The sequence below is a fragment of the Amborella trichopoda genome, chromosome 3 (assembly GCF_054954075.1).
Source record: "Amborella trichopoda isolate Santa Cruz 75 chromosome 3, AtrichopodaSantaCruz75HAP2 v2.0, whole genome shotgun sequence".
Classification (NCBI taxonomy): domain Eukaryota; kingdom Viridiplantae; phylum Streptophyta; class Magnoliopsida; order Amborellales; family Amborellaceae; genus Amborella; species Amborella trichopoda.
The window spans coordinates 57,686,000-57,758,088 of record NC_142338.1 but is presented as its reverse complement, the minus strand read 5'-3'; the positions used below and the strand labels follow the sequence as shown (position 1 = coordinate 57,758,088).

The window sequence follows — 72,089 nt, the reverse complement described above, 5'->3', positions numbered from 1 at the left end:
CAGATATCCACCTTTGAGTGAAACGTATGTATGTGCGAGAGATACTCTTATGCGCCATAGAACTGTGGTCGCATTAAGTCGTGGTGACCTTAACTCGTCTCTAGGGGAGGACCTGTAATCCACAGACTGGGATTGCGACCCTTTGATTCATCGACCTGACTTTGGTGACTCGCAAATGAGGCCTTACTTGGACTGTGGGTTATGAGAAACACTGGATCAGTTCGATAATCCACAGTTGGAGGTGGAGTACCCCATATTTACAGATTGAATTCCTAAAACCATATAGATAATTTTCCCATCATATTAATTTAATTGTGTTCAATTTATTATTGAAATGATTTTGGTTTTATTATTTGAATTTTTTTTTATGAATCTCTCAATATTTTATTTGTGATTTTTGGACTTATAAAAATACAGTTATTGTTCTTACAAAGTTATAAAAATTCAAATATATATTTTAAATTGTTTTATTCAATTTTAAAATAATATATTTTTAAAAAAATTTCATGGGGGCTCATAGTGCACATGGGCCCACCATGTGGCATGTGGGTGGGGCCTACACGTGCCACATAGGGGTGGCACGCCCCACCCTTTTGGATACTCTTTGATTGGATTTGTTTTTAAGTTGTTAGCATCTTATGTCATGTAGTCATATCTTAGAAGGAAATAATGACTATGACTTATTTTGTTTTATAGCAAGTTTCCTTTAAAGGGATATGGTTAATTTGAATAGATAGTAAATATTGACCTTATCTTATTTATATTTGGTAGTATTTATTTACTTGATAATATTTGATATATCTTTATGGAATATGTGAGATAAATCATGCAATTTTATGGAATGCATTATATTTATTTTATTTAAATATATTGATGAGAAAATGGTTTAAAGAAAGGGGGATAATGGTCTAAGCACCTTTCATAATGTTGATGGCCCATTTATAGAATGGATGGCTCAGATCTCTCACCCTACAAGTCATCTTGATCAACGGTTTAGATTCAATCTCATGAAAGAGGCAACTATGAGAAAACTCTAAGAAACCCTAAACCTAAATATCAACTATAAATGGGGGTGCTCTCCCCCCAATCTCTACACACAACCTCTCTCTCTCTCTCGTAGAGAGGCACGCCCCACTCTCTCTCCTCCATATTTCTCTCTCTAATTTTCTCTCTCTGAAACCTTAGATAATACTCTCTCTCCTCTCTAGACCTAAGTTAATTTTGGTCAGAAAAATTAGAGGGGGGCCTAAGTTAATTTGGGGGTTAAGGTTTAGTAGAGATTTATAGGGTGGTTACCTAGTTTGGCCAAAATCAGCTATCCGGGTTCGAGATTTATTCAACGCCATTGGATGTGGTGACTCGGTGTGGGATGTAAAAACTCGGTTGAGGTAATTTTCAGCATCTTTTCTTTTATTTGTTTGTTCTTTTATTTTATATTCTCAAGCCAGTATTAGGTTGTATGATTGACATCAAGTAGTTGAGATTTATTTTATTGATGTGTTATTTATTTATTTTGGAATTTCTATTGTTTGCAATAAGACCATCTGTGAATAATCTTGTTGCCAAAAATATAAGGGGTTATTATTATTCAAAAAAAAAATTGTATTTCCCTAGCAAAAGATCACATAGGTCTTTCTTTCAGTATTTAGATGCAACCTGGGAAATATATTACTACCCTGGAAGAAATATAGGAAATGCATTACCAACACTTTACCAACATTAAGCTATCATTTCTTTCTTTTTTTGTCATAAAATTTTACTAAAATGCGGAATTAAAATCATCATCACACCATTCTAAAAAGATTTTCTAATAATAACATCATTACCATTATATAGAACCACGTGTCTTCTAACATGAATAGATTTTGGTTTCAACATGATAAGTCATTGGAATAATATGATTGGAATAACATGATTTTATTATGATAAGCCTTTTTTTTTTTTTTTAAAGAAGTATTTCAAATGTCTCTTTGTATAATTTTAAATAAATAATAAATTTATGATACCAAATTCAAAATCTTTATAGTACAAGTTAAAAAATGAGAAAGAAGTATGATTAGTAAACTAGAAGGTTTAATAATTATAGTGGAAAATTTTGAGTCATTGGAAGAGAATAAAGAAGTATCATATTTCAATTGAGCTTTTACTAATCTCTTCTGAAGATTATGTTGTATGAAATTTTTTATTATGATCGTGTCAGGCTTACCAAGACTGTCTTACTTCTCTCTCTTCAGGTTAGCAGTAACGACTCTCCTGCTTCTCTTTTTTCATGTTAACAGTTTATCAGCAGCGACTCTCTTGCTTCTCTTTCTTCATGTTAGCAGTTGAAAGAAAACTTTTTTCATGTTAACAATTTAGCAACGACTCTCCTGCTTCTCTTTCTTCATGTTAGCAGTGGAAAGAAAAAAAGTATTGAAGAGAGAAAAGTTATGCAAACCAGTTCTCTGGGGTGAAGAGAGAGGAGGTGGGCCCGCATTTTTTAGTGGGAGATAGGGCAGAGAGGCGTGCAAAAGATTTACCAAAGGTTAATTGTGAAGGCGCGAAATTGATTTTTCACCTCACACCAAGCATGGGTTTTGTGATTTTTGATGAAGTATCAAGTAATTTCTCTCCATTTCCTTACTAGTGAAAATGTCGTATTTCTTTGTAATCTATTTTGATGTAATAGATTTACAAAAACCATACCGTCATCAGTTGCCATGTATTAGATTTACAAATACCCAAACCGCCTTTAGGGATTTCATGTGTTTATAGCAGTGTTTGAAAACTCGGCGAGTCGAATAGGACTCACTCTGTTCGACTCGAGAATCGGCATACCCCTGCCGATTCCACTTCAATATCGGGAATCGCCCGTGTCTAGATAGAACCGGGCAATTTCTAATAGTGAATCACCCACCATTGACTCGCCCAAGAACACGGGCTGCACAGTGTTCTTCACATATTTCATCTTTTTTTGTCATTTTCTTATCATTTTTCATCTTTTTCAGCTTTATAATCAAATATTGCAAGCTTTAATTCAAAATTTTCAGCCATTTCAGTTAATAAAAAGTAGTAAAAATCACTGATTTTGATAAAAAAAATTTGGATCGAAGAGTGAGTTTTAGGGTTTCCACCATTTCACTGATTTCAAGTGAAAGAGGGCATCATTTTTTGTAAAATTTCAGCGTGATTGATCGTAAGAGTGTTGTTTAGAAGTTTTTATTCATAATTTGTGATTATTTTAGAGGAATTCATATCAATTTTGAATTTGAAGGCACGGGTGCACGAAAAACAGTTAAGAACTGTGTGTTTTTTTTTTTCCTCCATTCTATCAAATTCACTCAATATTTTACAAATAATGTGTTAAATTTATAGGTTTTTGATTCGTTATCATGTTGTTTATCATCACATGTATTCAATTTGATTTTGTTTATTCAATTCGAGCGTGATTTTTTGAGAAAAAAGAATGATGTCTGTGAAGAAAAAATGGATTGCTTTTTTTTTTTTTTTCCACCATTCTATCCGTTTTACTCAATATTTTGCAAAAAATGTGTTAAATTTATAGGGTTTTGAATCCTTATAGTCTTGTTTATCATCACATGTATTCAATTTGATCTAATTTATTCAATTTGAGCTTGATTTTTGAGATTGAATGACTGATATCTGTGAAGAACTGCGTTTTATTTATTTATTTATTTATTTAATTTTTTTATTAATAATGTCTTAATATTATAGGGCTTTGATTCCTTATAGTGTTGTTTATCAAAACATGTATTCAATTTGATGTAATTTATTCGATTTGAGGCGGATTTTTGAGTTAGAATGACTGATGTTAGGTGGGTCTGTGAAGAACTGCCTTTTTTTTTTTTTTTTTTTTTTAATTCATGATCAATTTTTTTGGAAAATCGTGATTTTCTGAAAAATTGTGAAAATCGTGAGCAGGTTTTGATTATCATGAGGAATTAAATAATATTTTTAATTTTTATTGTTAAATTTGTAGTTCAAAAAATTATATGTTGATAGATTATTTATGCAAAAAAATATGTTATTATATTTTTAATGCACAACTGTATTTTTTAATTTGTTGTTAATGCAAAAAAATACATTAACAAATACATGCTATTAAACTGTATTATATTTTTAAAGCAATTTTGTATTAAAAATGTATTTTTAATTTTCAAAATTTTTAATGCAAAGAGTACATGTTGTTAAACTGTATTATCATGAGGAATTAAAGTGAATATCATTGTAAAAAAATCGTGGCATGTATGATAATTATATTATCTTACATTTTTCAATTTTATATTAAATTTTTATTACAAAAAATGTATGTTCTTGATAATTGAGTTGTAGCCATGTTTGGAGCTTGTATTTTTTATTATATTATCTTGCATATTTGTAATTGAGATGTACGACTATTTGTGATCATTTCAATTGTGTTGGGATTGTGCCTACTATATCATTGTAAATTTTATTTGTAGCATTGTGAATGACTATATCATTGTAAACATTTTTTATGTCAAATATACGTGTAGTGGCATTATGGATGACTATATTAATATAATTTTTTTCTTGATTCTAAGTGTGACTTATACAAACTTTTTTTTATCTATAATGTTGCATAAATATTTTTTTTTTCTCAGTAGGAACTAATTGATGTTTGTCGAAATGAAGATTTGTGACAAGTCCATATGTATTGGCATTGTGAATTACTATACCATTATAAATATATTTTTTATTGATACTATATAAATGTAAATTTTTGTTCTATATGTAGTGGCTGATATAGGCTATTTTTAGCTATAATGTTGCATAAATAAATTATTTTTCCCAGTAGGAAGTAAAATATTTTTGTCAATAGAAGTATTTTGCATTAACAACAAATATAACTTCATGAACTACCCCTACATATTATCACTACACATTGTGATTATTTTTCATGTTGAACTGTCAGGTTAATTTTTAATCTTTTACGTATTAAAGTTGAACCATGGCAAGATCTGTAGAAGACCTTGCATGGCAACATGGGGTCAGACTTGATCCAAAAAAAAAAGAAACAATTATTTGTAATTGCTGCCAAAGAGTGATAAGTAGTAGGGTACATAGGTTCAAACAACACTTGGCAAGGGTTAAGGGAGATGTTTCTGCGTGCAATAGTGTCCCCAATAATGTAAGAAAGCAGATGACGGCATTTCTCAAGGCTACAAAAGGAAAAAAAATTGCAAAGCAGATGATGGAAGATGAGATAACTAGTTTATATACGCAATTAAGTGGGAATGATTCAGAAGAGCAATATAATAATGACTTGGAGATGGCCACAAGAATGATTTTACAAGAAACATACCAGAGGGAACACAGGTTTAGAATGTCTGGTGGTTATGACATGGGCATGCATGGTGAGCCTAGCTCAAACAAGCATGGCGGGCCCAGCTCGAGCATGTATGGCGGGCCCAACTCAAATATGTATGGAGGGGTTGGTGGCAATATGTATAAAGAGGAATCAGATGTTGAAGAAATTGTTTCTAACTTATCTAAGAGTGTCAGTATTGCAGGTCATGGTCGTATAGACCCATTTCTCTCAAAGCCTAAGTCAGAACAGATGACCCTCAAAGGCATGGTGAAAGGTATGAGAAACATGTTAGGCAGATATGTTGGTAAATGGTTCTACGATAAAGGGATCTCCTTTGATGCAGCCAATAGCCCATATTTTCCACCTATTGTCAACGCAATCCAGAGAGCCGGGCCGTGGGTAAAACCCCTGACGACATATGAGCTCAGTGGGCCAATATTGGATGAACAGGTGGAGGAAGTTAGAAAGTGGATTGAAGAATATAAACAGAGGTGGCCAAGAACAGACATTACTCTCATGAGTGATGGTTGGTTGAATAAAGTTAATAAAAAGGAGTTTGTAAACTTCTTGGCCTATTCCCCAAAAAGGTACAACTTTTTTGTCAAGCAAAGACGTATCAAGGACGAAGAAAGATGCAAACTTCTACGTACGACTATATGATCAGATAGTAGAGGAGGTGGGAGATAAGCATGTAGTCCAGTTTATTACGGACAATGCACGTGTATGTGTTTCTGTGAGCAGCAAGTTAATGGTTAAGAGGAAGCATATAGTATGGACCCCGTGTGCTGCACACAGCATCGATCTTATGTTAGAAGAGATCGGTGAGATCAAAATTGTGAAGGAGACTTTACAGGAAGCGAGGTTGGTGTCAAGATTTATATATAACCATTCTAAAATTTTGTTTTTGTTTAGAGAACAGTCTAAGAAAAAAGAGATAATCAAGCCTGCCATAACTCGCTTTGCGACAGATTACTTGGCTGTGGACTTCATTCGAGAATATGCAGGTGCAATAAAGAGATTGTTTACCAGTGAAGAGTGGTTAAATGACCGCCTCTCGAAGTCCAGTACCGGACTAAAAGTGGACTGCATAGTCTCAAATAGGAGGTTCTGGTCTCGATATTCCAGTATCGTAGAGGCCACTGCCCCTTTGGTCACGGTGTCAAGAATGGTGGATGTTGACAAAAAAGCTACCATATGCATCCTTTATGAAGGTATCGAGATGGCCAAATCAGCTATTGGGGAGAAGTATAGTTTTGCTAGTAAAGTGATCGAAATTATAGAAAGAAGGTGGAACACCAAATTTGGACGTCCAATTCATTATGTAGGTAAATATATATTTATATCATTAGAATGTTTCATTTAAAATCATTTTTTTATGAAATTTTAATTGACATTTCTCTATCTATATATTTTTAAAGTTACTACTTCAACCCAAAAATTCTCTATTTGACACTTGAACATCCCCACAAGATTATGGAAGGGGTCAGATACATTATTGCCAGGTTGGAGAGAAGCCATCGAAACCAGGTAGCAGCAATACAAGAGGTATTATTTAATATTTGGGTAAGAACTTGATTGAATTGTTATACTTGTGAGGAATAATGCACTAAAACGAAATATTTTGTTTTAGCTTGTTATGTATAGGGATGCTATAGGATCCTTCGGAACTAGACTTGCCAAGAATTCTCCAAACTAAGATGGATCCAAGTTATCCCCTAACTAATATTTTGTTCATTCATATATTTAATCTTATGAATTGTTCTTGTCCTTACAATGTTTTTTACATTTTAATCCAGCCGAATGGTGGGAGATATATGGTAGTGATGCACCTCACCTAAAGAGGATAGCAATCAATGTGCTCTCCCAGACATGTTCTGCTACTGGCTGTGAGCAAAACTGGAGTACGTTCCAATGATTGTACACTACTAGAAGGAATCTACTCGTTTCGAAGAAGCTTCATAAACTAGTATACGTTCATTACAACTTAAACCTCCGACAGTGACAAATAAGAAGGATGCTTGAAAACTATGGGCCGATAGATTTGGACACAATATTTGTCACAAACACAACAGAATAATGGGTAGTAGAAGAAGATGAGTCAGTGTTGCACAAGAGAGCGTTCCTTGAGGCTATTGATGAGGAAGATTTTGAAGAAGGCGATGAGCAGCATGAAAGATGAAGCAGCTCGTCAACATATCCACAATTCGTCGGAGATGTCGGTGATATTGTACCTAATGAGAGAGAGTAGAAAGAGGGTCTAAGGAAAAATGAGAGAGATGATGATTCTGAGGTCATCCAATCCTAGCCAAATTATTCACATATCGAGTCCCAACAACAAGAGGGTAGGGATGAGCACGATAATGTAGGTGAGCATGAAAGATGGACATGCTTCGGGGATTTTAGATTAGAACTACGACAAAATACTAACACTCAGGGATTTGGGTATAGTCAGATTGCTCACTAATTTGGATGATTCATTTTTAGAACGATTCAATGAATTGTCACGCGAATTCAATTAATGGCACCAGCGTGACCAAGATGAAGAACGACGTCGTCTGTCAGTTTATTTTTAGATTGTATGTTACAAATTGTATGCTTTATTGTAGTCCATGTATGATGATATACTTAATCCATGATAATTCTATGTTTATCCTTTTGTGTGATGTAAATTAAATGGTAAATAGTAGTTCATGCAGGAAAAGAACATATCAATATTCGTATATTCATGCAAAGAAATGAAAATTCTTAATGGAGTACCCTCATTTCTTATTGAATTCCTAAAAAGCAATATTTATAATTTATTTTAATATTTTTTTTGGATATTTTTTAAAATTTAATCCGACCGATTCAACCGATTCCCAATCCGAATCGCCGATTCGCTGATCCAAATGGGTTTTTGATATTCTCGATCCGAATCACCGATCCGCTTTTTAAACCACTGGATTATAGTATACACACTCCTTAAAACACGTACACACTCTCTTTAAACCCCTCTCTCTCTCTCTCACCTGCCTATGAAGAAGGCTAGGGTAGTTAAGTGAAGTATGAGTTGTATACAATAAAACATGTGGATCCTCACCCCCTCAATGGAGACCCACATCTCTATGCTTCATAAGAAATCCACTTTCAAGCCCCCTCTCCAATTCTAAACCAAAGGCTGGCTATCCAATAAATATCTTAATCAATCAATTTAGGCCTTACAATATAATACTTTGGATGCACCTCAAAAATTCATCGGAAAAGGTAGTTTTAATGTTGAAAAAATTTTGATTGATCATCTCGACATCGAGATGTATGACGATGAAAAATGAAAAGATTTTAAGTCTCAGAAATAGTGCATTTTACAACATATTATCTACACCCTCCATTTTCAAGATTTTCATATGTTTATAGATCTACTTGATTTTAACCATTTTTTAAAATTAAAATTTTATAATTAAATATAAAAATAGATTTTGAGATAATCCTAAAAACATTTTACATCAAAATCATAAACCATGATAAAATTTGAACGTGCACCTTACCTTTACAGTTACGGATGCATCTGTATGCCAACTACACCATCGATTTAATAACAAATATTTTATGCAAATTCACGCATCACACAAATAAATAAATAAAAACATAAACAAATCCATAAATAAAAAATATTCTTATATAAGTTTAAATATTAGGTAAATTTATGTCACATAAAAAAAGTTCTCAACAATCACTTCTAATGTTAGCATCCAGTGTTTTAAAAAACGCCGAGTTGACTCGGACTCGCCCGGTTCGACTCGAAAATCGCAATGGGGAGATTGTATCGGCTAAAAAATCGGGAATCGTCCGGTTCTGGACGATTCTGCACAGTGACTCGCCGAGTCACTTTGCGAAATCGGCGAGTCCGTGAAGAACACGGGTTGCACAGTGTTCTTCAAAAGATTCTTTGAAATTTGTCATTTTTTTATCATTTTTCTTATTTTTTTTAGCATGTGATCTAATTTGCAGGCTGTAAACAGCTTATTCAGCTTTTTCAAGGATTAAATGGTTGAAAAACTTGGTGTTTTTGGATCACGAAACTTGTTTTTTTAGGGTTTCGGCCTTTTCTGAAAGTTTCATGCCAAATAGGGCATGAATCTTTCAAAATTTGTAGGCATTTTGATCGTAAAGCTGTGAATCAAAACCTTTTGTTACTAACTTGTGATAATCGTTGAGAAAAACAGAGTTTTTTGGAGATTGAAGGCTTCGATTCACAAAATCAGGTAAGAAGTTTGGGTTTTTTTTTTTTTTTCCGCCATTTGATTTATTTCATGGCATATTTTGAACATAATGAGTTCAATAATTAGGGTTTTTAATCTTTATTGTGTCTAGTATGATTTAAAATTTTCAATTTTACGTAATTTGGTCAATTACAGCATGAAATTTGAGATGAACACTGAGATGTCTGCGGAACCAAAATTCCGCTGTTTTTTTTTTTTTTTTCCTCCTTTTGATTTTGTTTTCATGATATATAAGAAATAATGTGTTAAAAATTTAGGGTTTTGATTCTTTATATTGTTGTTTATCAGAAAATATACTCAATTGGATGTAATTTATTCACTTAGAGGTGGATTTTTGAGTTAAAATGGCTTATGTAAAATGGCCCTGTGAAGAACAGAATTTTTTTTTTTTTTTTTTTTTTGTAATCTATGATCGAAAGTTTTGTAATACTTGATCGATTTTTTTGTAATCCATGATCGAATTGTTTGTTTTTTTTTTTTTGTAATCCATGATCGAATTTTTTGTTCTTTTTTTTTTTTTGTAACCCATGATAGAATTTTTTGTAATCCATGATCGAATTTTTTGTAATCCACGATCGAAATGTTTGTTTTTTTTTCTTGTAATCCATGATCAAATTTTATTTTATTTTTTTTATCTTTGTAACCCATGATAGAATTTTTTGTAATCCATGATCGAATGTTTTGTAATCCATGATCGAAATGTTTGTTTTTTTTTTTTCTAATCCATGATCGAAATGTTTGGTTTTTTTTTTGTAATCCATCATCGAATTTTTTGTTTTTTGCTTTTTATGTAACCCATGATAGAGTTTTTTGTAATCCATGATTGAATTTTTTGTAATCCATGATCTAATTGTTTTTTTCTTTTTTTGTAATCCACGATCGAATTTTTTGTTTTTTTTTGTTTTTTTTTTTTGTAATCCATGATCGAATTTTATCTAATCCATGATCGAATTTTTTGAAAACCATGATAGAATTTTCTGTAATCCATGATCGACTTTTTTGTAATCCATGATCGAAATGTTTGTTTTTTTTTCTTGTAATCCATGATCGAATTTTTTGTTTTTTTTGTTTTTTTGTAACCCATGATTGAATTTTTTGTAATCCATGATCAAATTGTTTTTTTTTGTTTTTGTAATCCACGATCGAATTTTTTGTTTTTTTATGTTTTTTTTTTTTTTGTAATCCATGATCGAATTTTATGTAATCCATGATCGAATTTTTTGTAATCTATGATCGAATTTTTTGTAATCCATGATCGAATTTTTTGTAATCCATGATCGAATTTTTGTAATCCATGATTGATATTTTTGAAAATTTGTGATTTTTTTTTTAATCCATGATCGAATTTTTTTTTGTAATCCATGATCGAATTTTTTGAAAATTTGTGATTTTTTTTTATTTAATCCATGATCGAACTTTTTGAAAATTTGTTAATTTTTTTTTTTAATCCATGATCGAATTTTTTTTTGTAATCCATGATCGAATTTTTTGAAAATTTGCTGTACTTTTTTTTTTTATTTCTTTTTATCCATGATCGAATTTTTTGAAAAATGATGATTTTCCGAAAAGATGTGAAAATCGTGATAAAGTTTTGATTATCATGATGTATTAAACCCAATTTTTAATTTTTATTGTTTGAGTTTGCTGTAATTTTTTTTTTTTTTCCATGATCGAATTTTTTGAAAAATGATGATTTTCCAAAAAGATGTGAAAATCGTGACAAGGTTTTAATTATCATGAGGTATTAAATCATATTTTAAATTTTTATTGTTAAAGTGTTTGTTGAAAAAATTGTATGTTGATGGATTATTTATGCAAAAAAATGCATGTTATTATATTTTTAATGCAAAACTGTATTTTTTTTATCTGTTGTTCATGGATTTTTTAGTTGGAATGACTGATGTTAGCTGGCTCTTTGAAGAATTGTTTTTATTATTAATTTTTTAATGCAAAAAATGTATGTTCTTGATAATTGAGTTGTAGCCATGTTTGGAGCTTGCATTTTGTATTATATTATTCTGAATGTTTGTAATTGATATGTACGAAAATATTATTGTCAAAAAAGGTATTTTGCAATAACAAATAACAACAAATATGACTACATGAACTACTGCAACATATTATCACTACACATGGTGATTATTTTTCTTTTTGAACTGTCAGGTTAATTTTATACTTTTTACGTCTTAAAATAGTTGAATCATGTCAAGATCTGCAGAAGACCCTGCATGGCAACATGGGGTCAGACTTGATCCCAACAAGAAAGACAAAATTATTTGTAATTACTGTCAAAGAGTGATAAGTAGTGGGGTACATAGGTTCAAGCAACACTTGGTAGGGGTTTAGGGAGAAGTTTCTGCATGCACTAGTGTCCCTAATAATGTAAAAAAACAGATAGTGGCAATTCTTAATGCTAACAAAGGTAAAAAAATTGCCAAACATAGGATGGATGAGGAGATAGCTAGTTTATATACACCATCAAGCAGGAATGATACAGAAGAGCAATATAATAATGACCTAGAAGAGCAATATAATGATGAGCTGGACATGGCCACAAGATTGAGTTTACATGAACAATATCAGAGGGAACGTGTGTTTAGAATGCTCAGTGGGTCCAGCTCAGACATGCATGGTGGGCCTAGCTCCGATATGCATGGTGGGCCTAGTTCAGATATGCATGGCGGGCCCAGCTCGAGCATGTATGGCGGGCTCAGCTCAAATATGTATGGAGGGGTTGGTGGCAATATGTATCAAGGAGAATCAGTTGTTGAAGAAATTGTTTCTAGGTTACCTAGGAGTGCCAGTATTGCAGGTCATGGTCGTAAAGACCCATTTCTCTCAAAGCATAAGTCACAACAGATGACCCTAAAAGGCATGGTTAAAGGTACAAGAAACATGTTAGGGAGATATATTGGTAAATAGTTCTACGATAAAGGGATTCCCTTTGATGCAGCCAATAGCCCATATTTTCCACCTATGATTAGTGCAATCCAGAGAGTCGGGCCCGGGGTCAACCCCCGACGGCATATGAGCTCAGTGGGCCAATATTAGATGAAGAGGTGGAGGAAGTTAAAAAGTAGATTGAAGAATATAAACAGAGTTGGCCAAAGACAGGAATTACTCTCATGAGTGATGGTTGGTTGAATAAAGTTAGCAAAAAGGAGTTTTTAAACTTCTTGGCTTATTCTCCAAAAGGTACAGCTTTTTTGTCTAGCAAAGACGTATCAGGGACGAAGAAGGATGCAAATTTCTACGTACGACTATACGATCAGATAGTGGAGGAGGTGGGAGATAAGCATGTAGTCCAGTTTATTACGGACAATGCGCGTGCATGTGTTTCTGCGGACAGCAAGTTGATGAATAAGAGGAAACATTTAGTATGGACCCCTTGTGCTGCACACAGCATCGATCTTATGTTAGAGGAGATCGGTGAGATCAAAATTGTGAAGGAGACTCTAGAGGAAGCAAGGTTGGTGTTGAGATTTATATACAACCACTCTAAAATTTTATTTCTGTTTAGAGAACACTCTAAGAAAAAAGAGATAATCAGGCCTGCCATAACCCGCTTCGCGACCGATTACTTAGCTGTGGACTCCATTCGAGAATCTGAAGGTGCATTAAATAGATTGTTTACTTGTGAAGAGTGGTTACATGACCGCCTCTCGAAGTCCAGTACCGGTATAAAAGTGGACAACATAATCTCAAATAGGCTGTTCTGGTCTCGATGTTCCAGTGTTGTAGAGGCCACTGCCCCTTTGGCCACGGTGTTAAGAATGGTGGATGCTGACAAGAAAGCTACCATGAGTATCCTTTATGAAGGTATTGAGAGGGCGAAATCAGCTATTGGGGAGAAGTGTAATTTTGCTAGCAAAGTGATCGAGATTATAAAAAAGAAGTGGAACACGAAATTTGGACGTCCAATTCATTATGCTGGTAAATATATATTTATATCATTACAATGTTTCAGTTTAAATCATTTTTTTACGAAATTGTAAATGACATTTTTCTACCTATATATTTTTTAGGTTACTACTTCAACCCAAAATTTTTCTATTTGACACCTGAATAACCCCACAAGATTATGGAAGGGGTCAGATACATTATTGCCAGGTTGGAGAGAAGCCATCGAAACCGAGTAGCAGCAATACAAGAGGTATTATTTAATGTTTGGGTAAGAACTTCATTGAGTTGTTATATTTGTGAGGAATAATGCACTAAAACGTAATATATTTGTTTTAGCTTGCTATGTATAAGGATGCTATAGGATCCTTCGGAACTAGACTTGCCAGAAATTCTCGAACTATGATGGATCCGGATTATCCCCTCGCTAATATTTTGTTCATTCATATATTTAATCTTATGAATTGTTCTTGCCCTTACAATGCTTTTTACGTTTTAATCCAGCTGAATGGTGGCAGATATATGGTACTGATGCACCTCACCTAAAGATGATAGCAATCAAGGTGCTCTCTCAGACATGTTCTGCTACTGGCTATGAGCGCAACTGAAGTACGTTCCAATGGTTGCATACTATTAGGAGGAATCGACTCGCTTCTGATAAGCTTCATAAACTAGTATACGTTCATTATAATTTAAACCTCAGAGAGCGACAAATAAGAAGGAAGCTTGAAGACTATGGGCCGATAGACTTAGACACAATATTTGTCACAGATACAGCAGACCAATGGGTAGTAGAAGAGGAGGAGCCAGTGTTGCACAAGAGAGCGTTCCTTGAGGCTATCGATGATGAAGATATTGAAGAAAAGTGATGAGCAACATGAAAGAGGAAGCAGCCAGCCAATGTATCCACAATATGTCGGTGATATTGCACCTAATGAGGGAGAGTGGGAAGGGGGTCTAAGAGAAAATGAGAGAGATGATGATTCTGCGGCCACTCTATCCCAGCCATATTATTCACATATCGAGTCCCAACAGCAACAGTATAGGGATGAGCACGACAGTGCAAGTGAGCATGAAGGATGGACAAGCTTCGGGGATTTTGGATTGGGAACACAACAAAACACTAACACTCAGGGATTTGGGAATAGTCAGATGCCTGCTAATATTGATGATTCGTTTTTAGATCGAATCAGTGAATTGTCAAACGAATTCAATCAATGGCACCAGCGTGACCAAGAAGAACAACAACGTCGTCTATCATTTTATTTTTAGATCGTTGTTACTAATTTTATGCTTTATTGTAGTCTATGTATGTTGATATACTTATTTCATGATAATTCTATGTTTATCCTTTTGTGTGATGTAAATTAAATGCTGAATGGCGGTTCATGCAGGGAAAGAACATATCAATATTCGCATATTCATTTAAAAACATGAAAATTCTTAATGGAATATCCTCATTTCTTATTGAATTCCTAAAAAATAATATTTATAATGAATTTTAATAATTTTTTTGGATTTTTTTGAAGCTTTATTCTGACCGATTCACCCGATTCTCGATCCGGATCGTCGATTCGCCGATCCGGATAGGTTTTTTGGGAGCCCGATTCGAGTCACCGATCCATTTTTTAAACCATTGTTAGCATCTATATTAGTGCCCCGTGATAACATTAAAATAAAATAAAAGAGTACTTGTATATCATATAACACCAAATTACCCAACAAAATTGATCGACCGTTGATTTTTTGAATTGCGTATGTACAAATGCGCCGCATGAAAACAATTTTCCATAAATATGTATATATATAAAAATATTTATATAGCTTTGAGGCTCTAAACAATCAAATTGGAGCTCACCTAAAATTTTTTACTAGAAGTAGTTGTTTTGATGCCCAAATATCTTCAAATTAATCATCTCGACATAAAGATGCATTGACATGAGAAAAAAATGAATTTCAAAATTTGGAAATAGTACATCTTGCAACGTATTTTCCGACTGTCAATTTTTAAGATTTTCGTAGATTGGCTCGATCCACACTATTTTTGAAGCCTTAAATTTTATATTAAAAATAAAAATATATTTTAAAGCTATCACAAAGATCTTAAGTGTTGAAACCACATTCTCATTACTATTTAAAGGTGGGCTCTAATTTGATTGTTTTGAGCCCCTTATTCAGATACAATACCTTTTTCTAACTATCATAAAACAAGATCACTGTATTTTGATTGAATTTTTTAAATAAAATGAAGAAAACATTAAATAATTCATCTCGAGATTATAAAAATTTGGTCCGAACTTTTTTTCTATTTGAACAAACTATTTTCCTTTGATAATGTCTAGAAACTATAGGGGTATTTGTGTCACTCTGCTGACCTCGAAAAATATAAAATTCCGTTTTCTTTTCACTAAACGAGAATCTCTGCGATCTCTCTCTCTCTCTCGATCTGTTTTTCTCTCTCTCCCTGTCTCTCTGTGATTTGATCTCTCTCTTGATCTCTTTCTCTGTCTCTCTGTGATTTTGATAAACGGAAAGTGAAGATGCTAGCAGTTTTTGAAAAATCGGTGGCCAAATGCCCGCAAGAACTGAAAAGCCCCCTCTCTGATGAAACCGCTGTGAACAATGGCCATGTTTTAATCGATCACTTCTCTTCCAATGTACCAGGAAGTGTGTGTATAAAGCTTGGAGTTGCAGGTTCAATGGTTTACACAGCGGACAAACAAAACCCACTTCTCCCAAGGTAAAAATCAAAGCCCCCAATTCTTATTTCACCGTTATAACAAAACCTCATCTCTTGTTCCTCTTTTTAAAAGTAATTTTCATCAAACTAACTCTCTCTCTCTCTCTCTCTCTCTCTCTCTCTCTCTAGATTATTTGCTGTGGTGGATGATATGTTTTGCTTGTTTCATGGGCACATTGAGAACATTGCTATATTGAAGCAACAGTATGGTCTGAGCAAGACAGCAAACGAAGTGAGCATTGTTGTTGAGGCTTATAGGACTCTTAGAGACAGGGGACCTTACCCTCCTGATCAGGTTGTGAGAGATCTCCATGGAAAATTTGGGTTCATTCTCTTTGATGCCTCTACTCAAAATATCTTCATAGCAACGGTATGATCAAACTCCATCAATAATTTTTCTGTTAGTTTTGTCTTTAGATTTTGATTTTATGATCTTTTGATGGACTAGCGTTTTTAATATGGAGAGATGGAATCCCCAAAATGAAAATGAAAATATTTTTCCTTTTTTTGTTTATTCAGATCTACATCGATTCATCTGATTAGGATTTCTGGATTTTATTGTTTTCATTGCTAACTTCTCGTGCTTATTGGATTTGATAAATCATTCTACAGGTGTAGAAAATTAACAAAAACATGGATTACATTTTAAAATTATAGCCACTTTATTTTGTTCATCTGATTTTGTTGACCTTTACTCTATGTACTTTTTTTTTTCTCTTTGGGAGGGTGGGGGATTGGTGGCTTGTAGAATGAATTTCTGTAGTTAGGGTTATTAAGTGTATCCAAATTATTCTTTGTTGTCTTTCTTCCAATATTAAATTGATGAATTCTAGATATTTTTGTTGCTTTTTCTCTGTTAAGTAATTCAGTTTTCCATATTTTTGTATGGTTATTTAAATTAATCCCTTCTGATTAATTGGTTGAGACACTTGTAGATATTTTCTCTTTTGAATTATCCGAAAGAATATCTTACCTTTTTAGTCTAATTATATTAGAATTATGTAAACTAAATTATTATTATTTCTAAAACACCAATTCCCACCTAATCCATGTAGAACCCACTTAATCTTAATTATGAATTGCATGCATGAATTCATACATTCATTGTGGAACATTCATTATCTATTGAATAATATATTCATCTCTCTGTACATTTTTCCCTGCACATATTCTACATTGACCAAGGGAACAATTTGCAAAGGTCGATCGTTTTGCCCACCCGCATCCTTTATATGAGAATTCTGGTTATTTTCAATTTATGAAAGATGCTCATTTTTTCTTGCACTTAGTCAATGGAATTTGATATTTTCAATTGATCGAAGTTGGGGACTGACCTATATGCAATGGCAGGATTCTGATGGTAGTGTTCCATTTTACTGGGGCACTGATAATGAAGGCCATCTCGTTCTTTCAGATGACTCAGAGGTCATGAAGAAGGGTTGTGGAAAATCATTTGCTCCATTTCCGAAAGGTACGTGAATAAATAAATGAATGAAAATAATATTATTTATTCATGAAAGGAGTATAGTGTTTGCAGTTGCAGTCTGATTTATTAAGTTTCTTGATCAGCTCATTAGTGTAACTGTGATTGTTATCTCACCATGATACTGCTTTTGCAATTACTTAAATCAATCCAAGTGTTTTGCAAGGTACAATGTATTGCGCTTGATGTGCCTTTTTGACTTATCAATTGCGTTTTCCATGATCGATTGGTTAAGCAAATAAATTGTTTCATTACTTGCTTTTTCTTTTTTTCCTGTATAAATTAAATATGGGAAAAGTTTATATAGAGCCGAGGCTCTAAACTATCAAATTTGAGCCTACCACAAAAATTTCACTATAAGAGGTTGTTTCGATGGCAAAATATCCTGAAATTGATCATCTTGAAATCAAGATGCATAGACATGAGAAAAAAATGGATTTCAAATTTTGAAAATAGTATATTTTGTAACACCTTTTTGGACCGTCAATTTTCAAGATTTTTAAGTTTTCGTAGATATAGCGATTTACACTATTTTTGAAGCTTTAAAAATAAAAATATATTTTAAGGCTATCACAAAGATTTCCAGTATTGAAATGACATTTTTCGACATTATTTGAAGGTAGGCTCTAATTTGATTGTTTAGAGCCTAAGCTCTATACAAGCCACACCCATTAAATATTATTCATGCTTTCACAAATTATTGAACAAATGAGTAGTTATGAATCCTTTTTTATATGCGATGGTTCATGTTAAAGTCATAACTGGATTATGCCATGAACCAGTGATACTATGAGTTGTCGTGTCTTTAGACTCATTAACATCATTGATAATCAGCCATCTATGATTCTTTTTATTGAATGTTGTTTTGCAGTTTTTAACATCTTATTTTTGATCCATTGTTGTCTTACACAGGCTGCTTCTTCACAACCTCTGGTGGATTAAGGAGTTTTGAGCATCCATTAAGTGAGGTGAAGCCAATGCCGAGAGTTGATAGCCAAGGCCAGGTATGTGGGGCAACCTTTAAGGTGGATGCAGGGACTAAGAAGGACACGGGCATGCCTCGGGTTGGTAGCGCAGCAAATTGGTCCTCACATATCTGATCTCTCTCTCTCTCAAAAATTGCATCTTTGAGTTATTCATGTTTTTTATGATGGTTTTCTCCATATTATACAGGGGAGCCTCGCGACCTTATTAACTGTGAACTCTTCTGTTCTATGTGAACTTTATTTGTATGAACATGCCAATGATGTGCTTTGGATTTAGCTTTTTAAGGGCTACAAAAGGGCCCCTATGCAACTGGATTTAGCTTGATAAGGAATAACTTTATGCTTGTAGTTATTACTTTATGCTTGTAGTTATTAACTAAGTGATGGATCACCAATCTTTTAGACCAAGTAGTGCAGCAGCATGGCCCCTCCCCGGTTAACCAAAGAGAAAGAGTTGCAGAGATTGTAAGTTTGAAGTTCACATTCCTCGGGCCAACCTTAAAAAATTTCGTTGAAGTTCATATCTTTGCAGTTGAAAATTGAAATATATGCGACGATCTTCTAGTGTGAGCAACGGACCGGGCCAGCCCTAGCCCTGGCCCTGGCTCCCATGGGGCCAGCCCGGGCTATCTGCGGCCTGGATCGGGTCGAAGAGGTCCGTCTGTAGCCCATCGTCTGGGCCAAAAACAATCAAGGAAAGTTTATCAAAATAAATTGTAATTTCTATTTTACCTGTCATCAACTATTCCAACTCATGGTCACGACTCTTTTGGTGTGATTTTTAAAATTAAATCAAACGATGTGTAATAAATTGCATAGTTCATTTCTAAGATGTATTTTGATAAATTTCCTCACAATCAATGAAAAAAAAAAGAAAAAGAAAAAAAAGCTTAAAAGGGCAGGCCCGACCAAATAAGGCCGGCTTTGACTTGGCTTTGGGGCCACATGCTATAGCCCAAGCACTAGTTTTAGGCCGGGCCATCCTGCCCATTGTCAGCTAGTTTGCCCTTCCTAAGGAGTGGAGTCATGGTTTTGAACTTCGGATGTAGTGTTGCAATTGCCTGATACCTAAGGATTAAGTCGAGTACGGATTAAGTCGAGTATTGACTGCTTTGGGGGGACTACCAAAAACTTGGTTAGCCAACTGGTTAGCCCTTTTGCGTTAATTTTTAGGGATTGTGTCATGGTGTACTCACTGAGTCGGTTCGGAACTATAGGACACCTAGGCCTCGACTCGAGCGAGTCCGCTTGGGTGCCCATGTTTTTACTTTTTTACTTTTTCACATGAAAAATAAAATAAAATAAAATAAAAAATTGTATTTTTAACCTTGTGTTTTCTGCCATATTTAATCCATGTCCAAGCCCCATTTTGATTGATTTGGATCCAAATTGATTCACATTAGCCCCCAATAGCCATTCTCTTATTGAAAAATTGTTTGATCAAGTTTTTTTTCAAAAACATACTCCCCCTTTGAGAACTAAAGCACAATCCGCCTTTCCTACAATCTGGCATTTTCTAATGAGATCATGTGAAATTTGATTCAAAATGTTGGTATTAGATTCTTCTAGAAGATCCAAGTAAATGTGTTGAATCTAAATTCAAACTTAAAGAAATTAAGAGTTCAAATTTCTAAGATTTTTTTAGCCTGAAATTGAAAAGCTTTGATATCTCCACCGTTCTTCACCATATTTGCTGGAATTTGCTATAAAATGTTCTTATTGTATTGATCTATAAAGGGACGATTTTCTATGTGACCCCACCCATATAAAAAAAATATGTGATTATTACTTTCTAGCTGTCGGATCTAGAGGGAAAGCAAGATAGTAGTTGTGTGGCTATGGCTCTCTCTTTCTCTTCCTCTCATTTTCGCTAGAGAGAGAAAGCAATAGAGATGGTTAGGGTTTCCAGCATATGAGAAATGCAAGGGTTAGAGAGAGATAATGAGATTAGAAAGAGAGTTTGGCATGAGAGGGAGAGAGGGAGCATGGGCATGTGATAGGTAGGATGGTAAGGGAATGGCAACTTGAGAGAGTCATTTGCCAAATTTGTTTTCAAATTAATAACATTTTGATTGGTGCTATCCCAGCCGTTCTTTTAAATCCGACGGTTAGAAAGTAACAATAAGGTATTTTTTCTATATGAGTGGGGTCCCATAGAAACACTCCCCATCTATAAAAGCTCTAACATTTTTTTAACCAAAACAAAAAATCTTGTTATATCAATTATCATTTCAACTATCAACATCTCCCACAATGATATCTATACTACTTAGTATAGTCACTATGCAATATTGGTTTTTTTTAACCTTTATTCAAGGGGCTTGTTTCAAAAAATTTACTTGGACTTTGTTGTATACATCTGAGGGTGAGATTTGTATAAGGCACTTCTTTATATTGTAGAAGTGGGGTGCAGCTCTAAATTTTGTTTGGGGACAGAAACTTATGGCGGCTTGAATATATATTTTCATGCGAGGTTATGAAATTAAATTGTTTAAAAATGATACAAATTAAAGAGATCTATAAATATTTGAAAATCTTGAAAATAGATAGTCTAGATAATATTTTAAAAGATGTACTATTTTTTAATATTTGAAATTTTTTTTTTGCATGTCCATACATCTTAAGGTTGAGATGATCAAATTGGAAGGTTTTTCAATATCTAAACATTCTCATGTGGAGGATTTTTTAGGTGCACCTTACTTCAATGATGTAAGGATGACACTTTATATGAACTTTTCTCATCTCAGTCATGATTAATTTTGAATAATCTTTTTTTTTTCTACTCCTTCTAATTTTTTATTTTTTTGATTTCTTTATTTTTTTTTGTTGTTTGTTGTTTTCTTCCTTTTTGTTTTAACCCAACAAGGTACCCTAGCAAATAGCTTTCCTATAGTGAGCTACTACCACCCTTGACTTCTTTTTTTTCTTCTTTCTTTTTTTTCTTTTTTTTTTTTTTTTTTTTTTTTTTTTTCTATTTTACTTCTTTTTTTTTCTTTATTTCTTTTTCTTTTTTTTCTTTTTTTTTTACGTATTTCAATAGCGAAGGTGTGTCAGGGCGCTCCCCCGCCTTGCAAACCTAGCTTTGAGCGTAATCCTAAAAGAGGTTAAGAACAGTGTTCGCACAATTGGCTGGGTCGACTCGAACCGGCTGGGTTACCTGGAACCGGCTATTGGCAATGGCTGGTTTTGGCCCTAACTTTTTTAAAATTATTTTTAAAATATTCCTGGGCTCAAATTGATTTTTCAAAATGTATTTTCCAATACTTTTTTATTCCCATTTGGATGTATACGTTTCCTATTTTTTTAGATTTTTTTTAACCCTTTTATCGCGGCCAGGACCTCCCCAACTTGGGCCGGTTACCCGGATCCATGGGCTGGGTTATGTGGCCGATTCGTGCAATCGAACGCCGGTTAAGAGGGTTGATGCCTGGACCTCAATTAAGAGAGTCTACCACTCTGGCCCATGGACCATTGTTTTTCCAACGACAACAGAGAAACGAATACGCACCGACTGCCTGCATCTAACATCATACACTCGGAGAGCAGCCATCAAACTGTTGCAATCACAAAATGTTTGGTACAGTTCTTTATACAAGTTGTCTACCTCCTTTAATTGAAAATCGATTAACATTAAATAAAAAATGGACAGTAATTTGTGCTACAACTTGAATTTCCTATATACTTGTTAGCATCATCTTGGCCTTCAAATACCAACAAGGGACGACGGGGGTGCGTCGTTCCTCTATTCAAATTTCATAGAAGTCTTTTAACTTTGAGCCGTTGAATCACTCAACCATGATATCCTGCTGTTGACATATGCTGTGGTGAAGCTAGCAGGTTGTAGGAAACTGACCTGCTAGCATCATATGCCAACCCAAAAAGACGCTAAAAGAGGTGAATAAACTCTTCTACATTCAATTTTTTAAACATTTTGAAACTTTGCTAACTAGCTTTTTAAAACCCACTGATTTGGATCGAAAATCGGTCGCGTACCAAACCCTATTGATACAGGCTCCCTGGGTATGCGTTGTATTAGGCCTACGCTGCACATGGCCAGCCCACCTAAATCTACTTTCTCTCATCTGATCGCTTTTTGGAGCCACATCTAAGTTCTCCCGAATATAATCTAACTAGTGTTTAAAAAAACGCCGAGTCGAACCGGACTCGCCCGGTTCGACTCGGGAATCGCCATGAACGTTTCGAATCGGTGAAAAAAACGGGAATTGTCCAGTTCTAGAGAGAACCAGACGATTTTGTACAGTGACTCGCCGATTCACTGTACGGAATCGGCGAGTCCGTACAGTGAATCCGTAAGTCCGTACGGAAGAACATAACTTCTTTTTTTTTTTTTTTTTTTTTTTTTTTTTTTTTTTTTTTTTTTTTTGTAATCCATGATAGATTTTTTTTTGTAATACTTGATCGACTTTTTTGTAATCCATGATCGAATTGTTTTTTTTTTTTTTTGTAATCCATGATCAAATTTTTTGCTTTTTTTTTTGTAACCTTGTAATCTATGATCGAATTTTTTGTAATCCATGATCAAAATGTTTGTTTTTTTTCTTGTAATCCATGATTGAATTTTTTGTTTTTTTTTTTTTTTTTGTAACCCATGAAAGAATTTTTTGTAATCCATGATCGAATGTTTTGTAATCCATGATCGAAATGTTTGTTTTTTTTTTGTAATCCATGATCGAAATGTTTGTTTTTTTTTTTGTAATCCATGATCGAATTTTTTGTTTTTTGTTTTTTTTGTAACCCATGATAGAGTTTTTTGTAATCCATGATTGAATTTTTAATAATCCATGATCGAATTGTTTTTTTCTTTTTTTGTAATCCACGATGGAATTTTTTGTTTTTTTATGTTTTTTTTTTTTTTGTAATCCATGATCGAATTTTATGTAATCCATGACCGAATTTTTTGTAATCCATGATCGAATTTTTTGTAATCGATGATCGAATTTTTTGTAATCCATGATTGAATTTTTTGAAAATTTGTGATTTTTTTTTTTTAATCCATGATCGAATTTTTTTTTGTAATCCATGATAGAATTTTTTGAAAATTTGTGATTTTTTTTTTTTAATCCATGATCAATTTTTTTGAAAATTTGTTAATTTTTTTTTAATCCATATTATTCAAAGAGAAAATGAGAGAGATGATGATTCTGAGGCCACCCTATCCCAACCATATTATTCACATATCGAGTCCCAATAGCAACAGTGTAGGGATGAGCACGACAGTGCAGGTGAGCATGAAGGATGGACAAGCTTCGGGGATTTTTGATTGGGAACACAACAAAACACTAACACTCAGGGTTTTGGGAATAGTCAGACGCCTGCTAATATCGATGATTTGTTTTTAGATAGAATCAATGAATTATTAAACGAATTCAATCAATGGCACTAGCGTGACCAAGAAGAACAATAACGTCATCTATCATTTTATTTTTAGATCATATGTTGCTAATTTTATGCTTTATTGTAGTCCATGTATGTTAATATACTTATTCCATGATAATTCTATGTTTATCCTTTTGTGTGATGTAAATTAAATGCTGAATGGCGGTTCATGCAGGGAAATAACATATCAATATTCGCATATTCATTCAAAAACATGAAAATTCTTAATGGAGTACCCTCATTTCTTATTGAATTCCTAAAAAATAATATTTATAATGAATTTTAATAATTTTTTCGGATTTTTTTGAAGCTTTATTCTGACCAATTCACCCTATTCCCGATCCGGATCGCCGATTCACAGATCCGGATCGGTTTTTTGGGTGCCCAATCCGGGTCACCGATCCGTTTTTTAAACCATTGATTCTAACTAATTTTTTACAACCAACTAATCTGGATTGAGAATCAGCCAGAACCAAATCCTATTGATACCGGCCCGGTGGGTAAGGGGTGTACTAGGTCCGCGCTGCACGTGGCCAACCCACTTAAATCTACTTCCTCTCGTCTTATCGTTTTTTAGAGCCACATCTACGTTCTCTTGAATGTATTCATTTTGAATTATATCGTGTCTTGTCTTGCCACTCATCTATCTCAACATCTTCAATTCACCAGTATTCATCCTATAGGTTTGTTGTTTCTACACATAGAATCAGATTTGATTGGACAAAATGGAGATGTACAACGAGAGTTTTATATATTACAAAATTGATTGAATATAAAAAAAATGAAAAATTTACTTGTAGAAGTAAGATTGCAACAATTGGGCAACAGAAAAAATGATATAAGGCAAGAATAGCCTTGTTTGTAAAAGTAAAGTTGTAGTACTTGAAAATAGGGTTGGGCCATCAGTGGTTAAGAAGGTGGATGCCCCCAATAAAACGTCTCACGCTCCAGTCCCATCATTTGCATATTAAATAGATAAATACTAAATTTTACACCTTTTTTGAACTTTTCCTCTTATAAGCTAGGAAAAAAGTCTACATAAAGCAAACTTTATACTATTGAAATAAGTCAACCTCAAAAATCCTTTAATAGGGAGTGTTCCAATGTTTCAAGACCCTCCTGTTGATCATCTTGACCTTGAGATGTGTAATATGAAAAAAAAAAAAAAAAATCGTCCTACAATTAACATATTTTGTAACAAATTATCTAGACCGTCAGTTTTCAAGAATTTGTAAATGTACATTAATCCGATCGATTTACGCATACATCTCCAAATAAATTTTCGAGTAAATATTAGAGGTACGCCTTATTACAGTATAAAGAGGGCACCTTAGATACCATAAACCGAACCCCTCCATATATTGTGTAACTTGTGAGGGTGTTTGGGGAGAGAGAAAGGCCTACCTAAATATACTCGAACCTTTTGTACGAGAGAGAAAGAAGCAAGGCGACCTTAATTTACTCATGCATCAAATATCAGAGTTGGTTCTCTAGATGTGTCTTCATTCATTTGGAAGGGCATAAAGTTACCAGGTTGTAAGAGAACTTCATTGAATATAAAATTAGCACATTTCACTTTAGCAGTCAAATAAGTTTCAGTCAGCTCTTTGGCAGGAAAGCAAAATATTCCAACTTTTTCATGAAAATAAAGGAAAAGGGAAACATCAGAATTTATGAGAAAATCAATATAAACTTGCTAATTAATTAGAGTTTTACTAAGGTGACTCTAGGATATGCTCCCATGGGAGCAAATAATTATTGCGTTACATGAATCTGGCAGGGTTTTCATTAATTTTGTCTTCTGAAGGAGTAGCACAAACATAAAGGTGGCTATTGTTTCAAAGCCCAAATCAATGCGGTGGTTTATTCACTCCACATATTTGCTTCAGATCTCCGGACTGCTAATCTGGGTTGGTCCAAATAGTTTTGAGAAATAAAAGATTTTTAGGGCTTTGGGAAGATATAAGAAAATATTATATAAATTTTTTTTTAAAAAAAAAGAAAGAAAAGGGCAAAAAAAAACATTGAAAGGGGGATTTTATGGGAGGAAGCGGGCTGGTATCGAAACTTTCCCGCAACGTTTCAGTATAGTGAAGGCCGGGGAAGCAAAATGTGTGCAGAATAGTATCAACACGTTCAATGCACAAAGCTAATCCCTGGATCGATCCAGATAGCGAGAGAGAGCAGTGCGCAAATTCAAAAATTACAAAAGAAGAAAAAGCTGAAAAAACGAAAAAGTTTCACAAAAATAAACCACAAATAGCAAAAGAGAAAAGAAAGAAAAGTTTTAAAAGAAGGACCCGGTTTCTATCCGGCAAAGCCTGCATAGGTAGAAATGCGGGCCATTTAATAAATCTATTTTTGAGATGGATTTTAAGACTTAATTTTTAAGGACATGTAAGCTTTATCAGGGAGATCCTGAAATATGAATAAATAAATAAATTTTAAAAACTAAAAATAATAATTCTAATGAAAAAAACATTTAGACCGTTAATTTCCATTGTTTTAGATGGAACACCTACTTGCATCCATCTTTAAGATGGATGCTTTACATGTTATGGATTGCACAAGTAAAAATGTGGTTCATCCCACAAGAAATAATTTTTCTTAAAGAAAAGGGAAAAGGAAAATAATAAAGTTGAAGGAGAAACATAGAAATACGATTCACCCCCATCAAACAACTTTCCTTAAAAAAAAAGAAAAATAATAAAGTAGAAGGAGAAACATAAAAGGATAAAACAAAGAATGGGTTTCTAAAATAAGGAGTGAGCGGATGAAAGCAAAATATAAGTGAAGCATAAATATTGCAAGTGATCAAACAACGAAATCACAGGCAGAAATAAAGAACGAAAAATGAAAAAGAACTAATACGCCAAGTATGCAATTAATACAGTAAATTGGGAAATTATGAATATAATGAGGTATGGGTATTTTAGTTCAGAAAATAATATGGTCCAAGTTAATGCATTAGTAAAAGAGGAGAAACAATCCAAAGCTTTTCGTACAATGTCTTTTTCATTAGTAGGAGACAGAAATGTAACCATACTTTTTTCCACTCAAATCAAAGAAACTCATTTCCAAAGTTTTCTTTAATTATATAATTATAATCTATACAATGAAGAGTTACAGGGAAATTTCAGTAGAGTTAGAACTGCAACAGCAACAAACAATATACCCAGCCATTTCCAACAAGCATACAAACGGCTGAATCATATATAAATTCGTAAACCTCACTCTCTCTGTCGATTTAGAACTGCTGAAATTCCAGCTGATCAATAGGTAAACTATGAAGTATATCATTAATTTCTCTCTCTCTCTCTCTCTCCCCCCCCCCCCTCCCCATGGTGTAAGAAAGAACAGTCCCAGCCCTTCCTCCAACAATAAGCATAATCCGATCTCCACAATCCATCCTTTTACCTATCTTCTGTATAATTACATGAACATCTCCAATCCATTAATCCTGTAATGAATTCAAACCATTCTACCCCAAATCTGATCCACCAACACGATGAAAATGCAGGTTAGCAGAGGCCCGAATTGGGTTTCTCTCAAAACACCTTTGGATCCTTTATTTCGATCAGTTTCAGGGGAAGGAGAAGGAGATGAAGCAGGAGGTTGCATTGGAAGCCCCATATGAGGAGGTGAAATTGAAGGACTTAGACCATGAGAAGAAGAATTCCAGGAGGAGGAGGAAGAAGAAGGTGGAGGAGCGGTTTCGAAAGAAGAAACAGGGCTTATAAATGGAGCATGCAAAGCAGGCTCAGACGGCTTGGGAGCTGGAGAACTCGAAAAAGGAGGAGGAAGAGGAGGCCGAGGAGGATGGTGATGGTGGTGGTGATGATGGTTATGGTGATTAGTATTAGGAGGACTACAAGAAGGGGGTTTTGATAAATGTGGAGGAGAAACAAGGGGAACTTCCCCTAAATTTGGTGGAGGTGCAGGAACAGGGGCCGGAGGAGGAGACCCAAAAATCTCTTTGGGCAAAAGCACTTTAGGAACTGTAAAAATGGCTAATGGCTTCTGATCAAACACAGTTTGGGTAACTGGTGCTATAACAATTCCGCTACTCACTGCTACATTTCCCCTCAATCTAGTGATATTCAGAGTATAAGTGCCAGCCCCGATTTCTTCAGTTGCCAAAGTTGGCTGAACAGGGTTCAAAATAGTTTGAAGAGAACCCAAAGGATAGTAAGAGAGAAGAACATGGTATTTCAGAATCAGAGCCTTCTTATCAGCGGTCAAGCCCTGTAGTGTCTCTGGATTTAAGAGAGAGAAAGCATCATCATCTGGGGCAAAAATGGTGATCCCAGCTCCCACCTCACCTCTCTCAAACTCATACACAACCCCTGAGGCCTCAATCATGGACACAAGGAAGTTGAAGTTTTGGGCCCTCACCAAAACATCAGTGATATTTATAAAGAGAGAAAGTGGGGGTGGTGCAGAGTAGATATCAATCCCATAGGGAATTAGTATTCTATCGATGCTGAATATGCTTATAATGTAGGGGAATTTGTCCACCATACCTGAGATTGAAGCATTAAAACCAGCATTTGGCAATGGCATGCCGATGTGAATCTGGCTATTTGAAGAAGTTATATTCACAGCTCCCATACTGGTTGGGGCTCTTCCTGTTGTCTGATAGAGAGTGGTAACAAGGGTCCCTCGGCTTGTGATCTGAGAGAAACGATCCCAATCTAAGTATTCTAAGAGAACATGGTACCTTAAAATGTCTGATACTTGTTGGGTGGGGAGATTGCCATTGTAACCAGAGATAAAGGGCGCCATGAGAGAGTTAGAGAGAGCTAAAATAGTCAATGAGCTCCTCCCTCCAATTTCCTCTGCAACATTGGTAGCAGTGAGAAGGTTATTGAATGTTGTGTAATCAGGGTGTCTCCAAAAGAAGGATGTAATGTTGAAGGAGGAAGAACCCGAGAACAGTTGCATGAAGAGTAGAGAGAGAAAGTAGCAATTGATGACATGGTGGCAGGTTCTCTGGGCCATTTCCTTCAGCAGTCTTTGCCCTTTATGTGTCTTTGAGTTTCTTTAAGATGGGTAGAGAGAGTGAGAGGGGAGGGGAGGTGCGGAGGAGAGAGGAAAGGTGTTGCAGAAAACCCTAAAAAGAAGTTGTGGGGGTGGACTGGATCCTTTGTGCACTGTGTGTATGAATGAGAGGGGGGATGAGAGAGAAAGTAAAAGGGTTTTGTTGCAGGTATGGTGGGGGCCAAAGAGGGGTGGTAGAATAATACTGGTGGCGCGCCTAAAGCGCGGAGCACGAGAGATGGAAGGGACTATAGTTTTTCATTTTCAGTTTTCCCTTTATGGGAATTTTCACTTCTTTTGGGGTAAGTATATATTGGGTTGTTCCTACAGAGAGATATGGAAACAACACTGCTAGAGAGAGAGAGAGATGGAGTTCCTATTGGGCTTTCAACGGTCATGCTTGTGCAGGTATAACGGTCAAAAATACGAGGGCTGTGGCAGATGAATCTATCTATCGATGAAGGGCAGAGACTGGCAGGTTCTGGTCAAGAGAGAGGGACCCATGTATCACTCTCTCTCTAGACTCCATACTCTCTAAACTCTCTCACTCTCTCTAGAGACGTCCTCCCTTTGCTCGTCAACTATGTATGTTTTTACACACTTCCTGAGTTCTCTCTCTTAACTCGTGATTTGCTTTCATTCGATCGCTTGATTGATGGTGTGGGGGGGTAGGGTCATTCTTCCTTGCTCGAAATCCTTTTGTTCCTCTTTTCTCTTCTCTTTGCTTGGGTGCCAAGACATGTTATGTTATGCTTGAGTAAAAGATGGAAATTAATAATGGCAGTATGGTGCACTAGTTATGCATTTCATGCGAGACAATCAAATACCGTACAGGGAATGTAGCGAGAAGCAACAAAACACTCAGGCGAGTTGTGTGTGGAAGGCTCGAAGCCAATCCGTGCTAAACGAGATTAAATGTGGCAAGACAAGGAAACTAATACAAGGGACTAACAATTAATAATTTCCTAGACTATATTTACAAGATAAATTTTTTAAATTTTTAGTTTTTCTAACCTTTAAACCTCACTCTCAAGAAATTGGAGAGCCTGTGTTCAAACTTGAAACATTAGTCTTTTCAAGTGCATTGAGAGTGAGATTTGGACCTTTTTTTAAAAGGTAATCTATAGATTGAAGAGGTTTACCCTGACGGACGGAGTAAACAGACATTATGCTCCAATAAGGTCTTTTGGCAAATTATAACTAAAAAAGAATTTGCAACGGTAAAAACATAGAATTAAGGTGAATCTTAAATATCTATAGAAAAACGTTGTTTTTATGTTGGAAAACCATCTAATTGAACCTCTCGATATAAAGATGTATGAATATGGAAAAAATAATAATTTTGAGTCTAAAAAATAATGCATCTTACAACAAATTGTCTAGACCGTCTATTTTCAAGATTTTTCAATATTTTAATGTATTTATAGATCTACTTGATTTTAACTAATTTTTTAATTTTAAAATTTTATAATTAATTGTAAAATCTGATTTTTAAGCTATACACTTTTAACACCAAAATTATATCTTATAATTAAATTTAGAGGTGCGACTTTATTTGATTGATTAAGCTTGCGACGCTGTCCAAACCACAAACGTAACCAAAATCTATGAAAAGGCAGACAGGGGGAACGTTCAGCGCATGCTCGAGTGTACATCCATCCCCTTCTGAGGGAGAGCACGAGATAGAGCCCAATCGTTGGCTAGTAAACCTAGAGAGAGAGAGTGCGTTCCCTATTGCGTAATCCCTAGAGAGAGAATTTGGGCCCAGGTGCATGTGCCACAAATGAAGGGAAAGTCTTGTGTTCACATACGAAATAAGCGACTGGAGAGATAAGTATCTTCGCGTCTATTTGCTACAAATGCCATCTGTCTCGTTTCTTCATCGACCGTTGATTTTATTTGATTACTCGTTGCAAGTCTTCTTCCGGAAGTCGCTTTTGTATGCTTATAATTGGGGTGAATTTCAACGTTCCAACGGCTGTTTAAAAGAAATAAAAATAAATAAATATTTTCACGATTGCCCAAAAACTTATGTGTTCCTACACGAGCATCTGTTCATTTACTCCAACGGGTAATTGGATTAGGGGTGGCAACGGACCTAACCCGAAACTGTATGATGCTAATGACCCAGCCGAATAATATTAGACCACCAAAAAATATAAAAAAAGGTGTCTAGGTTTGGGGGTTGGTCGGTGGACTTGGAAGAGAGTGAGAGAGAGGTCAAAGAGAGGCATAGCAGAGGAGCAAAGCTTGGGCGTTGGGGTTTTCACCATTTCGATGGTATGAAGATGAATTTTAGGGATAAGGGATTTAGGGTATGGATAAAGATGGGTAAATTGAGTAGGGCTTAAGCTTAGTGAATTAATCATAATTTCAGTTTATTAGTTAATATTTCATTTAGTTAATAACTTTTTAAATCAATTAGTAACTTATCAATGAACGATCATTATTTAATATGAATCAAAATATAAAATTCATATATTATTAATTCTAATTAATATATAATAAATTTGGGTTCGACCAAGGTCTCAAGTTTGGTTCAGGACCATTGACATGCCTGACCAGATATTTTAGAAATTGTTAGTGGTTTTAAAATGTGTAAGATGGAAATGAAAATCTAGACCAATAGTTGAGAAAATCTAGACCAATAGTTGAGACTCAGGCGGTTCTACCACGACCTCAACCCTTGTAACATCCAATATCCAATATTTGATCAAATGCTATCTAGCTTTTGGAGGGTCAAATTCCAGTTTTGAAAAATTCAACATCTAAATTTATTTTAGAAACAGTCGTAGGTGATTCATTAAAAGGATACAAATTTTCAAATAAAAAAAGTTTCCTAAACACTTTCACCCAAGATAGTAAGTGCACAGCATGCTCCAGCCAGAGCATGTACACGTGCTCCGCCTTCCACTCGTACATTATTTTTTTTCCACTCTAATAAAACTTCTCAAGTATTAATTATCATTCCAACCCAAAAAATCAAACCACAATCGGAAACATGCCAAAAGGCGGGTCCGAGCAACCAAATAACCGATAAACCGGTCAGTTCAACCGGCTAAACGGACAAAAAGTGTTAAAAAATATATAAAAAAATCTTAAAAAATATGAAAATCATGGTTTAAGCATAATTAAACAAAATGCATCCAAATGAAACTAAAAAAAAAACTGGAATTTAAAAAATAAATTTGTGCCAAATGATATTTTAGAAATAATCTAAAAAAATGTAAAAATAAGTATTCGCAGCCAAAATACTTTCCAATCTTTACCAAAATGAAAAAAACATTAAAAAACACATTAGAAACAATTTTTTTATCTTTTAGGATTTTATATATTTTTATTTTATTTTCTGAATACACGGCCGAATCATCTAAAGTGGTCAATACCAGATCAACCAATGCCCGGTTCCGATTTAGCCTGCTGGTTCCAAGTTGGACCAGCCGACTCTGCAACCATTGATTCCGACGGTTAGTAATTTTTCCTCACGCTTAACCATGAACGCATTCCTTAGGAAATGTACCACCAAAGGGTTATTAATTTCTTGCATATGCTGTCGTATAGTGATTGTTTTGCAACAATAAATGATTGTTCAAAGGGTCAAGATTGGAGAAGAATATCTACTCCCTGGTGTTCTATGAGATGATATAACTGTCAAACAAAAAAAAAAAAAAAAACCGAGAGAGGGAGAAATGTACTGCAAAAGTAACTAACAAACAAAAGACGGTACACGTTTTGTGTTGGCTACGCTTAAAAAGAACCGTCCAAAATCAATGCCTTTCACTACATACGGGAAAAGCAAATCGACTCGATTTTGCTACACATGTTGGGGGAAGGGATTTCACTTGCTCAGGCATGCACTTCGGGACTCGGACACACTCTCTCTCTCACCCTCCTTTTCTTAGTTTTCTCTCTCCTTCTCGATTTTTTTTAATTTTTTAATCTCTCTTCCCGTTCCTTATTTCTTTAATTATTGAATCATGGTGAGGTTTGTATAAAGTTGCCTCTTTAATTTTTTAATCTCTCTTCCCGTTCCTAATTTCTTTAATTATTGAATCATGGTGAGGTTTGTATAAAGTTGCCTCTTTATATTGTAGAAGTCAGGTGCACCTATAGAATTTATTTATAGATGCCGTTTCAGTGTCATAAATCTTATGATGACTTCAAAATCTCTTTTAATCTTCAGTTACATAATTTAAAATTAAAAAAATAGTACAGATGGAGGAAATCAATAAACACTTGAAAATCTTGAAAACTGACAGTCCAAATGACTTTTTACCGAATGTATTATTTTTTGAACTTTAAATTCTTTTTTTTTCTTCATAGCCATTCGTCTCAAGGTCGAGATGATCAGTTGGAGGGTTTTCCTATGTGGAAACACTCTCCCTTATAGGATTTTTGAGATGCACCTTTCCTCAACAGTATAAGGTTGCGACCTTATACAAACCTTTTCCTTGAATCATTCCCACCGGTTTCTTCGGCTATGCACATGACATTAAATTGAGGGATTTTTAGGAAGCAAAGTGGCCTTCAGTCTACCAAGGAGTACCACACTTGTACACTTAGGATGCCTTTCCCCATGTGATATGGTTGAATAATGAACCTGCCATTATAACGGGCCTGAACTATGCATGATTAACATAAGTTTCAGCACGCAATTTGCCCCAAAATCGTACACTATGCATATAAACTACGATGGAAAATCATGTTACATCTTAAAACTTGCTTAAAAAAGACACGCGTTGAACACTTTAGAGTCCAACATTTAAGTGCAAATTAATAATTTTAAACTACTATTACTGTTATGTGTCCGACCTTGATTCTCTAAACTTATTTTTTAGGATGGACAATGTTGAATTTTTAACTTGCATTGCCTTGATTCTTTTTTTTGACAAATTGCATTGCCTTGATTTTCTAACTCTATTTGTGGGATGCATACACTCAACAACTGCACCGAAATATTATATAAGGAAAAATTTTAACCTTTGGGTTACTAAAAGTCGTTGAAATACTGTCCCTCCATGGCCTCACAGTTTACATGAGGTTAAGAATATAATTTTTAGAGCCAAAATAAAGGTTTGAGTGATTATCGGTTGATGTCAATAATGCTACATCTTAAGTTTAATTCCTCATGCTTAACTACCCCACACATATACATACATATATAAAAGGTACATGGTCTCATTGTATACTCTTCCATATATATATATATATATAAACTTTTATAATATAATGAAACTACACTTCTAAAAAAACGATAACGATGTTTTTGACATTTGTGGCCCCAAAACATGCACAAACCTTCTAATTATCAATCCTCACAAAAATAAAATTCAATATGCACCCTAGGTCAAAATGAGCCATCTCCAACAATGAATCCAAACTAGTCATTAGATAAATTTCAAGATCTAAGCCTTGCAAATTTAAAATGATTTTTTTAAAAAAAAAAAATATTCATCTAACGATAATAAAGCCATCTAAAGAAGTTAGAAGAAAAAAAAAATCCTTCTAAAACCTAACTCTAAACATCTTATCAAAATTGAGGACCTATGTTAATTGAGCTAAAAAAACACTTTCTAGGTTATGTTTTCAAATTCTTCTTTATGTGATTGTTCATTGGAATGAAATGAGTGTATGTTTAAAAATTGGAGTCAAACAAATAGCCTTAACATAATTTTTGAAGATCATTTTATTATATAATACAATCGTTAGGAATCACTTAGTAATTAACACTAGTAAAATTGCATCTCAAATTTAATTCATACCATTGACCTACCAAAAAATAAAAGAGTGCGAGGAAATGGCTCAAGGATAAATGATAAGGGTGTAAGGCAATAAAACTTGATGTCTTGAGTTCCTTAGATATAGAACCCTATCCCCCCTGACTTACCCAAAAAGAAAAGGGGAATGATTTCATGCAACATGTAGAAGACTAATGGTAAGAATACCCCATCCCCATTTAACTAAAAAAAAAAAAAGGGGAAGATAAAAAGATGATATGCACTACTGAGTTTCATGCGTACAGCTATCAAAAATTCAATGACGTACGAGTACAAACACTCGCCACCCGAGACTTCGACCCTAATTTGATAAAATCTTGCTATTTAGTCTTAATGAAGAAACAAGGGTTTTTCTATGTTTTAGGGAAATTAATCGCAATTATATTAATTTTAGAATGTGACCATACAGGGAATATATAATGAATAAAACTCCGATTCCTGAGCAAGACCATGGTGGACATATTCTTGGGTAATTATGGTGGACACAAACTAAAAGGAAAAGGGAATAATGCGTCATGATGGGAAACACTTGAAAACGGGCTTTATCCCCACTAAGACACAAGGAAACTACCAAACCCTCTTTTTTGCCTTTAATCATCTGACAATCTCATTGCAAATTATTCAGCTCGAAGGGGAAGGTAAAAGCCCACATAAAGCACCTACTGAGAGGAACGAACAAAGTGCACATAGTATTTACAAGAAAGAAACTAAAGCTGAAAATCATGTATTCTATGGAGCACGCAATTAGTGACACAAATAAGCAACATCATTACTGATCATCATTGTTAGAACTTTTTTCCAATTAATTGGGAGGACAAGCTTTCTATGCTTCCTCAAAACTTTTATAATTCCCCTTATCCAGCTGTCCATTCTAAATTGAGGGCTAAGATTGTCCCAATCACAATGTCACGTTTCTATACTATTTTTTTTCATTTTTTTTCTATAAACTATTGACACCAAATTATATACATCCAATCCTCTATTAAACTTGCACCAGCAAAAAATATATAAAATAAAATATTTCTAATAAAATAAAATGATCAAAATACCCTTAAAAGTTTCAAAGGGTATTTTGATCATTATATTTTATCAAAAAATTATTTCTAATATTTTTTATTGATACACCCCAATGAGAAGATAACACGTACCAAATTTCATATTCATACAATTTGTATAAAAAAACTAAAAATAAAATACTTTGAGACGTCAGATCTAAGATCAAACGGTGAGTGGCTCTCTTGATCAAAATTGAAATATAGAAACCTTTCCCATAGAAATAAGAAACAAGAACTGCACATTCTACCTAGAGAAAGAACGAATTGGGAATGTAAGTAATTTTCCCACAGGCCATTGAAACATTGTAACTAAAACATGCGCTATTAAATGGAGGCACATTTCCAGTAGCATGTGGGAGCTAGCATTGGTGGAAAGTCCTCTAAACTAAACTAGTTTTTCCATGACAAATATGAATTCTCATATCCCAATGCTAATAAACGACACAAAACACTCACCCACACTCTTCCTTAGCATCAATCTTTTGCATCTGCAATGCCACCAGGAGTTATCTGAAATACGTGCTTTAGTCAAGGCAAATTAACAACGAAGATTAGGGATTAACACTTTGCTAATAAAGTTAGGAAGCTCGAATGGAACCATCGAGGAAAATGCCCACAGTAAACTCAAAGGACAGAAAAAGCCAAGAGAGAAAAGCAAAAAACTATAATAATAAAACATAAAAAAACTAAAAATCAAAAGAAAGGAAAATTTTGAAACTTTACCTGCCTGTGACATTTGATTATACCTACCATCTACCATCGTCTTTTAATTGGGACCACTTCCCTTTTACATATAAAGGTCAAAAGCCATCAAATATGAAATCTAGTGCTGAGAGCGCACCTTTAAAACTTTTGTCAATTTGTGCAGATACATGATGCACCCCAGCCATCCAATTTTACATTGCACAGCAGGGTGACCTTCGATGTATCAAAACTAGCAATCTCATTGTATGCTACCATTTTCTGTTTTCTTATAATTAAACCAGCAAATGTCGTCATCATAATAAATAAGTTTGCAATAACTTATGCTTAATTCTATCGCATCGAGTTACTGTATCTTGGGCTTGATGTACATGTTAGTTCAAATTAATATAACCGGTAGATTTCCCATACAGAATCAAGATAACTGAGCCAAAAAGTGTTATCATGTACGATGCACAAGGTTATTTACCATACACCATATCACTTGGTAGTGTAGCATTTAGCATTCAGCAGAGGTGTATGGTACGATTTTCGCCTGCCACGACAAAAATTTAACCAAGTTTTGTTCCAAAACCCAAACTTCAAAGGATTCTGGTAAGAACTTGTCAATGATATTCTCCTATTTCCTTTGTGTTTTTGTTTAAGCAAGTATTTAAGGAGGTGTGAAAGGATATTGCCTCAGCTTCAGGTAAGTTTGGAGCATCGAAGACCTTGCAAACACGCTGCTCGCCTTTGCCTTTCCTGAACATGAGCCTTATTGTGGCCGCATGAGCCAAAACATGTCCACCTGCTGGTTTCTTTGGATCCGAAATGAATACACCACCTCCAGGATCCGCAATTACTGCACCACAAAGCAAAACACAAAGAATATTGTTTATAAATGCGTACTGTTTGGGTGGAATGTCAACTGAACAAGGTGGAAATGATTACGGCCCATGTTACATGGCATAAAAGGGTATTCTTGTAGATGTACATATAAGTTATATGCTTAAGGGTACAGTTGGCATACGGATGCATCCGTAGCTGTAGAGGTAAGGTGCACCTTCAAATTTTATCGTGGTATATAAATTTGATGTAAAATGTTCTTAGGATTATCTCAAAATCTATTTTTATATCTAATTATAAAATTTTAAATTTAAAAAATGGTTAAAATCACGTAGATCTATAAACATATGACAATATTGAAAATGGACAATGTAGATAATATGTTGTAAAATGCACTATTTCTGAGACTTAAAATCTTTTTATTTTTCATGGTCATACATCTTGATGTTGAGATGATCAATGTTTTTCAACATTAAAACTATCTTTTCCGATGGATTTTTGAGGTGCATCCGTAGCTGTAGAGGTAAGGTTGCAACCTTATATAAATTTTTTCCTACGCTTAATGGCGCCTAAAATATTGGTCCAAAAAAAAAAAATGACTCCTAGGAACAAATATTTTATTGTCAAAAGATATTATACTCTCATGGGATAGTAATGACCATTTACTCCCCTCACGCAAAACCCACCTAGATTTAATTTTACGTAGGGCTGGCTACATGCAGGCCTAACCACATAAAATTAAAGAAAAAGAAAAGAAAAAATATAAAAAAGGGGGCCTGGGACAGAAAAAAACAAAAAAATATTCTCTCAAAAAAAAAAAAGGCCGGCTGGGCCAAAGATAGTTTTAATGTTGAAACCAAAAAAACCAAAGAAACCAAAGAATAAAGATGAAACCACATATGCCCGAACATAACAATGTTTTGAAAAGTTTCACAGAAAGCGTAACTGTATTGCAGAAATGACGATTTGCACCCTAGGAATGAAGATCTCCAAGTAAATAAAGAGCCAAATTTATACTATCTCAATGTAGGTTTACTTAACAAGGTTGAATGTTTAGGGTTCTTCAAAATGACCACGGTGTTGTGGTAATTTTTCATAGCAAATTACCAAACAGTTTGCAATTGAAACTTCCAGTTTCAGACTTTCAGCCATCAGAAAATTAAAAGGACTGCATAGCTAAAATAGAAACTTAAAAGTAAAACTGGATAGCAAAGGGTCCGTGTAGAGAAATTCTCTCATTTTTCAGCTTACCCAACTTCAAGCATGCCTGCGTGTGTGTGTGTGTGAGAGAGAGAGAATCACAGAATTTTTTATTTTCTTGTCATGAAAGAATTCAATTTCTGTTAGAAAATGTTTTACCTTGGTTAGTCATGTAGACGGCGACATTGAACTCCTCGGCAATTTTAATTAGGCGGGACAGCATTTGAGCCAGTTTTTGCTGTACAGTTTCCAAGAGTGAAAGGTCATCCACAGGCCACTAGAAGCATGAGGTCACAAGCTAAGCAAATAAAAAACCACACATTCAGTGCTAATACTTGATTGCGAAAAATAATTAGGCGGGAAAGCATTTGAGCCAGTTTTTGCTGCACAGTTTCCACGAGTGAAAAGTCATTCACAGGCCACTAGAAGCATGAGGTCCCAAACTAAGCAAATAAAAAACCACACATTCAGTGCTAACACTTGATTGCGAAAAATACCCCACATGATATTTAAGTTGGAAATACCGTCTCTTTTCATTTAACAAGTGCAATTATCATTAACTCAGAGGGATATCCATTAAGGACTTAGAAGTTGAAAACAATTAGGATCCACGTTAGTAGCTAACCTGACGCTCTGCAAGCTCGCCTCGGCCCGTGAAATCCACACGAAACAATGCAATAACCGAGTCCACAATCTGAAATTATCAAAGGATGTACACCCAATAATGTCCGATAGGTGTATCGAATGTGGCGAAATGGTAAAACACTACTTTTTAAAATCATCGTCATCCGCATAACCTTTTTCCAACTATTTAGAATCCGCTAGACGAGTCCTAGTTAAAATGCTACTCTTTAAAATGTTAAATAATTTCATCCTAACGTTTAACTTTGGGATTAAAACTCATATGGTTTTGATCATTTATGGACTAGAATACCATAGTTGCCGTTCTTAAGGAAGGAAAACAGGCTCAAGTTCCACTTCAAGCTTTTGCCATCCATAATACCTCGTGATTTCCCTTGTTTAGGTCTTTTATGGGGTTGTCAGGACGAGGGCAGAGATAGAGAGAGAGAGAGCGAAGAGAGAGATAAAAATCACCAGCAATCGAAACGGTTCTTCAGCCATTTTGGCGGCAAGGCCAAGAAGCAAATTGTACTGGTGCTCGTACGTGTAGGCACGTGCATAAATGATCTGCATTTCCACCACAGTTGTCAAATTACATCACACAACCAATACAGCAAGAGAGAGCGGATATGTCCAATAATATCCCAGTCAATCTTGGGGAAACTATACCACACAGTGGGGGTGTAAGCTAAAAGACATCCATCACCCCGTCACTTAAACCGAAGGTGGAGATGAACAGTTTCTCTATATTCTAGTTGGTATGCAATACACAGGACACGGTTTCTCAATACTCTAGTTGGTATGCAATACACATAGGACACGGTTTCTATGAGTCCATGTAGAAACGAGTCGACTTTTAAAAATCTATTTTTGAGGTGGATTTTTTAACTCAATTTTTAAAGACAATCTCTAACATGAAAATCAAGAATATAAAAGATAAATAAATTTTAAGAAAAAAAAATACTGATTCTATAAAGAAAACATTTGAACTTTTAGTTTTAATTGTTTTTAGCTTGACCATCTATTTACATCCATTTTAAAGATGGATGCTTTATACCTTGGGACTGCATGTTGTAGAAACACAGCCCAGCCCGCATGCAACAATTTTCCATATATATATGACATTAAGTGTGATGCATTTGAGCGTTAAATGGGTAGATCAAGAGGACCCCGAAGCAATACACAGTTTGGGGCAGATCCGGTATAAAAATAAGATGCATATACTCGTGCGATTTGTGTAAGGTGCCCACCTTATATAAGTAAAGCACACATCTAAGCTTTGCCGAAAGATACACTTTCGGTGTTGGAAACCTCTAGATGGCCTTAAGATTCATATAAGTTTTTAAAAATAAAACTTCATAAATCTATAAATACTTTAAAATCTTGAAAATGGAACAGATACTTGCTACAAAATACATTATTTTTAATATTTAAATAAATTATTATTTTTTGCATATATATGTATCCATATATCTCGAAATAGAGATGATCAATGAGAAGGTTTCCAACGTCAAAACATCCATTTCTACCGGATATTTGAAATGCACTTTATAAAGTACAAAGTTTTCCCATATATATACAAGTCCAGTTGACCATGACCTCGTCTTTATAGACCCAGCCCGCCAGTTCTACCTAACAAGACCTGGTGGACTGGACACATGGATAACACCCTCGTCCATCTAGACCCAAGCCGCCATATCTACATAACAAGACGTGGTTGACTCTACACATTGGTAAGAATCCCGTGCCATGTGGTTTTGCCTATTAAATTATATAAAAAAAGAGAAAATTTTAATCCCATTTCATCATCTTATTTCATATAAACCTTCTTTCTTCTTTTTTTTTTTTTTACGGTATAAAAAAATCTCTAAAAATTTTACCATACACCATCATTTTTTATCTCTCTATTTTATTGGCTTTTGACCATAAAAATTAATTTCAATAAATCTTTTTATACAATTTCATCTCAAAATAATTTTTAACCTTATTTTTCCCTTTCCACTAATTAAAAAAAGCTTTTAAGTTGAAATGGTATAAAAAAAAATTTTGAAACTAATTTTTATAATAAAAAAGTCAATAAAAAAATAAAAAATAAACAATAATGAGATATGATAAAATCTTTAAAAGTTTTCTCACAAGGCTTGAAAGAAAACGAAATGATGATCTACCAAATAATACGAGAACTAACGTCCTATACAAAATTTTCTCTAAAAAAAACTTCCCCAAAAAGGAAAATCAATGCAAGAACCCAAGAAATCAATAACAAGTGATTGCGGAGATCGATGGTTCTGCTTTGGAATTTAGGGGAAGTGTACGGTGATGTTCGATACGTAATTTGAAAATATGAAAGGCATAATTTGAAAAATAAGAAAATAATGGTTCTTGGTTACATTTTACAGCGAATGAAAGCCAATATGGCATTCAAAAAAAATATTATTTGAGCGAAGTTAGCAAGTCTCACGTTGTCCAGGACGGCATTAGGGTCCATTCCGAACCTCTCCGCGATGGGCACGATGCGGTCGGGACGGCTGTAAATAAAGTAAGGAGGGTGAAGGACAACGGTGCAACATGTGAATTGCCTCTCTCTCAAGGTGCCCCGTGATTTGCCTATTTCTAGTGCCATAAAGGTCCTCTCTCTCTCTCTCTCTCTCTCTCTCTCTCTCAAAGATTGCATACGTGATTTGCCCCTTTCTAATGCCATAAAGGTCCTCTCTCTCTCTCTCTCTCTCTCTCAAAGGTTGCATATGTGATTTGCCTCTGTCGTGCCGTAAAGGTCCTCTCTCTCTCTCAGGTTGCGTATGTGATTTGCCTCTGTCGTGCCGTAAAGGTCCTCTCTCTCTCTCTCTCTCTCTCTCTCTCTCTCTCTCTCTCTCTACGGTGTTACAGGTGAATTGTACCCGCCACACCAACCTCCCTCCCCCTAATGCCGCAATGGATACAAGGTTCCTTCAGTGTCGATGTAGGCCACCTTCCCGTTGCCACCGTGCATGGTAGTTGGAAGCTGCAATTTTGGTAGAAACGTTCATGAAAAATCCCCATGAATTTCGAACTACAGCTGCAATTTTGTAGAAACGTGCATGAAAAATCGCCATGAATTTCGAACTACAATCCAACTTACACACCTCATTTCTCTTTCGCTTGCTCCCCACAAACACTAGACTGGGGGGAGAGAGAGAAATTGAGAGAGAGAGAGAGAGAGAGGACAACATTGGATGAGGAATAACGAACCTGAGTAGAGACGCAGAGGGTGTGGGCCAACTGGGTCTTTCCCGACCTGAAAACAAATTTTGGTGTTCCGGGATCGGAATCACTTGATGGATGAAAAAAAGGAAGACAAATAACAAATGGAAAACTCCAAAATGGCTCTAGAAACTTAATTTTAATAATAATCTCAACAAAAAAGAGAAAATGAGCTCCCCTTTTTTCACCTGAATTCCCCAAATGCTTCAGTAATCGACAGAGTTTCAATACCACCTTCACAAATCCCAGTCACGCTTAAAATTTGAACAAACGTTTCATATATAATCAAGCATTGCTCAATGTTTTTCTTGGTACAACAGCAAATAAACGAAAAAAGGCCAAAAATGTTTGCCACCAATAAGCAGAACACAAGTACATCGATTCTTGAGCTAATATATTACTATCATGCTCTTGGCATTATTTGAAGTCTTTGTTATTTCAATTCAATTATCCAGATAGTAACTCGATTACCCAATAAACTGGGATATTGTAAGAGACTCGGAGTTATTATCTGCATTAAATTAAATCAAGAATCAAGATAAATAATAGTGAGCTAAATTCAATGGAAATAATTGTGATTAAACTATTAATAGATCGTTTTTAAAACGGATCACATATTTGAAGTTTGATAAAATGCATGAGCCAGAAAGTTAAGGAAGGGTATATTTTGACATCTTCAACAATGAGGGAGGGTGATTTGGTCGTTCTAAGGTATTGGCAAACTTACCACCGAGTAACTCATCCAGCGCTTGGCTGCCCGTTGTGATCCTAACCACAGCCTTCCTCTGTTAAATGATTATCATTTATATTAGTAATTGTACTGATTTTTACTCACCTAATCATTTTTTGTGTGCGTGCGTGAGAGAGATAGAATCGATTTTTGGTACTGTCATTTTAGAGAAAGAATAATCAGAAGTTCCAATCTTACTTTGAGAAGAACCTCGCTTCCTGTATAGTAACCGCAATTCTGTAAAGGAAAGACCAATATATTCAATAAGTGGGAACAGTAATTAGGAATCCGCACACAATTGAGCTAGTGTTCTTGATTAAGAAATGAAGCCGAACCACTAGCTTTTCCGCTGCTTCGCAAATCTTATCCACCTTTGCCTCTGATAATCCCTTGATACTCGTTAAACTCTGTAACATGCATGAAATTGAAAGTTTCAGTACCTCAACACTGGAAATTACAGCCAAATCATCACAGATCAATAGTCATTCTTATTATCAAAAGTCATTGCAAATCGAAGGTCAGTATTGTTATCTCTTGGTGTTATAGTTTGTACTTTATAGCAGCAGAAAACAACCAATTGTTATCGTATTGAGAAGAAAACAGCCTTCTTCCCTCTCTGTTTTGACCAAAACGCCCTCATTCCATTTCCTTGAGGAGAGCACTCTTCCTCCTTTTCGGAAGTCCAACCCCCTTCTACCTTCGCATTTGACAAACCGCACCATTCAAACTCACTCCCTCTCTCTCTCTTTGAAATCACATGTGCCCTTACTCTTCCTCCTTCCACGAAGTCCAACGCCCTTTCTTCCTTCTCATTGACAAAACACCCTACTCAAAAACTCTCACCTCCTGCCAAAATCGCAGGTGTCAAGATTAATGATATGCGTACGTCCTGCACTCCAGATGACTTGGCCACTTGCACTCATTAATCGTCCTGGACCTTCCATGCCATCGAGACATCCGTCCAAACGGGATACAAGCAAGAGCATTAACGAATGACGAGAGCACCCTTCTTTTTTTTCATGATTTCCCTCTCCGTTAAGTGGGGTTTATACAATTTGCACACTTTATAAAATACAAATAAGGCGTATGTCTAAATTTTGGCTAAATATATAAGTTTTACTGTCATAAATCTGGATTGAAATTCTATGTTTAATCTTAACTAAAAAATTTTAATTTATAAAAATAGTATGAAGCCAAGAAATCTATGAATGCTTAAAGGGAAAAGTTTATACAAGGTTGCAACCTTAATGTAGACTCACATTTACACCTCAAAAATCTATCGAAAATGTTGTTTTAATACTGAAAAAACTTTCTAATCGATCATCTCGACATTGAGATATATGAATATGAAAAAAAAAAAATTTGAATGTTAGAAATAGTGCATCTTGCAATAAATTATCTAGACCGTCTATTTTCAAAAATTTTATAAATCTACTTGATTTTAACCATTTTTAAAATTTAAAATTTTCTAATTAAGTATGAAAATAGATTTTAACATAATAGTAATAATTATTTATATCAAAATTACATGTTATGATAAAATTTTAAGATGCGCGTTGATTGGATTGTTTAAAACGGTCAAAATAACTTTATACAAATACATCTAAACTTTAAGATGATCAATTGAAAGTCTTTCGACCTTCATAGCACTCTTCTCGTTAAATTTTTGAGATGGAGCTAACTTCTAGCTATACAAAATCAAAAAGCATAAAAGAGAATATTTTATGTTAGTATAAAGAGGTTATAATCACTTTTTTCTGTTAAAATTCAACTATTAGTAACTAAAAGAAAAAGTTTATATATAGCTAAGGCTTTAAACAATCAAATTGAAGCCTACTACAAAAATTTCACTAGAAGAAGTTGTTTTTGATACATAAATATCCTCAAATTGATCGTCTCGACGTTAAGATGTATGGACATGAGAAAAAAATAGATTTTTGTTTTGAAAATAGTGTATTTTATAATACATTTTTTGACCGTCAATTTTAAAGATTTTCAAGTTTACATAGATATGTCAATCTACACTATTTTTTAAGCTTTAAACTTTATAAATAAAGATAAAAATATATTTTAAAGCTATCACAAATATTTTCAATATTAAAACCACATTTTTCGTTAATTTTCAATATTAAAACCACATTTTTCGTTAATGTTTGAAGGTACGAGACTCTAAACAAACCGCACCCTTAGCTAAATTCAATATTTAAAAGAAAAAATTTTCAAACATCTTAGCACACTGCGAGAAATCCACTTTGATATCTAATATGATGATGACCTCCGATTTCGTTAACAGGGCCTTAACACCAAGTCCTACGTGTCCGATCATAACACAATACGTGTCACGTACGTCCTGCACGTTCGACTCGTGAAGATTGAAAGTTCGGAGGCGACTTGGGACTTTGCACAAGTAAATCCAGATATCAGATGTCATCAAACAATCTCGACCGTCCAGATGGGACACCAGAAAGCGCAAAGTTTCCAGAGATGGAAGAGGGCTAAGGGTGAACGTGCCTTCTTTGTATGCATCATAAGGCCATTACATGTGTAAATCCCCGCGTCTTGAAGTTTCTTAACATCGCCCGCGTTTATTCCCTGAGCAATGACTGCACACAACGAATAACCAAATTGAACAAAACGCACCGAAAAATTGATGAAAAGCCGAAAGTTTAATTTTTCACGTTTGGGACAAAGGACAGCACGTATGGAAAGGAAAAAGCGGGAGAATAGACGGATTTATTCAAACATTAGATCGAAAATATTGGTCTCTAGGTGGAAATAAGTGCTAAAAATAACAAAAATTGGATGAAATTAAGTGAATGAACAGTGTAAATTTAAAGTACATTTCAATTATCTGACATCACAGAATAAAGCGAAATGGAGAAGAAGCGATTTTGGGATGAACCTAACGGAGGTGAACAAGCGCGTTAACCGGACATATCGACGTAAAATAAATAACGAAAACGAATGTATTTTATTAGAAAAATCGAGGTAAAAATCACATTAACAGAGGCCCTGATATATGGATAACGTTGAGTTCAAATGAATGACAAAATTGAGGCGTTTTAGTGGAAGATGCTTATTTCTAATTCGAGGCATGACTGCAGTCAACGAAAAGACAAAAGAAAATGCTAAAAATTGATAACAAGGGTGAAATCTTTTGAGGAAGATGCATTGTGTCTTTGTTATTGCAGAGAACAACAGCGCGAAGAAAACAGGGGGGATAGATGAAATTGGGGAAAACAGCGGGAAGAATAAATATGAGATTAACTCGATAATTATATATCTAAAATGAATATAAATTAGGCCAAATGAACTAAGAAATCCGGATTCATCCATTCATTAATGAATGATGAGATGCAGTGGAAACTGGCTTAGAAAACTCACGCTTATCAATGGATTCAAATGAAACATCCTCATCTTCGAGGTCATCTGCTTCAACCAATTGTAACGGATGCTGATCTTCTGACCTGGAATAAAAAAACAGGAAACAATCGTAAAATGAATCAATGTCTCGCAGTTTCAAGAGTCTGACCTATGAATCAAAATATTAGAAGTTTGATGTTTAGAACATTAATCGCTGGCTGATCTTGGAAAACAGAACAACTCTGCCATTAAAGGAGCTGATCCTTCCTCAAATTGATGCAAACTCAACAAACGGTTGCAGATAAACACAACCTCGTAAAGAATATGAGTTTCTGAATGGACACGTCAGATTCAAGAAAGGAGATTCACAAACCTGAACCGTCCATTTGAATTAAACAAGATCTAAGCTATTCATTGTTCCCAAATCCTCCATGAACGGTTCAGAGTTTCTCAAAGGAACAGACATAGAGAATGAAATTTCAGCCTGAATTATCGAGTATAAACAAGCAGAGAGAGAGAGATTTGAAATCCTGCATTTGAATGGTGAGAAAGAGAGAGATTTGAAATCCTGCATTCGAATGGAGAGAAAGAGAGAGATTTGAAATCCTGCATTTGAATGGAGAGAGAGAGAGAGAGAGAGATATTTGATATCTAGAATTTCCATGGAGAGAGAGAGAGTTACTTGAAATCCTGCATTTTGAATGAAAACTCGCAGACTGGCTTCTTCTGGTTTTTGAGTAAAATGAAGTGAAGCCCTTCTTCTGGTTTTTGAACGGGAGATGGGCGATATTTATAGGACGAACAAAAATGAAGTGAAGCTCGGGTTTTTTAGCGGGAGATGGGTAATTTTTATGGGACGGGAAAAGGGGAGGGAAAATGGACGCGGGTATGAAAATTCGAGATCTGGCTTTACCAGTGGTTTGAAGTCCGTAAATTTTGACATATGGTTTACGTTCAGTTGGAGATCTGATTTAAATGGACGGTTCAGATTCATCCATTTAAGTTAGAACAAAATTTATATAAGGTTGCAACCTTAAAATGTAGAACTACATATGCATCTCAATAAAAGTTGTTTTAATGTTGAAAAACCCTCTAATTGATCTCTCCATATCGATATATATGAATATGAAAAAAAATAAAAAAATTTGAGTTCTAAAAATAGTGCATCTTGCATCACATTATTTAGACCGTCAATTTTCGAAAATTTCATATGTTTATAGATCTACTTGATTATAACTATTTTTGAACTTTAAAATTTTATAATTTGAGATTAAAACAGATGTTAAGATAATCATAATAAATTTTTACACCAAAATTACATGATAAAATTTGGAGGTGCGCCTTAATTGGATCGTTTAAGGTTGCAACTTCATAAAAACCACACCCTTTAAATTGTGACATCGCTAAAAAAATTCTGTTCAATGCAATTCTACAATGGTTGAGCTCATCTCAACCCTACAAACCTATGACAAACCATGCCGATTAAATCGAGTTTTATAGATCGGATGCATCTTTTTTTTCTAAAGTTAGCAAAGGTCCAATTGATGGGAAAGGTTTTTATACTTCCCAACACTTTCCTACAGCATAGAAGATATATACATCATTTTTAAATCAAATGAGACACTAACCGTTTGATCTAGATCTGATGCTTCATAGCATTTTATTTTTAGTTTTTTTATAAATTGTATTAATATGAAATTTGGCACGTACATGGGGTGCACCGAAAAAATATTAAAAACCATTCTTTGATAAAATATAATGATCTCTTAAAATTTTTATGAGTATTTTTGTCATTTTATTTTATTGAAAATATTTTTTAATTAGTGCAAATTTAAGAGAGGAGTGGACACCGACAATATGGTGTCAAAATATTTTATAGAAAAAAATTTAAAATAAAATAGTGTAGAGATGTAACATTCTGATTAGGGCTATCTCTGCCGTTCACTCAAAATGATAGTTGGATAAGAGGAAGTATATATATTTTATGTTGTAGGAGAAGCATAGAAAGCTTGCCCCTGATCGATACCCACCATAGCTAGACAAGTCGAGGGGTAATAAAATATCTACCAACCAAAATATCAGTAATAAAGCGGTTTTATTTCAAAATTTTGAATGAAAAATTTGGGTAAAAAACACGAATTACAAAAATATAAGTAAGTTATCGAATCGTGAGTATTTTGGATTTGGTTAAAAAAAATAGAGTGAAAAAATCAAATATGTAAAAATGACACAATATAGGATTATGATTTACAACTATTGCATAAATATATTAAAGCCATTAAACAATGATTTTATAGCCTTACTAGTGTTTTTGTTGAAACTTTAAATAAATCCAGCAACAATACTTACTCTGTTGTCACAACACAAGACATATCATAGATTTATTGGGAGTATAAACTGAAACAACAACATTACTAAACACAATAACCGTGAACTAAGGTATAGGATTATTTTCAAAAGAAAAAAAAACCCTCGATATAGGATTATAGATAATTAAGAAAAAGAAGATAAGGCTCAAATATGTAAAATAGTGATCCATTGAAAATGCTATATTGTATACACCAATAAAACATGAAATTCATCAAACTTTTCTATGCATAAAAGAAGCAACAAAATGCTTAATATATTGCTTGTATTCCTAACTACCTAAAAGCCAAAAAAAATATATTTCATTGGGTAAATCTTCTTCTAAATTTACCTGGTTTTTTGAGATATATGATTGTTTTGATTACTTTTTTTTTTATAATGCATTGCTTGTATTTTTTAGTTCACCTTTTTAAGGAGCTCATCGGGGAAAATTTTTGTGGAATTTTTTGTTAAATCAAGATTCTTAATTTAATCTCATTGTTAATATAATTATCTTTAACCAAAATTCAATAAAATTAAGTTAATGAAGAAATAAAATTATAGGGAATAAGTTTTTTTAAAAAAAGATAAAATATGGATTTATATCGGTTCTATTAAAAAACCACAATTCATTTAATATCTTTTGAAAAACTAGGACTTCTTAACAAATTTAAAAAAGGGCAATGATTTCATGCAACCATTTTATAGTAATATGATGCAGCAACTTAAAACAATTATCTTATGGCCATTTGTTTGATCCAATTTTTGAAATATATATACTTTTCATTCTAATGAACACTCATAAAAAAGAGAAAAAATTGAAAACACAACCTAAAAAATATTTTTTTAGCCCAATTAACATAGACCGTTCATTTTGGTGAGATGCTTAGATCTAGGCCTTAGAAGGATTTGTTCATTTCCATTTTTTTTGGATGGGTTTATTATCATTAGATGAACTATGTTAAAAAAGAAAAAAACGATTTTAAGTTCATAAAGGCTAAGATCTTGAAATTCACAAAATGATTGGTCTAGATTCGTTTTTGGAGGGGACTCATTTTGACCATATATAAGGTTAAAATTGAATTTTTTTGGGGAGGGATTGATTATTGAGATGAAGAGAGTGTGTGTGCAAAATTTGAGGTGATACAAATACCACAAACATGGTTTTCTATAAGTGTCGTTGCATTATACTATGATACAACCGTTACATTGGATCATTGGTCTTTAAAAAAACAAATATTTTTTTTAAAAATCAAAATATTTTTGAAATAATCCAATATTTTTTGAAGAAACTGTATTTTAAATGGATACTTGCTAACTATGTACCCCACCCATTAGACTGATGCATGAGTAATGTACATGGGTAAACTACAATTAGGGGGCCGTTGTGTACCAACAAAAATATTGCCTATTGAACTATTTAATATATAATTGGGGAAATATATTATCTAGAAAATGCGCTTTTGTTGTGTGGCTAACATTTGGACGCATCCTGGGGAATATATTGCCACTATTTGGCTACATCTCAAGGAACATGTCAAATTTCAAAAATAATTATACTTTATTTGTATAATTACCCATATTTTGGCGTGGATAAATTGCATGTACTTTACTTATTGTAATGCAATATTTTTTGTTATGTTGGTCGTATTTTACCTTTTTTACGAGTGAGAAATACAGTGAGAAACAATGTATTTCCTCTTTTTTTATGCTAATAAAACCTTTATCTGATAGGTATGCAATCCTATTAAAATAAGTAAAACCTCACTTCATAATTCATAAAATTTGCAATTCAAGTGTCGAAAGACCTTTAAATCGATCTTCTCAGCTTGAATATTATGGTTGTGAAAACAAATTAGGATTTTAAGTTCTAAAAACTATGTATATTGCAACAATTTATCTACACCATCCATTTCCCCCAAAATATAAGTGTTAAGATATCCACAAGATCAGTACCATTTATTGAGTTTCAAATTTTATTGTCGGTGCTGAAAATAGATTTTAGAGCCATCATGAATATCTCTGATGCCCAAAGTGCTTTCCATCTTTACAATAAAACCACATATAAATGAATACTTAACTTATAAATAATCAAGGCACATTAGTGTTTAATTGTCGTTGACATTCTAAAACCAAGAAAAAGTCTCCAAACACTATAACCTATAAATTAAAAAGAATTATAATATCCTCCTTCACTTCAATGCCCAAATTATAACCAATAATCCCTGTTCTTTTAAGTTCGATGAACATTGTCACCATTTACGATTACAAAGGATTGCGATATGGTTTTGCACAATATAAGTAAAAATAATGAAAAATACGAGTACAGCAAGAATACCATTAGTTACCTATAGAAAAAATAAAATATCTTGGCTGCTCCAAGTTAAAAAGGTTGGATTGTTGCAATGGCAGCAGTTTTTGGAGTGTGGAATGATACAAATTGAGCAAATTTCTAAACACTTAAAGCTTTCAATAATGGACGGTTTAAATAATGTGTTGCAAGATGTATTGATTTGTGATTTGAAATCTTTTTTTCCTTATATATCCATATATCTGGAGGTTGAGATGATCAATTTGAGGGTTTTCTAGCATCGAAACAACCTTTTCCTATAGTTTTTTGAGGTGTGCCTTACTTCAATAGTATAAAGTTGACGCCTTCTATTAACTTTTTCATTTATCAAGTGATAACAAATTATATCAATGAGATAAATACGCACCAACACATAATCATTCCACACAGGATCCTCAACAATAACCATCTATGTTGTTTCGTCCCAAGCAAACCACTTTATTATTTATTTCCTTCACAATCCTAGTAGTTTTTGGTCCGAGTTCTTTGTTTATTTTTTTGCAACATCCCTTATCAGATCCATTCCAATTTGGAATTTCATTTTTTTTCTATAATAATGTATTGCTCATTTTTAAAAGAAGATTCTAGCTTCTTTAGCAAGCTGCGCTCGACAAGTAACTCCAATATAATTGTTTGTATTTTTTACATCCATTGCAGTCACCTCCCCACCTTGGGATATGATTGAACTACAAGAATTTCTTTCTCCAAGTCTAGCATAATGTACAACATATCTATATATGTCCATTGTAGGTACTAGCATCAGGCTAGATCTAGGGGCACCTCGGTTTGTTGCCACCCTTAAATTGTATATTGAAAATTAAGAGGGCAGAATCGAGAGTGAGAAGGATACATGGGGGCAAAACAAAGCCCCGTACCCTTCTTGCTAAATAGTAATTTGCTCTATAAATTATAAGGTTGTGATTTCATGCAACGGTTGTATCATAGTATAATGCAACAACACTTATAGAAAACCATAGTTGTAGAATTTGTTCTACCTAAAATTTTGCATATACACTCTCTTCATTAGACCATTCATGTGGTGAATTTCAAGATCTTAGCTTTTGTAGACTCAAAATCGTTTTTTTGTTATTTAAAGTTGTTCATCTAATGATAATAAAGCCATCCAAAAAAATTGGTAATGGCAAAATCCTTCCACAGCCTAGATCTAAACATCTCACCAAAATGAACGGCCTATGTTAATTGGGCTAAAAAAATACTCTATAGATTGCATTTTCAAATTTTTTTTTTTTGTGATTGTTCATTAGAATGAAAATAGTGTATATTTCAAAATTTGAATCAAATAAATAGCCATAACATGATTTTTGAAGGTTATTGCATCATATTACAATACAAATGTTGCATGAAACCATTGCCCTAAATTATATAGTATATGTAGGACATTTTTAACAAGTACATTATCAGTCTTACTGAACTGTGTAAACGTTTGCCCTAACGATTTCTCAGTTTTACTTAACTGTGTCAAGGTTTCCCTAGATCTGGCATGTATATTTTTTAGCTTATTTGGTCTTCTTCTTTTCTATCCACTTTGCTTAAGGAATAAAATACCTATCATTTTAAGGTTTCCGTTTATTGCAAGAGATTTTCATGATCTAGGGGCTTTCATGGTTTCGGGTTTCCATATCTTTTAAGGAACTGTTCATTTGTTGCTGAGTTTCTCTGCATGGCTGAGCATTTAGTTATGTTGTTAGAACAGGTTCGACCGGTGAACGGAAACCTTTTTTGATCAAGCCTAGCATTTGAACTAGGAGATAGCCTAGCATTTGAACTATGAGGTAATGTGAAGTGGCAATGATGAGATGGAGGTGGTTTGGGTACTTGAAAACGTATTACACGTAAACATATTACATTGAAATATGAGATTTATCATGCTACACTCCAATAGTAAGAAAATAAAAATAAATTACACAAGATTTCTCCACAATACGTGAAATCTATTACAAGTAGGATGGTTATGAAATCGACGCTTAACGGTAATTTAATTATGACGCTAAAAAAAATCTCCTATCTCCTACCATTCTCTTTATCTTGTGCATATCCATTCTCCCGCTATAAAATCCTCTATCTCCTACCATTATCCTCTTTTGTGCAGCATTGTCTTGCCATTCTCTCTCCTGGGCACATCCATTTCTATTTTCTCTCTCTTATGTAGCATTGTCCTGCCTTTTATTCTCCTGCGTACATCCATTTCTATTTTCTCTCTAATGTTTGCCCATCCTCGGCACATCCATTTTTACACTATCCTGGCGCACATCCATTTATAGCGCTTATTAGCTAAATTTTTGGAAAAAAAAAGGATTTATTGATAAACTATATTTTATAATTATGTTTTATAATATTTTTTGATAAATTATAATGATTACCAAATGTTTCAGAAAATAAATATTTTTTTTGAGATTAAGGTTTAGATCGAGAGAAAAAAAGTGATAAGTTATATTTTATTTAAATTATAATGATTACTCTTTTGAAAAAAAAAACGATTTTTTGGGATTAGTGTTTAGATACAGATAAAGAAGTGATAAATTACTCACAATATATTACCTGTATTTTTTTTTCACATTTTCCTCCTCTAATATCTCAATCTAATTTTTAAAATATTTTTCCATTTCACAAATTTTTTTTTTAAAATACATCACCATTTACTATTTAAACTACATATTAACAATATTTAATGGTTGTGACTAAAACAGTACACTATATGTTTATGACCAATATTTATTCACATTATTAAGTTATTATTTTTTGAGGCATGACAAGCATGGTATAGTCATGTTATCCATACATATGCATTTCAATATTAAATAGGAATGTCTATAATGAGTCCATTTATCTTTTGTGAATGGAGGTCACAAATATTTTCAAATATTAGATGTCAAATTGGATGGTTTGAGGTCAGTCATGAAGTGATTTTTTTTTTTAAATTTTTTGTATTTATTCAATAACACTACTATAACCACCCATTTTGAAATTTAAAAGACAATAATGATTGTGCGCACAAAAGATAAATAGTCTAGTGGTAAACAATTCAATATTAAATCCCTATGTCCAATAAGAGAAATGTAAGAGCAAATTTAAAGGGTAATATAGACAATTCCATATTAAACCGTAAGAGCAATGTATTTTCCAAATTGTATCTAAATACTACTCGAACAACAACAATCTATTTGCATGTAAACCAAATAGTAAAAATCTATTGACATGTAATATATGACGCTAATAATATATTTCACATACAATATATTTATAGGTATCCAAACAACCCCTTTACGAGCTTGTTCAAATAGCACACCAATATTTTTGCGTATCCAAACAACCCGTTTATGGGCTTGTTCAAATGGTGGACGGGTTGGTCTTAATTGTAGGTAGAGATGATGTTTTCTATTCCTTCCCTTTCGCTTTTCTTATTCTTATTGGGGAATGTTTTTAATCAGAGAAATAAATATATAAATGTATAAAGGAAAGAATTGTTATTAAAAAAATTTACAAAGTTGTTTTTTTTTTTTTTTTACTTTTACTTTTACTTTTTACTTTTTAGTTTTTACTCGATTGTTTCCCTCACATTAAGCACGCCCCGTCGTAAGCTCTAGGACGTGATATTGTGGCAACACTCGCGAAAGGACTTGCAATTGGCCCGATCCATCCCTAAAAAAGTATGGTATAGGGCACGCGCTGTGGTCCGAGGGTTGGGCTAGGGCCAGGGCCTTCGCCAACCCATTTGGCCCGAATTGGCCTGCTTTCTTTCTTGTTTTTTGTTGTGTTTTTTTTTTATTTTCTTTTGGTCTAGCCGGACCCTATGGGGACAAGGGCTGGGACTGAGTTGGCCCCATAGGAGAAGGGCCAAGGTTAGCTCGGGCCATTTACCAACCCTAATTATGACAAAGCTTCATATGAGTTAATTTTTTATTTACTTTAATATTTAATTACTTCAATATTTAATAGTTTAGATCAGAAAATAGAATATTAAATGAATACATTATGTTATTTACTTGTTAGGTTTAGGAATTTAGTGTTATGTAATCTTAGAATATGTGCTTTTTCTTTTTAATGTTTAGTTGTTAGTTAGGTTATTTTAAATTGAAATTTAAAGAGCTTTTTAGAATTTGTAAATTCCCAATCAAATATTACCAAAAAATGTATATAAAAAGAAAATGGATTGTCTACAAAGAGATCATTTATCGTTTGTACATGGTCACAATCATTCTTGTCCTTTAAATTTTAATATTATCGTGACCTCCATGTACAAACGATAAATGGTCTATTTGTAGACAATCTCAGATGAAAAACCCACATACAGATGGAATTTTTTATTTTTATTTTTTGCAGACATGGTTTTAAATGTAAACTTTAAATATTATAACCTCTGCAATTAAAATTTATAAATGGTTAATAAAAAGTAAACCTAAAAATATAAGGAAAAATAAATATTGGGTACTTTGTTTGAAATTTTTTTTTTGTACTCTCGATTTTAAAATTTCAATTGTAAATTTTATGGGCTTTTGTAGTATAAAATAAATAAAATAAAAATACGTTGAGACATTGTATTATGGAAAAGGGCAATGATTTCAAAAGTTTATATAAGATGCAACTTTATAATGTAGAACTACGGATGCACCTAAAAAATCCATCAGAAAATATAGTTTTAATGTTGAAAAACCCTGTGATTAATCATCTCGAAATCGAGATATATGACCATGAAAAATAAAAAGATTTTAAGTCTCATAAATAGTGTATTTTACAACATATTATTTACACCGTCAATTTTCAAGATTTTTATGTGTTTATAGAGCTACTTGATTTTAACCACTTTTTTACATTTAAAATTTGATATAAGAATAGATTTTGAGATAATTCTAAGAACATTTTACATCAAAATTATATGCCATGATAAAATTTGAAAGTGCACTTTACCTATAAAACCACGGATGCATTCATATGCCAACTACACTCTTGTATTATTACTTCAAGAGTTATAATTTTTGAGATGGGTTTTTTACCTATTTTTTAAGGATACGGAGATGATGAATATAAAAAAAAAATGAATTTTTAAAATTAAAAATAATAATTTATTAATAAAATACTTAAGAGTGTTTTTAGAAGGACCACCCATTTGAGGCTATAGCCATCTTTAAGATGGATGGTTTATACCTCAGGAGACGCAAATGTAAAAATGCGTTCCCCGATGCATGGAACAATTTTCCTTTTATTAATTATTTTATTCCGTGAACTGCGTGATGAACGGTCCAATATAGCAGGTAACCTGACTGGTCCCGCCCAGACAACATTGTATTTTATGTATTTTTTCCTGGAGGCTTTAGGGTTTCCATCAAAACTTTCCTATTGTGTTGCAGGGTAAGAACGTCGCCGGATTCTGAAGTAATAAGGATCAACCAGAAGTTAACCAGAACCTTACCCAAACGGGCACCTAACATAAGGTTTTTCGATGTTCAGGCCCTTTGTTTTCAAGAAAACAATTCAGTTGCTGCATGACAAAGATTCTAGGGTTTTTTAATCCTGCAAAATTTTGGCCTTATGGAGGAAATTGAGCAACGTGATTGCAGCTCTGTGGAGAATGGGGTAAGAGATAGCGGAAATACTGAAAGCCAGAACGGAGCTGACACAAAGGTTTCTAAAGAGAATGACTCTTCTAGGGAAGCATTAATGGAGGAAATTGAGCCATGTGAATGCAGTTCAGTTGATAATGGTAGTTCAGTTGATAATGGTAGAACAGGACCCAGTAAAAACGATAGTTCTGATGTTTCTGGTGTAAAAGTTGACAGAGAGAATGGCTCTTCAATAAAAGAGAACGAGTCTTCCAGTGAAACTTCAATGGAGGAAATTGAACAATGTGAATGTCGCTCTGTGGATAGTGGCAGATCAGAAAACCTTGGAATAAAGATTCCTCGAACTTCAGTGGATTCTGGTTCCTCTGATTTTGACGATGATGAGGTTGCAGATATTTCGCGTCAATGCTTGGAATTTCAATTGGTTAATCTGGCCAAATTTCTCACGAATACAAGTACTCTTTATGTGTATAACAATATAATTAATTTGATACCAAGATCAGTAGGAACGTTCAAGGAATTGAAGACTCTGAAATTCTTTTCCAACAAGTTAAATCTCTTCTCACCAGGCTTCGAGGGGTTGATGGAATTGGAAACCCTTCATATTAGGGTTTGTTCTTCAGGGCTTGAGAGTTTGCCATTGAAGGAATTAAGGGGATTGAAAGAATTGGAGGTGTGCAAAGTGCCGCCTCGACCATCTGCTTTTTCTCTTTCCAGCGAGATTTCAAATTTGACATGCCTTACTAGACTTTCTGTTTGTCATTTCTCTATTCGGTATGTGCGTTTTATAATTCTGGTTTTTGTTATTCTGTTCTTTGCTTTCGGTAAATTGCGGTAGAGTTTGGCTGAATCTTGGTCATGTATAAGTAGAAATGAATGATTAGACTGTGAATCTGATTAATAAAAGGAAATTCAATCTACTATCATAGCCAGGCTTTATTAGTGGACGTTCACTGGTCCAATTGTTGAAAGATGTCACATTGATAAACCCTAACGTTTTGCTGTCTATTGATGTATACACAGAACAAGTGCAATCATAAACATAGTCATTTTAGCCAGCAAGAAAAAAAATAAAAAATAAAATCACATATTCTCCATGTGAACCAAGTAGAACAATTGAGGCACTCAAATAAGTTTTCCCTATTGTTCTTGTAGAAGTTTGCATTGCATTGCAACCATACGTCTATGTTTGTCTTTTGCTCTTGGATCAAGTAATCGGTTTCCCTTCACTTTACATGTTGTCTTTGAAAAAAAGGTAAAAAGGTCAGCACTTGAATGGGGCATTTCCATGTGAGACTGATTAAACATATGTGGAGATATGTTTCAACTTTCCACAGGAACATGAGGGCTCCAGAATTTCTATTCAGGAATATTGTTTCTCAGGTTTTTTATGTGTAGTCCAATTCTTTTCTACCCATGAGTCTTAAGTGGTTATTGATTATCTATCCTTCCTTATAATTCAATAATGATGCTTTTGGACATCGCTAGAACAACAACAGGCTACCCCATGTTTTGGTTTTTCCGATCCCCTGGTGCCCTTTCCAAATGCCATACATAATAACTTACACAAAAACAAATGTCTTCCAGACCTTGGCATTAATTAAATTTAATGTGGGATTTTACCATATTAGGGAAACATGCACCATTAGATCACAATATCAATGATGAAGTGTGCAGCATTGGATCTCAATTATCTTTTTATTCATTGAATACTCCTCTTTTATCTTTTGTGGGCTTAAACCTGCTGCCTGATGAGTATTTGTGATCTCCTAAAAGCAAGCATGCTATGAGCTTATTTGGCTGAATATCATATCTAGCATTGCTGTAACTGAAGGACTATTAGGCACAGATGCCAAGATTCCTTGTTCAGCCCACCTTTCATTTTTCTCAGTCGAGGAGTATGGCATGCATTGATGTGGAACATCATGTGAAGTATGTTCCATATTGTATATGTTTACCTTCTATGCCTTTGTTCTTGTTTCTGTGAACAAAGCTATTCAATTAAACAGTCCTCATTAATACGCAGGGTAAGAATAGTCATAGACAAAATACTGTTTATAATAGAAAAGAAGAAAGAAAAATCCCAAGTGCTTTTTGTCATATGTAACTTAGGATTTCCCCCCCCTATTCTTATCAGAATCTTAATGTCAATTGTAAAGAAACCAACTAAACCAAAATGGAGACATACTTCATAAAAAGGGAATTCTAATGTCTGTATAAGGTAACATTCAAATTAAATGTTGGTGAGTTCAGTGTATTAAAAAGATGACTGGGTTGGTGCCTAGGAAGCACCTTGAGGTGAGCCGAGCCCCTATAATCCTCCACCTAGGGACTGTCTAGGTGGGCTTGTAGTCCTTGGCCAAGTTAGGCACCTTGGCACGCCTTTGTTTTCTCATGTATTTGATATTGTCATAGAGAGTGTGTCTCTGTGTGTGTCTGAGAGAGAGAGAGAGAGAGAGAGAGAGAGAGAGATGCAAAGAATTTAATCCGACATTTTGAATGCATCTCTTTAACGTACTATGCTTTTAAATCCTAAACCCTAAAATGGATAAAAAAAATTAAATTTGATTTCAAACTTTTCATCACGCATTTTGTGGGCATCTGTTTTTCTCTCTTATGAGGACTTGAAGGGCATTACAATGTTCATATCTCTTTTCCTCCTTTGACAAGCACTTGGAGGACCTCTCTCTCTCCACGTTGCTAGTTCATACTGCCCTACAATATCTCTCTTTTATCAATATCCAAGACATTTTATTGAAACACTTGGAGGGTTTCTTTTCCTTTCTCTTCATTGATCACTTGGAGGGTTTCTCTCTTCATCCATCTCATCTGCCTTCTAAATCACTGCTCAACTCATTTTCAAAGAAAAACTACGGCTTTTCATATTAATCATGCGGTGAGTGGAATCTTTAAGAGCAAAAGTGATGAATGAATTAAATGATATAATGGGGGAAATCTATAACAAGTATTCAGATAAAGTAGGAATATAAAAAAGGAAAAGGGAAAAAATATGAAGTTCCTATCTTTCTTTCTCTTCTCTCTCTCTTCCTGTTTCATTCCATTGTAAAGCTACCTAGGAACCATTTCCATCACTTCTATGGATTTTATAAATTTATTATGAGCTTATAGTTTGGTGTGTTTATTTTGATACTCATTTTTTCTTTTCTTACAGATTTCTACCTCCTGAAATTGGCTGCCTAAAGAAACTAGAGGAATTGGATCTCTCATTTAATAAGCTGAAGACCTTGCCAAATGAAATAACTGCACTAATTTCCTTGAAATTATTGAAACTTGCCAGTAATAGATTAATGCAGATACCCATGGGCCTGTCAGCTTTGTCGAGCTTAGAAACAATGGATCTATCAAATAACAGGCTGACATCGCTGAGGTCTCTTGAACTTTCTTCTATGCAATCTCTACGAAAATTGAATCTTCAGGTAAAACTAATATTGAGCAGAGATGTCTCTGTTTTTCTTTTAAAAGTTAAATGAATCTTAATCCTTAAGCAGTTCCTTATACAATTTGCTCAATTTTGGATTCATATTGTTATATTCTCTCTATAAATATCTTGTTCTCTTTTCTGGTATTTTCTGTTGAACCTGGGGCATGCCCGATCCACAGGAAAATTCCGGTTACCTCTTTTGTTCCCTTTGCTCTTTATTTGATGTAAAATTTGATCATTCATTATTGTAATGTTGCATAGGAAAAATTCATAGTGATTATTTACAGCTCAATATTCTATGGCTTAGCTTGTATTTCGATGAATCTAACATGGTTTCTACCATTATATTCTGCATCATGCTTCCAGTACAATAAGCTTCGCACTGGTTGCAAAATTCCTTCATGGATATGCTGCAATTTGGAAGGAAATGGGACTCCTGCTGCTTATGATGAATTCGCCAGTTCTTCGAGTGATGAGGATATAGCTGATGCAGTTTTCAATAAGTCTGAAGAGAGTCATTCTTGTGATGGTGCGTCTCAATATGTTCTGTTGTTGAGCTTCAGTTTCCATACATACATACATGTATATACATAAATAAATGCATGCAGTTTTTTAAGGCTAATCTTCATTTTATTGCAATTTCAGGCTCTCGTAGATACCCTCCATCAAATCATCTATCCGAGACTGTGTTGACTGGTAGATGTTCCATGGTCCATAGGATGAGAAAAGGCTGGAGGCGTCGCGATCATCAACAAAAGAGAGCTCGCCAGGAGCGTCTTAATAGCAGTAGGAAGTTCAAAAGTGAAGATCTTAATGAAATGTGCACAAAAGTGAAACCAGAGAAACTGCTTGAGCTAGAAAATGAGGCACCCCAATCACAAGGTCATGAAGATAAAGAGAAACAATTATCCTGTGAGCCCCAATCTGGTCTTCGAGCCCATGATCCATCCTGCAGTACGAAAGATTCAGATGATATTGGGCTTGATGTTTCTGGAGAGGCTTGTCGTGAAAATTTAAATTATGTGAAGGATGACAGCATTGATTTAGAAAAGGGTTGCGATGAAGATTGTTGCTCATGTGTAATCTCTGAACCCGTCCACTTAAATAGTGAGTGCGCCGACAATTGTGATGAAGAGCATGAAGACATTTCTGCCATTCCCTTGAATCGAAAATGCAAGCAGATGGATGGTAGTTATTTGGGGTCACATGAAAATTTTGTAAAACCTAAGAGATTTTCTGAGGAAGCTCTAGATAACCCCAAGCCCAGCAAATGTCGAAGAGCTGTAGATGAACATTCAAATGTATCCTTCAAATATAGCTCTGAGTCATTCTGCAGCATCAATGACCATTTACCAGATGGTTTCTATGATCCTGGGCGTGATAGGCCTTTTATGCCCCTAGAGAAATATGAGCAAAGTTGCTGCCTTCATTCGCGAGAAGTAATTCTAGTGGACAGGTCAGTAAATTTTTCTAAATTCCATTTTGGATAATGGTTCGAAGCTAAACAATCACTTTCATTCTGCTTTCCAGATTACATCCATTAGCCAAACAAACTTGTTTTTTTCCATTCAGAGGAAGGGATGAAGAGTTAGATTCAATTGCACTAGCTGCCCAAGTACTGCTTTCTCGTTTGAATCAATTGGAGAGTGTGAATAAAGAAAATGGCAGGGCCGCAGTTGATGATTTGCGGAGAGCATCAGTACTTGCTCTCTTTGTTTCAGACTGTTTCGGTGGTAGTGACAAAGCTAGCAGTGTTGTGAAGATGCGTAAAGCTGTTTCTGGTTCGAATTATAAGCAGCCTTTTGTGTGCACTTGCTCAGCTGGAAACAATCTTGACACCAAAGTTCCTACCAGAGATGATCTTGCTGTTGAAGAAAGCTTGTTTTTCAATGATCTATGTGAGAGATCTCTGCGCTCAATTAAGGAGAGACGCAAGTCTAATATTGTCCCTTTAGGGAATCTGCGCTTTGGTGTGTGTCGACACAGAGCTGTGCTAATGAAGGTTAGTTTGAATATATCATGATATCGTGTCACTTTCTTTGCTTCACTTTACAAATATTTGGTACTTGGTAGCTTCTGTTTGTTTCCTGCAAGGTCTATTGGCAGTATATCTGGCACTGATCTTTTCATTTGAGTCAAGTTTCAAAAATCCATTCTGGTGGACTTTAATAGGCAGGGCCGTTAACCTTATGTAGTGGTCTTTGTTGTTGTTACTTGTAATGGAAATGAAATATAAACTTAAGCAATAAATGAATTATGGAATATGGCATAGTACACATGGTTTAAAAACAATGGATACAACCGGTGTTATATATTGTGGCTTTATAATTGATGTATTATAATTGGCTTTTCTTTAAATAATGGTCGTAATGGGTGTTATATCAGCCTTATATTTTTTTCAAGGAAAAAGTTTATATATGGGAGGGCCCTAAACAATTAAATTAAGGCACACCTCAAAATTTCACTAGAATAGGTTGTTTCGATGCCCAAAAATCCTCAAATTGATCATCTCAACCTCAAGATGCATGGACATGAGAAAAAATGGATTTCAAGTTTTGAAAATAATGCATCTTGTAATGCATTTTTGGACCGTCAATTTTCAAGATTTTCAAGTGTTCATAGATCTACATGATCTACACTATTTTTGAAGCTTTAAATTTTATAATTAGCGATGAAAATAAATTTTCAGGCTACCACAAAGATTTCCAGTATTGAAACAACATCTTTCGACATGGTACGAAGGTGCGCCTTACTTTGATTGTTTAGGGCCTCGGCCTTAAACAAACCACACCCTTTTTTCGATATTTTTTATCCAAGATACTGGCCTCTATGGTGTTACTTATCAGGTCTATGCTAAAATGCATGTTACTTTTTTTACAAGGGGTGTTTTACAAGGTCTGCCTGTTACTGTTTCATAATATAAAGGTCATGGGCCCTTACCTGATCTGAAAACCTGACCTGATTTGACAAGTTCGGAGGACTGATCTGTTGTTGGCCCAAAAGACTAGTCAATGAAAAGAAAATGGCAGGTCTTCTGTGTCTTGAGCATTTTTTTTTTTAATTTATGATTAGTGTGTGCTGGCGACATTTTGCTTCTGGTTGGTTTGACCTGACTGGGTTTTGAAAGACCCGATTGGCTCTGCAAGCTATGTCAACCATTACAGCTTTTCAATATTTGGAACCCAAGATACTGGCCTCTATGGTGTTACATAATGGCAGTTCTATGCTAAAATGCCTGTTAAATTTATTACAATGGATGTTTCACAAGGTCCACCTATTACTGTTTCATAATATAAAGGTCATGGGCTATTTAGTTGATCTGAAAACCTGACCTGACTTGACAAGACCTCTGGACGGGTTGATCTATTGTGGCCCAGAAGACTGGGTCAATAAAAAAAATTACAGGTTCTCTATGTCTCAAGGAAGCGATTTTTTTTCTTTTTTTTAAATTGATGATTGGTGTATTCTGGCCATATTATGCTCTGTACGGTTTGATCTGACTGGGTTTTGAAAGACCTGATTAGCTCTGAAAACTATGTTACTCACTACAGCTTTTTTTGTTAACCATTATGATGTCCTTTATTAATCGTTGTTTTCCCAGTTTCCTAAACATGTTTTGGATTTTGCAGTATCTCTGTGATCGGGCTGACCCTCCGATTCCCTGTGAACTTGTGAGGGGTTACCTAGATTTTATGCCACATGCTTGGAATGCTATTCTGGTCCGAAGAGGCGATGCCTCGATACGCATGATTGTTGATGCATGCCATCCTACTGATATAAGGGAAGAGACGGATCTGGAATATTTTTGCCGGTTCGTGTCATTCTCTTTCTCTATATTCCTTACTTATATGTCCTATTTAGTTCACTTTGGCATTAGAAATTCTTTCAATAAGTGTGACTACATTGAGCATCGAATCTTGTTTAGCAACTTCTGAGATCTAACACAAAAGCTTGCTGTTTCAGGTATATTCCATCGAGCAGGTGTCATGTTTCTGTGGCAACCGATGACAATCCAGCCATCTCATCAAATTCTTTTCCTGCTCTATCTGTGTTTAGTGATATTGACCAGGGAGCTTCTGGTTGTGTTGTTCAGCATTGCCAATTTGGGAATCTTGTTGCTGCTGCAAAGGTGTCCATTCATTTTGAACTAGAGTTATTTTTCAGATCTATTGTGCTCCTCGACTCCTGCATCAGTGGAGCCACTCTCTTGGATCAATTTATTTATTTTGCATCTCTGATTCCAGCTCTGCAAATTGGATCATGCATTCATGTGTTTAGTTGTATATTGGAAGCTTGGGATTCACACATCTCTATGAAGCAATTTAATCGATCTTGTATTTAACGATACTTGTACTTGCATGTTCCTTTCATTTTAAGTAGAAAAGAATTTGTTTCCTTTTACACATTTATTTTAATATCAGCCTTCACAATTATTTCTTACCATTATGCAGATGCGTACTTTGAATGCTTGTGGTGGTTCCTCAGATGAATGGAGGAATTTTGACTCTGCTTGTCTAGGTGAAATCAGAATGCTGTGTGCTTTAAGGAAGCACCCTTGCATTATTGAAATTTATGGACATCGTTTCTCCTCCGAATGGGTTTCTTCAGAAGATGGAAAACAATCACATAGATTATTGCAGGCTGCAATTGTGATGGAGTATATCAAAGGGGGTTCTTTAATTGTGAGATTTCAAAATTTTAGTCTCCTATCAAATTTTGATATTGCTGTTGTTTTGTTGCTTATTTCATTTCTAACTTACAGGGTTACATTGCAAAATTGGGGAAACAAGGTCAAAAACATGTTCCTGCTAAGCTGGCTTCATTTATTGCACGGGATGTTGCCAATGCATTGTCAGAGCTGCATTCAAAGCACATTATTCATCGGGATATAAAAAGTGAAAATATCTTGATTGACACAGACATGAAAAGGGTCGATGGCAGTCCAATTGTCAAACTCTGTGATTTTGATAGAGCTGTTCCTCTTCAGTCTTACTTACACTCATGCTGTATTTCTCATCATGGTACACCTTCTTCTGATGTGTGTGTTGGAACACCTCGTTGGATGGCTCCTGAGATGTCACGCACCATGCATAGAAGGAACAGATATGGATTGGTGAGTGCTGCATTATTTGTTTTTAAAGGTGTCAATGATTTTAACTGCCTGATTATGCATCATGAAAATTTGGAAGTGATCATCAGGTGCTTTTTAAGGATCATCCTCTACTTATTTCTCTTCCCTTCTATATATTCAACAAATAGTATTTTTCTCATTTCTTTGTGACTGTGTCTCTTGAAGCATCCTTTCCTGACATCTGTGTGTGAATGATCCATGTTTTATGTGTGAATTTGTATTTTGTGATGGAAGACTTGAAACTGCACTCATGCCTGTAGTCTAGGAGCCAACAATTGACATGGGTGCGTCACTTTAAAGGTTTCAGAAACCATGGTTAGGAAATCCTATGGGACTTTCTGTAGGTGATGTATGTTTTCTATTGCTGTTGTTGAACCTGTATAAGTCAGGGGTATATGCACTGCTTCTCACTGCATAGATTGCATATTTGAAACTGAAGATCAATTCAGCTTAATTTCTGGTTGCTTATATTGGTGAGCTATGAGATTCTTATGGGTAACTTGCCCATAAAAATGAACTTCACTGAGTAATATGATCAAATAAGATCAGGGATTTTGGACATGCTACGATTTCAGTTGGATTATGATCAACATCTGTGGTTTATTACTCCAGATTTCTCCAAGTTGTCTTGCCTGTGGCGCTTTGGGCATGTGGACTCGAGTCTTGAGTTGACTTGGTAATTCTTATGAATCTTATCCCATTAAGTGGAAACCTGGGGCTGTGATTGGGGTGAGATTCTCACAAGCCTCCTCTGAGAGTCCTATGAGAAACGTTGAGCTCTTCATACCTATGGTTCTTACATTGAACTGAATGAAGTAGAAACCTTGAGAGCTAGATTTTGCACCTATGGGGTTTCTTTCACTTCCTTCTAATCTGGCTTATTTGTTGGATATGTGTCTCTCTTAGGAGAGAGGTGGCTTTATCACGGTGGGCTGTTAATTGAAAGAGAATAGGTACATGATATGGGGAAGTTGTATTGGCTCTTTGTGCCTAGAAGTCTTTCATGTTACATTTAAGTTGAATTTACATTTGGCTGAGTAGCCTGATCTTGCATAAAACTTCAAGTTTGGCACTATGGTCATGATTTGGTGTACACATGATAACAGACAGCTTTGCTGTTGTTTTCTCTCGTGTTGGTGCTATGCGTCCTATTGTGTTGATTTCCCTTAGGGTTTGTGAGGCAATAGCAGCTATTTGCCTTTGCAAAAATGAATAAAGAACAGTGTACAGGCTTCTCATGTTTGGTGTTCTGTATTTCTTTCATAAATTTTTTTCTGTTAAGTATGTTTGCTGTTCTACTTGCTTGTTGAATATGCGGCTCTTTTTTAGGTGGTCCTTATTTTGGGGGAGATTAGAATAAAGATATAAGCCTTTTCAGTGTAGGACCAATGGAATGGTCCTACGCAAGCAAAACCATGGTTGGTGGGCTAGGTTGAAGCTAGATTGGGGTTTGATGTTTATGATTTTTAAGGAAGCAAATAGTTACAGTTTGCATATGGTTGTATTGATGGAATCTGGGTCAAGGGAGATGGGGTTTGCGTGGATGATTTGGGGAATTACGGTTTGGAGGGATGAGTTGGTGTTGTAAGGTTTCCGGTTAGGGTTTCATGTGTAGGTTGGAGGGTGTGTCTGATTTTGTAAATATGAGAAAGTATGTTCTGTGGAGTTTGCGATGGAGTACCGTTTGTTGGAGTTATTAATGATATAAGTTTCCAGGTTAGGTTTCGTCATGGATGATCTAGCTTAGATTAATTCTAGGGCTTAGGTTTGATTGTGGCATGGCTATGTTTAAATGAGAATTGGGTTGTTGTGGAATACGAGAAGGTTAATGGATGTTGGGTGTCATGTATAGAGAAAGAGGAAGATGGGATGGCATAGTGATGAATTCAACAAAGAAAAAAGGATGGCATGCTTGGAAGAGAGAATGATTATGGAGAGAGCACATGAGGTGTTTGAGAGAGGGATGGGTGGAAAGAGAGAGCAGTGGGGTTTGAGACCTGCACGGCACCAACTGGGTTGAACTTAGAAAGAATCAAACACTAAACAAAGTAAGGTTTTGTGGAATTGGCAACATGTAAGGCCTTGAGGAATTGGCAGTTCGACACCTCAAGATATGGAATCCACCTATAAAAGCTTAAAGAAGCAAATATTATTTGAAATCTTCAACTTTAGTGGTTATAGGTCTACACATGTATTTGTAGTGTTTCTGGACTCTTATTTTCATCATTCTTGGACCACATTTTAGCCCAATATTTAATTATAACTCAGAGGAAAACTAACAAATAGAGACCTACTCCCACATAAAAAGAAAAACAAATAGAAACCTACTCAAATTGGGAATAACCGGAGTTAAAAAAATAGCCAACTTGACTAGGATCTCTCCTGAGTTGCTCAGATAGGGGGCTGGCATGTCCGGAGGTAAATTTCAGAAGCCGCCAATTTTTTAAAGAAATTAGCAACTCTTTTGTTTAACTCACCATTCCAACTCAGGACTTGTCTGTGACTGGGTGACTCAGGCTGGGGACCCTGCGAAGTCTCAGCCCCAGATTGTGTTTAAACCACTGGTAAGTAGCTATAATGACTAAAAATAAGTATTCAAGGGAAACCGATCTCCCACTAGACTCTTTATAATGAAAGAAGATGACTTACCTAAATAAACTTTATTGAATTTTGATGTGGGAACAAGATGGAGAAAATAGAAAACACCAGAAAATAAATTAAGATGAGAGAACATATTCTCTCTCTAGGTGTGCAACACTACAAATGTGAGAGGTATGGCCCTCTCTTTAGGTCTTCAATGGAATCAACCCCCAAAGGTATTACCAAAAGTGATCAGTTCCACTTGTCCTTTATAGGATAGGAGAAAAAATATAACAACTAGACTGCTAAGAAATCTAAACCCCATTTCCTTTACTTCTCATTGTAATCCTCAAGCCACTACAATCAGCCCTTATGGATTCATTAAAAACTAATCTCTAAACTAGGTCATATGTGGATTTGACTCCTAGTGCGTCAAATAGTCTCCCCTTAAATCTAGAGGATCCACTCCTCTCTTGAATTTTCTAATAAACCTTGGACGGACAAACCTTCTTGAAAGTAAGCCGTTTTTTTGAGGGCTTTGGTTTAGTAAAATACAAGCCAAGAAATTGTCAATCGTGCAAGCTAAAAATTTGTTGGTTCTCTTAATTGTCTAATATCTAAGTGTTGGCGTGAACACTTAGGGCCACGATAAAACATTTAAATTATTGAACTACCCTGGTTTTCTAGACTATATTTTATACAAACATGAGGATCAATTCTTGTTTTGATCTGGTAATTAGGGCAAAACTTCTTTTGTCACCGGTGCTCGTAGTGCACAAAATTGAGTGGTGAAGTCTGACTTAATGTGGGGACCCATTTTGAGCATCACGCCATGTTTGTTCTTTTTCCTTTTTTTTTTTTATTATTTATTTTTAGGCATTTAGGCTATTTACTTTTTGGCATTTTCCTGCTATATTAGTTTCGCTTTCCTTAGAATATTGAAACGTTAGTCCAGGTGTGACCATTTTAAATACAAATGACCAAGGCCACCACATAGCAGGCTTGGCTTTCTAAGACATTTTAAAAACTTCAGTTCATATATAATTTCATGGAAGGTCGTCCTTCATGGAATAGGAGCAGTGTTTCAAAAAGCGATAAGCGGCACCTAGGCGGTTGGGGGGTCTAGGCCTCCCAGAACCTGGGCGGCCCAGTAAATTTTTTTTTTTGGGGTTTTGCTCTCTCTAAAATAAACTCTAATGGGTTTTAGGTTCATTTGAAACCTAAAACCCACAATTTTACACCTTTAGTATTAAAAAAAATGACCAAAAAATGGTCTCAACGAGCGGCATTTCCGCCCTTGGGCGGTAGACGGGTTCACGCGGGTGCCTAGGCGGGTTCCCGGGCTCCTAGGCTGGCACCCGAGGATACCCGTCTGATTTGGCCACCTAGCCCAGGCCTTCTGGACCGCCTGGGCTGTCCGCTTCTTGAAACACTGAATAGGAGTTTTGGCATTTACTCATTCCCACCAGATTCATTTGTAAATAGCAGAGCGATGTGCTTGTGAGGCTGATAATTAAGTTTTGGCCTTTTCCTTTTTCTTATATCTGTGTAAGTTTCCCTCTTTTTAAATATATGTATATTGTATAACACTGTTTTTGATGCTGATACTTTTTATTTTCTCAGCTGATAAAGAAAGATAAGAAACCCATTTATTGAAACATGATTATGTCTTATGAGCGAAACATTTTTCTTCAATGGCTAATTCTGAACTAAATAATGGATGTCCTTCTTGCAGGAAGTGGATATGTGGTCATATGGTTGTTTGATCCTGGAGTTGCTCACTCTTCAAATTCCATATGCTGAAATGTCAGATTCTGATGCTCACCATGCTATTCAGGTAGAGAACTCTCTCTCTCACTCTCTCTTTCTGTGTCTGCCTCCCCCCTGTGGACTTTGGGGGTGGCTTTTAGCGTACTGCTGGCATGTTACATGCATCAAAGTATGCAAACACATTCAATCTGTTCTATATTTAAATGTGTGCGCGTTTTAACAGTGAACTGAGTGCCAAAGTTTTCCTCAATGTGGTGACCTTTTTGAGGATCAACCATTTTGTTCTTTTTCCTTTTTCATTTTTCTATTTGGGCTTTGGCATTTAAGTTATCAATAACAAGATTGATATGGTTTACCTCAGAGTCTTAATGGTTATGGTTTTACATCTCTCCTCTCTATTTCTCTCCCATATTCTCTTTGTTTCTCGTTTTGACTCTCTCATGGTGCTAATCCATCAGAATTGGAACCCCCCCTCTCGCTCTCTCTCGCACACACACACATATTAAAGAACCCTGCAATGTAAATTTTGATGAAAACCCTTTAATGTGATTTTACAGATGGAAAGGCGACCCTCTCTCACGCCCGAGTTGGAGAAATTTGCTCCTTTGGCTGAGCAACCCCTCCTTGAACCTGACAAAGTTGACGAATCTGAATTGCTAAAACTGCTGGTCAAGGTGTTCTATATGTGCACTGAAGGAAAACCATCTGATCGACCCTCAGCCAAACAAGTCTATGATATGCTTTCTGCTGCCACTTCTCCAACCCCGGAATAGACTAGCAAATCCCTAACTTAAGGTTTCACCAGTAACCTTACCCATCAGGTTTTCCTGTTAACACCCAAAAGTTTTGTAGCATCAGGAAGTATATTTAGTTATTTAAAAGAAAGAGGTGTATTCAGTTATTTAAAAGAGAAAGGAGGCAGGTGATTTGTATTCATGATCTTTGTAGAGTATACCCTTTGTTGTGTCACATTAGTTAATCATATTAATTGAGGTTTTGGTAGCTTATTTAATACAATCATCTGTATTCATGATCTTTGTAGAGTATGCCCTTTGTTGTGTAACATTACTTAATCATATTAATTGAGGTTTTGGCAGCTTATTTAATACAATCAGCATAGCATTTTTAAGCATAAATTTTTACCTAGAGTAATTGATGAGTTTGAAGATTGGATGTGGTACTTCAGTGTGTGAGATGTTTGTATTGTGTAGTACTAAGAAATGGGCAAAACCCACATGAAGGGCCATTGATGCTCTCTTTTTTTCTCTCTCTCTCAATGGGCAAAGCCATGAGGGTCTCTCTTTCTTGCTCTCTATCTCTAAACGGGCAAAACCACAAAGAGACATTGACGCCGCTCTTTTCCTAAGAGGGGGAAGCATACACCATAGGCTTAGGCATGACGTTTATTCACGACAAAAGCTTTATAGTTCATGCTAATTGTACTTTCAGATGGCAGATATTCGCCCTTGGGTGCGATGCTTTTTCCATCGCATCGTTGGGAACAGAGTATGATGCTCCTGGGCACTTGTGTTTGATATTTATAATACCATTATTATATTGGAGTGGCACATCATGGGGACATCCATCGTCCATACGTTGCTGATGAACGGTGAATCGACATCAACACGTACAATACATTATTACGTTGTAGTGGCACATCATGGGGACATCTACTGTCCATTTGTTATGATGAACGGTGAAAATCGACATTAACACATTCATATTCACTTCGAAAAAGAGTAGATGCGTATGATAGATTCTCTTTCTCACACGCTCGTTTTGTTGATGCGCACGATGACAGACACGTTTCGAGGGGTCATTTAAACTGCATATTGATGATGCTGAGCTCCATTTGTTATCATTCAGTTTTTGAAAAAATTGCCTGGTCGCCCTTGTCCGACCTTGTGCCTTTTTTCTAAGTTAGTTCGGAAAAATATTGTTTCCGTTTTTTCATCTATTCTTTTAACATCTGAGCAGAGTATAGTCATAGCTTTATAGCATATTCTATAGGGCTATGGCTAAATTTTGGGATCATATATCCATATCAAATATCTAAGTTTTTAGGTTTAAGGTTAAAACCTTGAAGATATTTTTATTTGTTAGGGAGATAGTCATAGCTTTATAGCATATTCTATAGGCTATGGCTAAATTTTGGGATCATATATCCATATCAAATATCTAAGTTTTTAGGTTTAAGGTTAAAACCTTGAAGATATTTTTATTTGTTTGGGAGACAGAAAAATT

At 34.8% G+C, this 72,089-nt stretch overlaps 4 protein-coding genes across 19 annotated transcripts; 2 read left to right on the top strand and 2 right to left on the bottom strand.

The window, feature by feature from the left end:
- The first annotated feature begins 15,901 nt into the window (after positions 1-15,901).
- LOC18429577 (aluminum induced protein with YGL and LRDR motifs) lies at positions 15,902-19,049 on the top strand. The gene is made up of 4 exons (XM_006838862.4): positions 15,902-16,228; positions 16,358-16,598; positions 17,579-17,699; positions 18,624-19,049. Exons 1-4 carry the CDS (start codon positions 16,029-16,031, stop codon positions 18,809-18,811), a joined length of 750 nt encoding a protein of 249 aa, XP_006838925.1. The 5' UTR covers positions 15,902-16,028; the 3' UTR covers positions 18,812-19,049.
- An 8,119-nt stretch (positions 19,050-27,168) lies between these two features.
- On the bottom strand, positions 27,169-29,931 carry LOC18429576 (fasciclin-like arabinogalactan protein 4). Its single transcript, XM_006838861.4, has one exon. It carries the CDS (start codon positions 29,093-29,095, stop codon positions 27,566-27,568), a length of 1,530 nt encoding a protein of 509 aa, XP_006838924.2. The 5' UTR covers positions 29,096-29,931; the 3' UTR covers positions 27,169-27,565.
- A 6,224-nt stretch (positions 29,932-36,155) lies between these two features.
- On the bottom strand, positions 36,156-47,561 carry DMC1 (DNA repair (Rad51) family protein). Of its 15 annotated transcripts, XM_020664171.2 has the most exons (16): positions 47,330-47,561; positions 46,669-46,751; positions 45,796-45,887; positions 43,620-43,691; positions 43,483-43,521; positions 43,282-43,339; positions 42,743-42,788; positions 42,543-42,588; positions 42,254-42,315; positions 41,776-41,842; positions 39,789-39,881; positions 39,319-39,387; positions 39,029-39,076; positions 38,853-38,931; positions 37,343-37,509; positions 36,156-36,485 (listed from the first exon to the last, which is right to left on the bottom strand). In XM_020664171.2, exons 1-16 carry the CDS (start codon positions 47,341-47,343, stop codon positions 36,441-36,443), a joined length of 1,080 nt encoding a protein of 359 aa, XP_020519830.1. In that variant the 5' UTR covers positions 47,344-47,561; the 3' UTR covers positions 36,156-36,440. The 15 variants fall into 15 exon arrangements, 7 of the variants coding, with proteins under 7 accessions (XP_020519830.1, XP_020519831.1, XP_088717831.1 ...); XR_016051905.1 differs by lacking the exon at positions 39,029-39,076 and having other exon boundaries at positions 38,853-38,991; XR_016051907.1 differs by lacking the exon at positions 42,743-42,788 and having other exon boundaries at positions 42,254-42,369.
- Positions 47,562-56,589: 9,028 nt separating this feature from the next.
- LOC18429574 (Leucine-rich repeat protein kinase family protein) lies at positions 56,590-70,956 on the top strand. 2 transcript variants are annotated; one of them, XM_006838859.4, is made up of 11 exons: positions 56,590-57,696; positions 60,095-60,359; positions 60,731-60,893; positions 61,010-61,820; positions 61,937-62,366; positions 63,994-64,175; positions 64,328-64,493; positions 64,816-65,046; positions 65,127-65,477; positions 69,811-69,912; positions 70,403-70,956. In XM_006838859.4, exons 1-11 carry the CDS (start codon positions 56,891-56,893, stop codon positions 70,616-70,618), a joined length of 3,723 nt encoding a protein of 1,240 aa, XP_006838922.1. In that variant the 5' UTR covers positions 56,590-56,890; the 3' UTR covers positions 70,619-70,956. The 2 variants fall into 2 exon arrangements, with proteins under 2 accessions (XP_006838922.1, XP_020520074.1); XM_020664415.2 differs by having other exon boundaries at positions 61,895-62,366.
- The last annotated feature ends 1,133 nt before the right edge of the window (positions 70,957-72,089 follow it).

Coding starts and splice junctions, on each gene's coding strand:
- LOC18429577 (XM_006838862.4), top strand. CDS start 16,029: ATGCTAGCAGTTTTTGAAAAATCGGTGGCCAAATGCCCGCAAGAACTG. Junction 16,599..17,578: donor AAAATATCTTCATAGCAACG/GTATGATCAAAC, acceptor ATGCAATGGCAG/GATTCTGATGGTAGTGTTCC. Junction 17,700..18,623: donor ATTTGCTCCATTTCCGAAAG/GTACGTGAATAA, acceptor TGTCTTACACAG/GCTGCTTCTTCACAACCTCT.
- LOC18429576 (XM_006838861.4), bottom strand. CDS start 29,095: ATGGCCCAGAGAACCTGCCACCATGTCATCAATTGCTACTTTCTCTCT.
- DMC1 (XM_020664171.2), bottom strand. Junction 39,882..41,775: donor CTAATGCCGTCCTGGACAAC/GTGAGACTTGCT, acceptor GTGGAAATGCAG/ATCATTTATGCACGTGCCTA. Junction 39,388..39,788: donor AAGAACCGTTTCGATTGCTG/GTGATTTTTATC, acceptor TGATAATTTCAG/ATTGTGGACTCGGTTATTGC.
- LOC18429574 (XM_020664415.2), top strand. CDS start 56,891: ATGGAGGAAATTGAGCAACGTGATTGCAGCTCTGTGGAGAATGGGGTA. Junction 60,894..61,009: donor AGAGAGTCATTCTTGTGATG/GTGCGTCTCAAT, acceptor TTGCAATTTCAG/GCTCTCGTAGATACCCTCCA. Junction 61,821..61,894: donor GAAGTAATTCTAGTGGACAG/GTCAGTAAATTT, acceptor TCTGCTTTCCAG/ATTACATCCATTAGCCAAAC.